At 47.8% G+C, this 70,500-nt stretch overlaps 2 protein-coding genes across 10 annotated transcripts; both read left to right on the top strand.

Annotated features, from left to right (window-relative positions):
* Positions 1-7,196: 7,196 nt before the first annotated feature.
* On the top strand, positions 7,197-14,513 carry TCF15 (transcription factor 15). The gene is made up of 2 exons (XM_073309057.2): positions 7,197-7,798; positions 14,015-14,513. Exons 1-2 carry the CDS (start codon positions 7,322-7,324, stop codon positions 14,087-14,089), a joined length of 552 nt encoding a protein of 183 aa, XP_073165158.1. The 5' UTR covers positions 7,197-7,321; the 3' UTR covers positions 14,090-14,513.
* A 20,657-nt stretch (positions 14,514-35,170) lies between these two features.
* CSNK2A1 (casein kinase 2 alpha 1) lies at positions 35,171-70,120 on the top strand. 9 transcript variants are annotated; one of them, XM_078848313.1, is made up of 16 exons: positions 35,171-35,320; positions 35,964-36,148; positions 43,459-43,597; positions 49,532-49,579; positions 54,969-55,180; positions 56,655-56,766; positions 57,928-58,029; positions 58,514-58,564; positions 59,757-59,816; positions 60,805-60,888; positions 61,609-61,719; positions 62,662-62,763; positions 63,752-63,852; positions 64,793-64,941; positions 66,663-66,749; positions 67,302-70,120. In XM_078848313.1, the coding sequence occupies exons 5-16, from the start codon at positions 55,080-55,082 to the stop codon at positions 67,415-67,417; spliced, it is 1,176 nt and encodes a 391-aa protein (XP_078704439.1). In that variant the 5' UTR covers positions 35,171-35,320; positions 35,964-36,148; positions 43,459-43,597; positions 49,532-49,579; positions 54,969-55,079; the 3' UTR covers positions 67,418-70,120. The 9 variants fall into 9 exon arrangements, 7 of the variants coding, with proteins under 7 accessions (XP_078704439.1, XP_073164854.1, XP_073164853.1 ...); XR_012154607.2 differs by lacking the exons at positions 43,459-43,597; positions 49,532-49,579 and having other exon boundaries at positions 67,302-68,163; positions 68,284-70,120; XR_012154608.2 differs by lacking the exons at positions 43,459-43,597; positions 49,532-49,579 and having other exon boundaries at positions 67,302-68,381; positions 69,355-70,120.
* Positions 70,121-70,500: the final 380 nt, after the last annotated feature.

The following is a 70,500-nucleotide window of genomic DNA, read 5'->3' as shown; positions in this document are numbered from 1 at the left end:
TGCATCCCCCCTACCCTGGAAAGATCCCACCTCAGCTCTGCAGAGAGACTGAGGGGTGCCCCAGCTCAGCCTGTAACAACAGCCACCCCTTTCCACCGGACACACACCAAAGCCAGGAATAAGGTAATCCCCCCAGCAGCAGCACCCAGCAGCTCGGTGAGCACCTCCTTCCTGGAGAAGTCCAGTCACAAAGAAGCCTAAAGATCATTGTGGTTGGTTAATCCAGAGCAAGAAAACATACATGCTGGCCCACCCTTCTGGGGCAAGGCTTCTCTGCCTTCTACCCACCATGCCCCCAGGTCGAGTCCCCTGGCACAACCATGCCCGCTGCTCTGCTCCAGTGATTTGCCAGGTCTTTCTTCTGCAGTTCACAGAATCATAGAAATGTAGGACTGGAAGGGACCTCAAGAGGTCATCAAGTTCAGCCCCCTGTGCTGAGGCAGGACCAAGTAAATCTAGACCATCCCTGACAGGCGTTTGTCCAACCTGTTCTTAAAAACCTGCAGTGATGACAGGGCTTCCACAACCTCCCTTGGAAGCCTGTTCCAGAACTTAACCACCCTAAGAGTTAGAAAGCTTTCCTAATATCTAACCAAAATCTCCCTGGCTGCAGATTAAGCCCATTACTTCTTGTCCTGCCTTCAGTGGAAGTGGAGAACAACTGATCCCTGTCCTCTTTACACCAGCCCTTAATAGGTTTGAAAACTGTTATCAGGCACCCCCTTGGTCTTCTTTTCTCAGGATTAAACATCCCCAGTTTTTGTAACTTTTCCTTTCTACATCAGGTTTTCTAAACCTTTTGTCATTTTTGTCGCTCTCTAGACTCTCTCCAATCTGTCCACATCTTTTTCTAAAGCGTGGCACCCAGAATTGGACACAGTTCTCCAGCTTAGGCCTCACCAGGGCCGAGTAGAACAGGACAGTTACCTCCCATGTCTTACATATGACACTCCTATTAATACATCTCAGAATGATATTAGTTTTTTTTCACAACTGCATCACTGTGCTGATTCATTCAATTTGTGAGTGACTGTAACCCCCAGATCTTTCTCACAGTACGACCATCTAGTCAATTATTCCCCATTTTGTAGTTGTGCATTTGATTTTTCCTTCCTAAGTGTAGTCCTTTGCACTTGTCTTTATTGATTTTTCTCCTTGTTGATTTCAGACTAATTCTCCAATTTGTCACGGTCATTTTGTATTCTAATCCTGCCCTCCAAAATGCTAGCAAACCCTCCCATCTTGGTGTCGTCTTCAAATTTTATAAGCATGCTCTCCGCTCCATTAGCCACGTCATTCATGAAAATATTGAATAGTACTAGACCCGGGATTGACCCCTGAAGGACACCATTAGATATGCCCTCCCAGTCTGACAATGAACCATTGATAACTACTTTTTGAGTACAATCTTTCAGCCAGTTTTGCACCCACCTTATAGTCATTTAATCTAGACCACATTTCCCTAGTTTGTTTGTGAGAATGGCATGTGAGGCTGTATTGAAAGCCTTACAAAAATCAAGATATATCTCGTCTACTGCTTCCTGTTCCCCTCATCCACTAGTAACCTTATCAAAGAAGGAAATTAGGTTGATTTGACATGATTTGTTCTTGACAAGCGCAAATACACCCCATGCTGGTTATTCCTTATAACCTTATTATCCTCTGGGTGCTTACAAAGTGATTGTTTAATAATTTGGTCCAGTATCTTTCCTGGTGTTGAACTTAGGCTGACTGGTCTATAATTCCCCTATCATAGAATATCAGGGTTGGAAGGGACCCCAGAAGGTCATCTAGTCCAACCCCCTGCTCAAAGCAGGACCAATTCCCAGTTAAATCATCCCAGCCAGGGCTTTGTCAAGCCTGACCTTAAAAACCTCTAAGGAAGGAGATTCTACCACCTCCCTAGGTAACGCATTCCAGTGTTTCACCACCCTCTTAGTGAAAAAGTTTTTCCTAATATCCAATCTAAACCTCCCCCACTGCAACTTGAGACCATTACTCCTCGTTCTGTCATCTGCTACCATTGAGAACAGTCTAGAGCCATCCTCTTTGGAACCCCCTTTCAGGTAGTTGAAAGCAGCTATCAAATCCCCCCTCATTCTTCTCTTCTGCAGGCTAAACAATCCCAGCTCCCTCAGCATCTCCTCATAACTCATGTGTTCCAGTCCCCTAATCATTTTTGTTGCCCTTCGCTGGACTCTCTCCAATTTATCCACATCCTTCTTGAAGTGTGGGGCCCAAAACTGGACACAGTACTCCAGATGAGGCTTCACCAATGTCAAATAGAGGGGAACGATCACGTCCCTCGATCTGCTCGCTATGCCCCTACTTATACATCCCAAAATGCCATTGGCCTTCCTGGCAACAAGGGCACACTGCTGACTCATATCCAGCTTCTCGTCCACTGTCACCCCTAGGTCCTTTTCCGCAGAACTGCTGCCTAGCCATTCGGTCCCTAGTCTGTAGCTGTGCATTGGGTTCTTCCGTCCTAAGTGCAGGACCCTGCACTTATCCTTATTGAACCTCATCAGATTTCTTTTGGCCCAATCCTCCAATTTGTCTAGGTCTTTCTGTATCCTATCCCTGCCCTCCAGCGTATCTACCCCTCCTCCCAGTTTAGTATCATCCGCAAATTTGCTGAGAGTGCAAACCACACCATCCTCAAGATCATTTATGAAGATATTGAACAATATCTGGTCCTCTTTGTTCCCCTTTTTAAAGATAGGAACTATGTTTGCCCTTCTCCAGTCCTGTGGGACTCACCCATCCTCCAGGAATTCTCGAAGATAATTGCTAACAGTTCCAAGATTGCTTCAGCTAGTTCATAAGTACCCTAGAATGAATTTCATCAGGCCCTGCGGACTTGAATACATCTAACTTATCTAAATGTTCTTTAGTCTGTTCTTTCCCTATTTTGGCTCATGTTCCTTCCCCCTTCTTGTTAATACTAATTGTGTTGAGTCTCTGGCCACCAACAAACCTCTTTAATGAAGACTGAAGCAAAATAGGCATTAAACATCTCAGCCTTCTTGACATCATCCATTATTAGCTCTCTTTCCTCACTAAGTAGACGGCCTACAGTTTCCTTTGTTTTTCTGTAACTCCTAATGTATGTAAAGAACCTCTTATTTCCTTTTATGTCCCTTGCTAGGTGCAACCCATTTTGTGCCTTAGCTTTTCTGACGTTGTCCCTAATTACTCCTCCTTAGCAATATGTCCATGTTTTCACTTTTTGTAGGATTCCTTTTTGGTTTTCAGGTCATTAAAGAGCTCCTGATGGAGCCATATTGGCCTCACTTTTCTTCCTATCTTTCCTTCGCATCAGAATACAGTACTTTGCAGTTGTGCCTTTAATATTGCCATCTTGAGAAACTGCCGGCTCTCCTGAGCTCCTTTTTCCCTTAGGTTTTTGTCCCATGGGACCTTACCTACCAATTCTCTGTTGAAGTCTGCTTTTTTTGAAGTCCATTGTCCTTATTCTGCTGCCCTCACTCCTTCCTTTCCTTAAAATCTTGAAATCTATCATTTAATGATGGTTTTCACCCAGGTTGTCTTCCTTCTTCAGGTTCTCAACCAGTTCCTCCCCGTTGGTCAGAATCAAGTCTCAGATGGCTGTCCCCCAGTTACTACCTCGCCCCACTGCATTCCAAGAACTATGGGACATTGTGTGTCTTGCCATATTACTCTTCTAGCAGATGTCGGGGTAGTTAAAGCCCCCCCGTTACTACTCGGGCTTGTGTTTTGGATATTTCTGTTACTTGTTTTAGAAAAGCCTCATCCACCTTCACTTCCTGATCTGATGGTCTGCATTAGACCTCTACCATGACGTCACCCCTGTTTTTCCCCTTTTAGTTTTACCCAGAGACTTTCAACTGGTCTGTCTCTCACTTCCTGGTGGAGCTCAGGACAAGTGTATGCATTCTTGATGTATAATGCAGTGTCTGCTCACTTTTTACCCTCCCTGTCCTTCCTGAACAAGTTCTACTCCTCTATGACAATATCCTAGTCCTGAGATTTATCCCACCAAGTCATAATTTAGCTTCAGGGCTCGTACTTCCTGTTTACTCTCCATTTGTGTGTAGACACAGAAGATGTTGAGCAAATTCCCCGACTGAGTTCCCTCTTCTTGTTCCTATGACCAGATTGTACTTTTCCGTGCCCTCCCAACATCTAGCTTTCTATTCAAGTTGTCTTTTCTATGTTTACCTAGGCCCGCCTTTGAACCTAGTTTAAATCCCTCCTCCCACTGACACCACCCGTGCAGCTGTGTATTCATCTCCAGAATGCCCATGTCCCTGCCTGTGCCCTTACCCTCCACTGGAAGGATGGATGAGAACAGAACCTGAGCCCCTGGCCCCTTCACCCTCAGTCCCAGAGCCCTGAAGTCACTGCTGAGCTGCTCAGGCTCAGACCTGACAGTATCATTACTGCCCACACGGATGAGCAGCATGGGGTAGTGCTCAGGGGCGCTTGGCAACCTCCATGTGACGTCTCAGACACAGGCCCCAGGCAGGCCACACCCAGCATCTCAGGGTGGCAGATGGGGGCCTCCACGCACCCTTTCATTCTAAAATCACAGCCTGGAGTTTCCAGCTGAGAAAACCAACCAACCAAAAAACAAAACTGGAGGCGGTTTCTGCATCATTTCATTTGTTTCTCTAACCTGCTCCAGCCACGCTGCCCCTCTCGCTAACCGGACGGCTGGAAATCTGCCTGCTGCACAGGGACACTCTGCCCCATTTAAGGGGGTCTGTACATCACACTTGCTTTGCTAAGGAGCCTTTGGTGAGGAAATTCTTGAGTAATCAGAGGATTCTCCTTTAATAAATGCAACAGGCCACTTGTTGGTATCAAGACCCGTCTGTGTAAATATACGATTCTCTCTGTTTGGGGAGCAGGTTCCCCCTCTGTTTGTTTAAGCTGCCTTCCCGCTTTGACCTGCAGAGCTCATGGCACCCCAGGCCCTGGTGATCTCCGCTCAGCCTCGGGCCTCTGAGGAAGGGAAGCACAGGAAGCCTTCTGCCTGCTTTATTTGGCTGGCTTCCCCTCCTGCCTTCGCTCTCTGGGGCTCTGTGCTTGCAGGCAGAGGATGAGAGGAGGGACACTGGGGTGGCGGTGGGAAAAGAGAAAGGGAGAGTGTGACAGGAGTGAATAGCTCCGCCAAAGAGGAGCAGACAGGAAAGGAAATCTCCCGGCAATAATTCATTGGCTCAGGAAGCCAGCGATGGGCAAACACTCCCTGTGTGTCTAAGGGGCTGTTCTGATCTTTCAGAGCTGCAGAAGGCTTTGGCTAACCCTAGCGGGAGGGTTTCTTCTCTGCTAGGCCGCTGGTTTGCAGAGGGTCTGAGAGGAGCGGAATTGCTGAACCCCAAGTGAATTCAGAGGCTTTTGCTGCTCAGATCTCTCCACTTCAGGAAAAAAAACTTCATTTTTTCCACTGCCGGCACACACCTTCCTCCTGGGGTGAGAGGAAATGCTCCTACTCAGCCATGCTCCAACCTAGCATTCAGAGAGCTTTATCTTAGCAAAAGCTGTTTTTTAACTAGGATGATTTATATGCTTAATGGAAAACCCAGATCTAGGGGAGCAACTCACCGCTCCTCCAATCCCTGCCTCAGCCAGCAGGTATCGCTGGAGGGGATGGTGTAGGAGGACTGGTGGTGTGAGCAGCTCCCAGCTACTCCGCTCTCAAGCTGTCCCTGCAGAGTGCACGCCAGGGAATGAGCCCCTATGGGGGACTGAAAGCGACTCCATCACAGCCTCTCCCAGCAGCTGGCTTTACGGGAATGGGAGACGAGCACTGTCCATAGAGGATCTTTAGCTTCTGCATTCACAGTGTGCAAGATTCCCCCAAGAGGAATCACTAGAGGTAGGCGCTGAAGGATTGCATTTTTATCGGGAAAGGGCGATAATCGTCAGTTTCACCAGGCACACACACACCAACAAACAGTATGTGCCTTGATGGTCATTGAAATGTGCAGCTCGGCCCCAGAAGAAACCTGCTGTTGAGAACTTATCGTAAGCTGATTTGAGGCTCTCGACTCGGTATGTTTTGACATGTGATGCCGACAGTGTGTGTGTTAACGGCTCTGAAGCTTGCACTTTTGGAACCTCAACATCTGCTGTCGTTAAATCATTTCTGTCTGACCCTCCCCCCCACCCCACCCTCCATAATTTCTCGCAACTGTGAAAATTTAAAGCAATCGAAATAGGGAAAAAACGCTTAAACATAAACATGGATATTATCCGTCAGAATCATTACAAAATAGAAAGTGAATACCAAGCCCAGCGATAGGCAGAAATACAGGGCTGCTGGCCCGGCGGAGGTCAAGGGTAAAGAAGGCCCAGCCCCTCCAGGAGGTGACCCAGGGCAGCGTTTGAAAGCTCAGCTCCTCTTCAGGAAAATGAAACCATCCCCACCATGTGCTACTAAAGCGCCTTGCCCATCTTAATGTCTACATCTTCTGTGCCCTCCACAAGCTAGTCCTTCAACCCTGCATGCCCCACACTTGGGGAACGTACAGCAGGGAGCAGTGCATGGGTGCTGGCTCTGTGGAAGCTCTTCTGGGGGGTGCTAGACAGGTGCTGGCTGTGGGGGGCCTTGCGGCCTGCAGAGGGGGCAGGGTGGGCTGTGAAGTCGGCTGGAGCTGCCTGGTCTGTCTGTGTCAGGAGAAGTTAGTACGGAAGCAGCATTTGCAGCAGCTCCCCAGCGGGCAGCAGATCTCTGATGTGCAGTTGCACTTCCCAGCACAGCCTGTGTCCAGCTGCAGCCTGTTTAGATTCATTGCGGTGTGCCGCCCCCGCAGGGCTCTGTTTGCAAGGTGTCTGCGCACAGTAAAAGGGCCCCCATCCTGATCCTTGTAAAGTACAGAACACAAGCAGCGTCTGCTGGCTTTAAATTCTGGGGGCTGGGAGAGCACCACAGTCCTGTTGGCTGGATGGAAAAGTCCAAGGCAGCCCCATTGGCTGGCCAGGAATCTGCTCCTAGTTCCTAGCCCCTCCCAGGACTTATATAGAGAGATTCTTGTGAATCCCACTAGAGCAAACTGTACCACCCTCTCCGACTGGAAAGGGGAGAAGCTGGAGCAACAGCTGGGAAGACGTCAGGACCTGCAGCGGGGGTGGGGAGGGCTTCCTGCTTGTGTCCGTGCATTGCGAGCCCTTGAACACCACCAGGGTGAGCCTCTGGAGTGAGCCCCTGGTGCTCCAGCGAGGAGCCAGGCTGCCTCTCAGAGCCCTTCCAGCCTGGAGCGCAGAGGTGTCTTGCTGCTGAAGGCTCCCAGAGAGCAGAGGGGCCCTGGGTCTGGGGGCAAACCCCACCATGGCGTTCACCATGCTGAGACCCGTGGCAGCTCATATGCTGTACCCAGACCTCAGCATGCTCTCTGAGGACGAGGAGAACCGGAGCGAGAGCGACGCCTCAGACCAGTCCTACGGCTGCTATGAGGACCTGGAGACCAGGAGGAAGGTGGCCAGGAAGCCAGGCCAGGTGGTGATGGTGAAGCAGAGGCAGGCAGCTAACGCCCGGGAGAGGGACCGGACGCAGAGCGTCAACACGGCCTTCACCGCCCTGCGGACCCTCATCCCCACCGAGCCCATGGATAGGAAGCTGTCCAAGATTGAGACCCTCCGCCTGGCCTCTAGCTACATCTCCCACCTGGCCAACGTGCTGCTGCTCGGAGAGGGCTGCGAGGACGGGCAGCCCTGCTTCAGCACCATCTATGGCTCCAAGGGGGAGCTGGACAACAAACAGCCCCGCAGCATCTGCACCTTCTGCCTCAGCAACCAGAGGAAAGGGGTAAGTCCATCCTCCCAGCTGAGCGGTGCTGCCCCTGCTTGGCCAGCCACCGGCAAACAGGATCCCTTTGAGAAGGGAGGCTGGAAAGGGAGCTCTGCATTTGGACTGGCAAAGGCCCTACGTAGGTACAGAGGGATGTCGCTGGGGTGCGTGTGGGAGGGGAGGGTGCTGGGTTTCAGGTGTTGGGATGAATGTAAGCAGAGGTGTCAGGGGGACTCTGTGGAGAGTGCATGGCCGAGTGGCAGGAGGATATGAAGGGCGAAGGGGAAGAGGTGACAGCTGGCACAGACTGTCTGCAATCAGGACTGGCTGTAGTTCAGACCGAGCAGGATGCTTGTGTGGGTTGGGGTGTGCGGGCCTTCACTGAGGGGTAGCTGCTTTCGGCCAAATTCTGCCTTCGCTACACGCACACAACTCCTGTGCAAGTCCCCAGGTCAAACTCTATGCTCGGGGTAAATCCAGAGGAACTCAGCTGGAGTTATCCGTGGCACTCCAGATTCACAGGGGTACCTGTGAGAGCAACATCTGGCCCAATGAAATAATGCCCTGGGTACCTGTGCTTGTGTCGTGCCTTTCAGCTGAAGGTCTCAAAAGTGAGCAAATCTCATTAGTGCCCTTTTTCAAATGGGGAAACTGAGGCATGGAGGGGTGCAGTGGTTCATCCTAGCTCACAGACAGCGAGTCACTGAGGATTGGAACCTACTCCTGAGCTGCAAGACCAGGCTGCCTCCGCAGGCAGATCCAACATACTAAATAGCTCCTGTATACTGAGCATATACGTAACATGCACTAGCTGGCCCATTAACGCTAGTTTAAATGCATAGTCAAAAGAATTTAGGGCTCTTAATTGGAAGTGTTCTCGCTCTGTCTTCCACCTGTCTTTTCTACAAGCTGCAACCTTGCACAGCACACCTGCTCCGGTGGTTGTATTAGGGGGCGTCTCAGGAGCTTTGCCTTGACTCCTTGGCTGTCTCACTCTTCATGGAAACACCGAACTCCTGCCCCTGGACAGAGAAGCCGAGCAGAGAGACTCTAAAGTAGCACAGGCCCCTGCTGGGTGAGGCCTCCTGCAGACACCTTCTGTGCCGCTATCACGTAACTTGTTCTAGTTTCCATGTGTTTGGTTTAGATTTAAGGTAGAGCCAGGCCTGAGACCAAACTGTGGATGCATTATATTGAACCCCCTTCAGAGCCTGAGGGTGTCTGGGCCCTGGGATCAGACCAGCCCTTTGCAGGAATAAAATAGAGATGCCAATATTGTGTCTGGATGCAGCTTGATTCCCAGCTGCCCCCTCACCCCAGGCTGTGGGGGTGATGCTTGCAGGGCTCTAATTTCACTGCATCTCACATTCTAAGTTCTCTTTCAGCACGAGTTACCCCATTGCCATTTAGCTCGAGGGAGCTAACACCTTCGGAAAGGCAGATCTGGATACTTCCCAAATGTTTGTTCCTGGCTACGCACATTCGGGCTTTACCCTAGGGCCCAGCCTTCCTCCACTAATATCATAATGAGGACCCTACCAAATTCACGGTCCGTTTTGGTCAATTTCATGGTCCTGGGATTTTAAAAATCATAAATCTCATGATTTCAGCTATTTAAATATGAAATTTCACGGTGTTGTAATTGTCGGGGTCCTGACCCAAAAAGGACTTGTGCGGGGGTCACAAGGTTATTGTAGGGGGGGCTGCAGTATTTCTGCGCTGCGGCTGGCGGTGGCTCTGCCTTCAGAGCTGGGCAGCCGGAGAGCGGTGGCTGCGGGCCGGGATCCCAGCTCTGAAGGCAGAGCCACCGCCAGCAGCAGCTCAGAAGGAAGGATGGCACAGTATGGCATTGCCACCCTGACTTCTGCGCTGCTGCCTGCAGAGCTGGGCCCGCAGTCAGCACCCGCCCCTCTCCGGCCGCCCAGCTCTGAAGGCAGCACAGAAGTAAAGGTGGCAATACTGCAACCCCCCTAAAATAACCTTGTGACCCCCACCATGATCCAACTCCCTTTTGGCTCAGGACCCCCAATTTGAGAAACGCTGGTGTCCCCCCTGTGAAATCTGTAGAGTATAGGGTAAAAGCACACAAAAGACTAGATTTCACGGGGGAAGACCAGATTTCACAGTCTGTGATGCATTTTTCATGGTAGGGCCCTAATCATAATCTTCTGCCTGTGACATCATAACCTTCGGCACGGCAACCAGCTGTGAGGTCACAAACAGGATGGTGGCATAATGTGGGGAATAAAGAGCAGGACGAGATAAACTGGAAAGAGACAGAAATCTTGGGCCTAACCCGTAGTTTCCACTCAGTCCCAGCTCCCAGAAATCAGAGGGAGGTCACTGCAGTCAGGCCCTCAAGATCTGGCCCCTGCTGCAGCTCTGTCCTGAATGGTGCAGAAGGAGAGGAGAGAAACACCGAGCTAGGAGAGTAGCCGCTTCATTGTCTCCACCCTCTGTAGACTGTCTCCTGGGAAGGCTGCCGTGTGGTTCGAGCCGGTGCTGGCTGGGACTGGGAGTCCAGAGTGCCTAAATGCAACGCTCATCTGGGCAAGCTCTCTGGATGCACTCGATAACCATCTGCACTCTGCCCGGCATGCACACGCTGATCCCAGCGCTCACACACTGCCCCGTCCCTACACGTAGTCTCCCGGTCAGACAGCCCTTCTGTACATCAAACTGGACACATGGGGCTGGAGCCTCCTCCTGCTTATCCCAGCTTTACCCCGGTGTGACTCCACGGGCTGCAGCAGGCTTCTCCTGACCTACACACTGACCAGGCACTCTCACACCCACAATCCTCCCTGAGATTTGTCTCCAGTTTCTCTCCCTTTATTTCCCACCTCCTGTCTCTTCCCCCATCTCCTTGTCCATCTCTCTGGCTATTGAAGTATTTGAGCTGATGGGTTTAAAAAACACAACAGATGCTGAGGAGAGGCCACTTCCCACCTGCCCGTGCACTGTGCACCCCCAACACTTGGGCCTGTACCTGAATGGCAGACCCAGGCCCGGCACCCTTGTCGGTGCTCTGCTCCTCAGCTGCTCTCAGTGGCCCAGGACTCAGGCATGAGAAAAAGGGAGACCAGGCCTCAATCCTTTTGGAAGCTTGCCCATAACCTCTGAGGCCCGAGACGATAACCAAAAAGCCCTCTCACCCCCTTGCGCAGCTGGCAGGGAGGGGGCAGGCCGGAGATAACTATTCAGCTATCGATGGAAGCCACCTTTAGGACCATCTCTCCCTCCCAAGGCAGGATTGTTCCCCACAGAACATTTACTAGCGCTGGGGCAAGCCTAGCTTTAAACGTCCCAAGCAATGGAGCTTCCACCACGTCTATAGCCAGATAGACCTCCCCCGTCAGGAAGCTTCCTCCCTATCTGCACTTCCTCCCGCTGCTTCGAGCCCTGAGGAAGGAGATTTTAGTGCTCTAAGAGCTGATCCATGAGCTCTGGCACGGAGAGTCGCAGCAAGGCCTAAGCACCAGCCTGTGGGAACAAGGGCACTGTCTCTAAATGGGAAACAAGCATCTGCAGCAGTTGGGGTTTCTTTCCCACAGCAAAGACGCAGAGGAAGGGACTTGTTCAGCAGGTCACTGGGAAAGCTGGGACTAGAGCCCAGGCTGTGGGATTCCCATATGCCCTAGCCACAGGACTTCACTGCTACCTCTCGCTAGCCATGCTGGTCAGGGCCAGGTCTTTGTTGGGGGTGCCGTCAGCGGACTCTGGAGTGTGGGGGGTTATTGAATGTACTGTAGATCCAAACAGAGACCAGCAGTGACCTGGGGTTGTATGGGCTCAGGAGTACAGAGGCTTCGTGTGCTGACCCTTTGCCCCAGAGACCTGGACTCAAATCCTGGCTCAGGTAACCAGTGAAAATGACTCTTCTGGCCTCCACCGAGCCCGCTCTCTTCATGGCAAAGTCCCCCTGACACGCGAGGGTGGCTGAGAGGCTGCGGGAGCACCGGGAGGCTGCATCACCAGAGCTTTGAGGGGCCCTGGCCCAAAAGGAGGGCGGCTACAGATCAGGATTGGGGCAGGGCTGGATGAGCCGGGAGAGCTGCAGGGCCCAGCTGAGGTGCACAGGTTAAGCCTGGGGCTGGGGAGTGACTGGGGTGGGAGGAGTTGGTACAACACCGTCAGCGCCAGCTTGAGCCTGGCAGAGGGGATCAGCCTCAGTGTAATGGGCACCAAATGCCCTGCACAGGGGAAGGCAGAACCTGTTGTCACATCTCCGTGGAGTGTTCCTAGCCGATTCCCACAGCACACGGGGACCCCAGGGTAAGTCATGTGTTACCATGGTAATTAGGATTCCTTTGAGGGCAAGGCCCCTGCCTAGAGCCAACCCAGGTCCCTCTCTGCATGGCGTTGTGGGTGGAAGTTCAGTCCCGGGGGTTACTTTCCTGGACATTGGCATCTACTTGTGGTACCTGCTGGGACTTCTGCCTGTCGCAGGCCCTGCCCCCCATTCTCACGCTCCTGAGACAGGCTAAGGAACACAAAGTATCTGCAAGCCCCAGATGAGAGGGTCTGGGCTGGGACTGTACCCGCTAGGGGTGGCAGAGTAGGACACCGCATTCTGGTTAGTGCAAAGAGCTCCTCTGGGAGGGCAGGAGCCGCTCCGGGGTCATTGTCCCCAGAGATTCCAGGCCTCTCTAAATGGGCCGTGGGGACGCCATGGGGGGTTGTAGTGGCTCCCTGGGGGCCAAGGGCCAGGGCACAGTCAGATGGGAAGATCCCATTGCACTTTCAAGAAGAGCAGAAATTTGTTCCTTAGCCAAAGTGTCCCCTCCTGCCGCCCTAGGCTGCACGGTGGCTTGTGACGTGCTCTGGGCACCCTTGTGAGGAGAGGCTCTCAAGGGGCTGTTTTCCTGGTGAGTGGCTCTCTCTCCTGCAGCCTGCTCTGGCACGTACTAATCAGGATAAACCTCCCCGATCCCCGTACCCGTGGGTCAGTCCCAGGTTGGTTTTCCCCAAGGGGCTTCACTTCAAAAGACGAGGGAATAAACGTAACTCCAAAAAGATTTAAGAGCTAAATTCCCAGCCAGTGAGTCCCCAGGAAGGAGACAGGGAATTTCCTCACTTTCCAATGTAGGGACTCATCAGGAGACAGTCAGTAGCCAGGGAGTTTTGAGAGACAACTGTGCTTCGTAAGGTTCCACCTCTAGAGTTTAGATGTCACGTTGACCTTGATAGCTAATCCCTGGGCATCTGCAGAACATCACACCGGATCCCGTCCTCCTGGCCATACCTAGAACAAGCGAGACGTCAGCATGCCCGCTCCAGCCCAGCTCGGTCTCCTAGCCTTTCCCTGTCTCTCAGACCCACCCCTTCATCTCAGTTACAGAACTTGCAAATCTATCTTCCCAGTCTTCCCTGCCCTGGCTATTTGGCCATTCTGCCACCTGCTCTTCTGTCATCCAATCACAAGGCAGAGTACTACGAAAGTCACAGCACCATATTGCAGTCAGACCTCCCTCTGGAGCTTGGAAACACGACAAGACGACATGGCCAAGTTCAGCCCATCACCCTCAGGGCTCTAGTGCTTGGGGCATGGACTTTCCACCACACCCTTCCTTTGCAAACACCCCCCTCCCGTTACAGGGAGGTGGGGACGCACACCTCTAGTCTGGGCTCTCCAGGACTGCCCCAGATGAACTATGGAGAGGCATAACCTATTCCAAGTGGCGGAATAGCCCCAAAGGAGGCCTATCCCTGAGTGACGCTAGCACAGGTCTTGTTAGCAGAGTCACGTGGGACGGTCGCACAGCCATCCCAGATGGAGTGTGGTGTATCTTGCCTCCTCCAAAACAATCTGTGAGGCCATGGCTGCACAGCTCTGTCTGTTGCAAGAGCCTAGATGAGTGGAAGGAGCTCCGAGAAAGGGGTGGATCCCACCATGACCGTGCCATCCCCTAAGCGCATTAGTAGGGTTTTCGTCAGGCGAAGTCCGCAGCAAAGTCATATAGAAATGAGTGAGGACTTCCTACTCTGGTCCATTGTGCTCCTATGAAGAGTTAACAAGGCAGCAACACCAGCTACCGCAGCCCACAACAAACTCTGTGGGAGGATTTTCCTGTTCCGCTGAGTGTTTCTAACCCCCACCCCAAGATGCAACCATCTCTGGGCTTTTCTCTGCCTCCTGCTAAAACAGTGGCTCAGGGCACAGTCCAGCTGTCTGGGGGCACAGGAATGCGGTGTGGGCATTGTGTCTCCAGCTTTCCCCTTCCTTTCTTGCAGGGCAACCGGAGGGAGCTTGCAGGCAACTGCCTGAAGGCACGAGGGGTGAACCCAATGCGGGTGCCGCGGAGATGAGCCCGAGCTGCGGGAGCATCTGCCTGAGGAGCCAGGCCAGGTGGCCGAACCCCAGAGCACATGAGCTTGATATTCAAGACCAGGGTGGGGGAAGGAGCACGGGACCCCTGGAGCTCAAGGAAAGGAAAGCCTATGTGAAATGAGCCCACACTCAAAGGACTACACGGAGACACAGGGGGCTGGGGCTGCACCGACTTGGACTGAAAGGCAGGACAATGCTCTAGATGCAAATAAGGGAAGAGAGAGTGTGACCGCTCCTCTGCCATCCACTGTGCCTGTCCCTCGCGGCCAGCAGGAGCCCGGGGCAGCAGGGCTCACTGACCCCTGGAAGGGGATGTTGGCCCAGTGGCTGCAGGACAGAGGAGCGGGCAAGGGCGAGAGTGTAAAATATTGTTCAATGGTTAGTTTCGATACAGAGCTTTATGAGAGTTAAGATTATTGCAGGTCTCCATGGTCACTATTTTTTTTTTTCATATTCAGCAGGTTTGAAAATAAAGTTATTTTTTTGATCATTTGGTGGCTCTTTTTTCATTGTTTCCCCCTAAGTTATGCTTAGGACACACAGCTCCAGTCGGAGGTAGAGGGCTGGGAGTCTCTCCGTTGACGGGGCTGACAGCAGACTGGCTGTGCTTTCCCCAGGGGCCTTTTGCTTCTGCTCTGGAGGTCTTGATCTGGTGCCTTACTGGCCCAAACTGGTCTGGTCAGCAGTGTGTGTCTGCTGAGAACCGCGGCTGGCTGTGGTAATGCAGAAACCCTGGTACTACAGAAGTCATTCCATGTGCTGCCATGAATCACCATGTCACATGGGCTTCAGTTAGTAGCTGATGGCCCCGGCTCAGCACTGCCGGAGTGCGGGAGGAAGGAGGATCATGGGAAAGGTACGAAGATACAGGGGTAGCTCACTGAGTCCAGTGAGCTCATGACTCATTTGCAGTCGGACACAGCTGTGGAGTAGGGCAGCCTGGGAGTCACTTCCCAAGCACACAGGATTCCCTTTTATAGAACAGACACTTCAAGGGTTCCCACACCAGGGACAGCTCTGACCTCTGGGATCCTCCAGCCCAGCTCAGTCCCCAGCAAGAGAGATGCAAGGTCTCTCCAGTTGGACAGATGCAGGAGCTGGTCAGCTGGCTCAGAGTCACTGGGGATGATCGATGAGAGCTGGAGCTAAGGGGATGCCAGGAGACAGTGGTTCCTCAAGGGTCCACAGGCAAAGCAGTGTGAGGAAGGCCCCAGGCACTGAGCCCCATTCACCTTAGAATGGACAGATCCCTTTCTTTCACCACTGGGATGAGGAAGGCATTTCCTCCCTGTACACACCCCAAGGGGCGGAGGGTTGCGGAGACCCCCCAGTTCATACACATAGTCCTGCCATGTTGATGTTTCACTCACTCTGGCTCATGCATTTTCCCTCCCCGATAACCTCTGTAAATGCAGCTGCACCTTTGCCACCTCGAAGCCCACCTAAGGTGCAATGCCAGGGAGAGCAGGCGAAATAGCAGCATTCCCCTCCTCCCTGCCTCCATCTCCTAGAGCCAGAGAAAGGGGGGAGCTTGGACTGGTCCAGATGCAGCACCCTCCTGGCTGCCTGCTCTCTAGAGACGTCTCCCTCCCAGCTCCCTTCCCCCAGGATTTGATTTATGTAGTGACAGCCCAGCACAGCTGTGAGAGCAAGTCCCCGCCAGGGACAGGGTGGGTGGGGAGATGCTTGTTCTCAGCGTATCTAATCTGTACCAGACCCCAATAAACAGCCGTGAGATTCTCTAAACATTTCTGGGACACAGAATCCCCGGCCTTGGGTTTATTGGGGGGCCAGGGAGGCGGGGGGCTTGTGTTCTCTAACCAGCCATAGCTAGACAGTTAAAGGAAGATCTTGTTTTCCTTGGAAGGACTGAGGTCTGCAGCTCAGGGCCAAGCCCAGAGCTGGTATCGCAGCTTCCTAGAGGAGTCACAGCTACTGGCTGCAGCCTGGGAGTTCGCATCCCAGCTGTGCTGCTGGATTCGCTGCTACACGCCCTGGGCTAGGGGTGTTGCTGCTTTGCTGCTCGCTGGCTCCAGCGCTGGGAGTGTGGGTCTAGTGCATGGCTGCTAGTGCATGGCTCCTGGTGCGCGCCACGGCTGGGAGCCCGAACTGGGCACACGCCCCTCCCAGTGCTGCTAACATGGCAAGCGCAAGACCGCAACATGCCGCTGGTGCAGGGGCATCCAGCAGGGAAGGGGTTAAACCAGGCCCACGCAAACCTTGCCGTGGAAAGGGGATCTGGCCGAGCATGCTTTCTGTGCAGGCCCATAATAGTCTCTTCCTCCCAAACCCCGGGCGTGTCCTTCTCATCCCAGCTCGGTGCTGCCGGGAGATGCCACTCTCTCTGCCTGCCTATCTCGCCCTCACTCTCCCTTGCCCTCTCCCCGATCTTGGACACCCTTGGAATGGCTCATGGCTGCTTTCTCTGAGACAGGAAGGTGTCCCCGAGTCTCAGGAAGGAAAAACACTCAGTGCTGAACCCACAAAGACCGTCTCTGAGGGGCTGAGGCTGGATGGGCTCCAAGCCTGACATCACCTGGGAACTGGAACCCGAACTGCAGCTGCACTTTGCTCCTCTGTTTTTTTTTTTTCCCCTGTAACTTGTGTTTTTAAGCATTCTTTTTATAGTGCTTCTCTTTTCCCTCCCAACTCCCCTCCCAAATACTTCAGAGTTTCTGAGATTTTAACCCTGAAGGGCCAAAGACTCTGGAATGCAGAGGGGCTGGGGCGTTGTCTTTTCCCACAGGGGCCATGGCTCTGTCAAATCCCCTGTTACACTGTGGGCACCAGAGGAAGCCGGGATGATATGCAGAGGGGTTTGTTCCAGCAGGGAGAATGGTGGGTAAGCGCTGCATGAACGTAAGGGGGACAGTAGCCAAGCAGGTCACACCAGGGTCCAGCAGCACAACAGAGATTTGCTCAACCTACTGGGCTTGGCAGGAGGTTCCCAGCTGGGCTGCCCCTCAGGAGGGCAGCACAGTGTGGCAAAGATACAGCGTTTGATGCTGGACTCAGCATTGACCCAACATACAGGGGGAAACAAACATGGCATGGGCTGGGTTCTCCACTGCCACGTGCCCCTTGCTGCAGTCCCTTTGGGCCCGACTCGTCCTAGTGCCACGTCATGGTCGTGGGGCCAGAACTCCAGGGACGAGTTCAGCCTGGTGCCATGTGGGGAGTCAGTGCAGAAACCGAGCCCCAGACTGTGACGGGATCGCTCACAGGGGGAGAGTGCCTGGAACAGGGGGACCGGAGTCAAAGCGAAACTCGGTGTTATGGGGGCGGGGCAGGGGGGAAGAGACAGGGCTCCAGAGCAGGAGGAAGTGACTAAATCTGATCTGGATGAGCAACTCTGCAAAACCCAGGACTGTGGGTGTTGAACTAGACCCTTGAGTTTGTGCCGCCTCTGTCTGTGAACTGAAGACCAGGGGCCTGATTCTGTGCTCACTTACAATGGTGCAAATCAGGAGTCAACAGTTACCCTTGGATATAATCAGGGTAAGTGAAAGGAGGTTCAGGCCTATGACACTAGACTGATTTACAAGGTGCCCTTTGTTTTAACACTTGGCTGCTGTTTCCTAGTACCTATTGTCCCTTGGCTCCTTGTCAGAGCATGGCTCTGTGATAATGAACACACAGAACATACCATGAGGTCACTTATCAGAGCAGCAGTTCTGCAATCGATAGGTATATGGAAAATGTATCCAGAAATGCCCCTTTTCTTGTGTAAAAACCCCAGAGTCACAGCCCATCCCAGAGTCACAACTCGCCCCAGATCACCCCAGAGTCACAGCCTGTCCTGGAGTCACAACCCGCCACAGATCACCCCAGAGTCACAGCCCGTCCTGGAGTCACAACCAGTCACAGATCACCCCAGAGTCACAGCCCGTCCTGGAGTCACAACCCGCCACAGATCACCCCAGAGTCAATGCCTGTCCCGGAGTCACAACCCGCCACAGATCACCCCAGAATCACAGCCCGTCCCGGAGTCACAACCCGCCACAGATCACCCCAGAGTCAATGCCCGTCCCGGAGTCACAACCCGCCACAGATCACCCCAGAGTCACAGCCCATCCCGGAGTCACAACCCGCCACAGATCACCCCAGAGTCAATGCCCGTCCCGGAGTCACAACCCGCCACAGATCACCCCAGAGTCAATGCCCGTCCCGGAGTCACAACCCGCCACAGATCACCCCAGAGTCACAGCCCGTCCCGGAGTCACAACCCGCCACAGATCACCCCAGAGTCAATGCCTGTCCCGGAGTCACAACCCGCCACAGATCACCCAAGAGTCAATGCCTGTCCTGGAGTCACAACCCGCCACAGATCACCCCAGAGTCACAGCCCGTCCTGGAGTCACAACCCGCCACAGATCACCCCAGAGTCACAGCCCGTCCTGGAGTCACAACCCATCCCAAAGTGCAGAGGGACAAAAGCCCAGTTTACAAGCTGAAGGCAGAATGACACTGCAAGGACACCCCCCATCCCCCGCCCTGCCCCACACCAAGGCAGCTGATAAGTGCAGAGTACTGTCTGGGAGTCATCCAGAAACAAAAGCCAGAAGGGTTGCAATTTCACGTTTTCCTAGGCAGCAAGCCAAGACTCCATCTAGCAGCAGATCAGCCACAGCCAGTCTCTTCTTCAGGTAGGTTTAACTCATCAAGGGACTGCATTCATCACACCAGCTGAACCTGCCTCATGGGGTTCGACTTTAACCTTAACTCCTGATCTGCCCCTGGGAAAGTAAGCCTCTGCAAAAAGCCCACAGGCAGCCAGTGCAAATCACGGGGCCCCAGCCTCATGGGCCCACAGCGGGAGACTCCACTCGGAGTGAGAGGGACCCGCTGCCATTTGCACTAGCTGCCCTCTCCGCAGATCTCAGCTGCAGCCCCAAGCAGAGGGCATTACAGCTCTCTGCTCTCCAGGTTAGAAGGGCCCTGCCTTCCCTCCTCATGCCCTGAGTGTGGCTTTGCTGGGCCCTGATCTCCATTCCTTGCCAGTCTCCTATCAGCACAGACAGTGCCATCTCTTTACCCTCCATGAAGTCCCCTTCGCCGGTGCTCCCCTCTTGCCCCTGGCCTCCGGGCTGGGTCTGTGTGGGCTGGGAACAGTCTGGCTGTGGTGCCTTTGGTCATTAAGGTGATTGGTGGCTCCAATCTATGTCGTAAGTGCCTGGAGCCTTGGACGGGTGTTTTTAAATGGCGGTTGAGACCTCTAAGTAGATCAATGACCTCACACTCTCCCTTGTCCGTTACTGTCACGTGCCCCATCTTCACCGCCCCACGCCAGGCTCCATTCCGGCCCACAGCCCCCTCGCATCGCCTTTTTCCCTGATCCCCACTTCGTGTGTCCCGCTCCTGGCTCCCCGCAAAGGAAAACAAGCCTGTGCTGTCCCTTCCCCCGCAGGCTTAGGGCGGACGATGGAGTGCTGCAGGGACAGGGAAAGACCGGGGTTCATATTTCTGGTGCATTCACCCTGGCAACTCGTGCAACTCTCACCAATGTGCTCTGTCCATCTGGCGCTCTCTCTGGCATCGCCCCATCTTCCCTTCCATCCTTTATGCCCCCCTTGCCCCCCTAGCACTGTAACTCCTCTATCCCCCAAGGGTGATTTTAGCCCCAAAGGCTGTAGTTCTGTCGCATTACTCTGTAGTTTGCCGCAGAAAAATTAATCCTGAAACTGAACCTATAGAGCCTATGGAATAAATTCCCCTAGCGGGACAGACTCGCTGAAGTGGGTTTCCTGGACGGGTTTCCTTCATTGTGAGTATTTATCTCATATCATGTCCCACGTTTAGGCCTGGCCCATGGGAGGCTTGATCTCCCCCATCCGCACGCACAGTTCCTGGCCAGGCTGGTCCTATATTTCTTTGTATCTCTACATTTTTTTGCACTGAGAAAGGGCTTTTCATCTAAGGGTCCTAAAATGCTTTGCATCGGGGGGGTAGGTGTAAATTACTATTATTGTTTTCAAGATGGGGAAATTAAAGTTTGGTTTTTTCCTGTCTCCTTGTGAGTGCGTGTACAGTGCACCGACTACGTGTCTATACTGTCTCTATGACTGACTCTGTATATTTCGAGTAGATCTGTATTCTGCATCCCACAGTCACAGCCACTCTGCTTCCCAGGCCCCTTTATCTCTTACTCCTTCTCGCTGGCCCCTCTTTCCCTCCTGATATTTGCCTCCCCCTTATTTCCTTCATCTCTCTCCCTTAATCCCCAGTAGGGACAGGGTGTGAAACTTACTGCGCGGGGTGAAAAGCAGGTTAATTTCCAAATGGAGCTTCCCTCTGAAAACAATAAGACAATGCCCGGCCGGGGGCTGCCTGCGTAAACCAGCCCCAAGGAGGGGAAGTTGTAATATTTGTATTTAGCAGTCAGTAAATTGAAGAAAAAAACCCCCTCAAGGCAATTAGAGCCATTCCTGGCCCTGTTCCTTCCAGGGCTGTCCAGGAGGGACCCCTGGGGCCACTCAAGCCCTGCCTGAAGGTCACCTGAGCTGCACTTATTCCAAACAAGCAACAAACCTCAGTGCAGAACAAAGAAAACAAGGAGAGGAGGCTGCAATCCTTCCCTGAGCTCTCCACAACCCAGGCTCTCTCCCTGGAGCGTCAGCCTAGAAAGGGGATTCCAGAGTCAGCTCCAGAACTGGCCAGAGTCCGGGCCCCAGGATCTACGGTTATGAACAAGTCCTGCTAGAAACAGAATAGCCCTGGCTTGGGGAAAGCTCATGTGAAAGTGGAGGTGGGAGGGAAATGGGGGAAGGGGTCCTGCACCTTAACCCTTTCCCTGCCTGTGTGATCATTCTCTGGCAGCCCAGGGATACGCCACAAGCTGTGATATGCAGGTGGTAAATTTCCCATGCTCCTTCAGGTGCCAGCCCCAGCTGGCATACATCAATGTCACTCCACTGAGTTCAGCGAAGGAGACTGACCCCAGGAGAGTAAACTGGAGATAGTCATACTGGATCCGACAGGTGCCTCATCAACTCCAGCGTCCTGCCTCCAGCACGGACTGATACATGCTGCTGCTGCTGCAGGGGATGGTGTAAGAAAACAGACTCCCCCAGGGACATAGCCAGCGAGCAATGCTGCACATGCGGCTGTGAAGGAAAGGTTCCTTCCTGACCACCATGCTGACCAGCTGATGCCCTGAAGCAATTCCTGGTTGTTGTTATTGCTTATCCATAGCCAACCCCAGTTTTACAGTCTGGCTGCCATGCCGGCCGGCAACAGCTCTGCACACAAGACCACAGGGGGTAGAAAGTGGGTCTGCCTTGACTGGAGCGGCCTGTTGCCCTCAAATGTCCTTCTGCAGAAAAGGGCTTAGGGTGGCACTCCCCTGAACTTAAAGATACACATGGAAAAGTGCAGGGAACTGGCTTCCCTTATTTACTGGAGCTGACATCAACCCATCTGTTGGGATTGCCACGTCAGCCTGGCCCGGACCCCAGGGACAGCTCCCTCTGCTCTGCAGCTTTTCATTCATTTGCCCCATCCGATTCCCTTCTCGATTGCACTTGGGGGCCTGTTGCCACACTTGTGCTCTAGGCCAGAGAACTGCAGGGAACTCCAGCCATTACCGTGGGGTGCATCTGGATGTGCAAAGTGGGGGGGGGCTCCCTTTCTCGCCCACACCACCATGGGCTTCTGGTTCCCTCTGTACTTTGCTGGTGGGATTCACAAGGCCTGGATTCAGACTTCCCTATGGCCTTCCCTCTGCAATCTCTGGCCTGCCTCTTTGGAGCTCAGCGTCCCGGTCTGAACGCTTCAGGAATTCCAGTCTGTTTTTTTTCTGCTGGGGTGCAGCCCAGAGTGTCCACTGAGAAAGACTCAGCATTTCCAAAGAACCTGTCCAGAATGCCTGGACAGGAATGTTTCTGGGTGAACCAGAGCCAATGGTTGTAGCCTGTGGATTGCATACACAGCTGGGAGGGAGACAGACATTAGTGGATGATTCACCTCAGCCCTAAGCTAGAGCAATGCAACCTCCCTGAGCATGCAAAGGGCAGGGCATGTCCGTTGCATTCCCACACCAGGGCTGCAGTGTCCCCAAGTGTGCAAGGGCAGGGCACGTCCGGTGCATTCCCACACCAGCTGTTAGGAATCAGGGCCTGCAGCAGAGCCTGTCTCCAAGCACCCTAATGAGCACTGCTGGCCTGTGGCAGGCTGCCTGACTGGCTGCACTGCCTGACTGATGGGAAGAGTCCAGAGAACAGCTTTTAAGCCCAGCAGCAGCAGTTTGGTGGCTGCTCAAAGCATTTGCCCAGGACTCTGACAGCTCCTGCACCTGCTGTTCCCAGCCTTGCTGCTGCCGTGTTCTAATTCTGCTCCTCCCTTACTCCTGCCCTTGGCCTAGCCCTGCTCCTGCCTTGCCAAACTTCAGATAACCTGGCCCTGACCTGTGGCTCCAATTCCTGACTTTGACTCTGAGCCCTGGCTACTGACTCCTGCTGTAACCACTAGGCATGACCACCACCACGCAGTCTCTGACACCAGGGCTGCTATGCCCCTGAGCTGATGAGGGCAGAGCATGTCTGGTGCATTCCCAGACCAGAGCTGTCAGTAGAGCTCACAGCTAATGCAGTGTGGGTGTGGCAGGGTTTGGGACATTGCACTGGAACGAAGACTTGGGATGCAAGAACTTGCAGGGTCTCTCACAATACTCAGCAAGCGAGCAGACCAGCCATGGTGCCCAGACCCAGAGTACCAGCCCAAGCAAAGGGATTCCCTTCCCACCCATTGCAGGCTGGGAACAGGTGTGTCTCTTGTATAGGTCCTGGGGCCAGAAGACTTTCCAGGGATGGAATTCTGGGGAAAAGGCAAGTCTGGCCATCTTCATTTACATTAATTATAATTAGGGCCCTACCAAATTCACAGTCCATTTTGGTCAATTTCACAGTCAAAGGATTTTAAAAATCGTAAATTTCATTATTTTAGATATTTAAATCTGAAATGTCACGGTGTTGTAATTATTGGGGTCCTGACCCAAAGGCGGCAGTTGGGGGGATCGCAAGGTTATTGGAGGGGGGTTGTGGTCTTGCCACCCTTACTTCTGTGCTGTTGCTGGTGAGCTGGCGGCCAGAGAGCGGCAGCTGCTGGCCGGGATCCCAGCTCTGAAGGCAGAGCCACCGCCAGCAGCCGCACAGGAGTAAGGATGGCCTGGTACAGTATTGCCACCTTTATTTCTGCACTGCTGCCTTCAGAGCTGGTCACCCGGCTAGCAGCTGCCACTCTCTGGCCACCCAGCTCTGAAGGCAGCCGCACAGAAGTAAGGGTGGCAATACTGCGAGCCCCCTCCAAAACCTTGCGACCCCCCTGCAGCCTCCTTTTGAGTCAGGACCCCCAGTTTGGGAGACACTGGTCTCCCCCGTGAAATCTATTCAGTCCAGGGTAAAAGCGCACAAAAGACAAGATTTCATGGGGGAGACCAGATTTCATGGTCCATGATGCATTTTTCATGGTCGTGAATTTGGTAGGGCCCTAATTATAATGTTGTTTACCCATAATTTCATCTACTGAGTTTTGTTGCTTTAGTTGGAATCTGTTTATGTTCTGATTGTAAAAGTAATGCTAGATGATGATGATGATTGATGATGGCTGGACTCTTGAAAGGGAACAGGAATTGTGCAAAAATATCCTGAGTGGCTCAGTGGGTCACCCTAAGTTATGGGAGTGAACTTTGGTTTGGTATCAAAACCCAAGCTAGGAGGGAGAAGGGCTTTCCCTTCGAGATCAGGAATGCTATCCCAAGGGGCAGGGATTGTGGGCAATGTCTGGGTTTCCCATTTGGATGTTTTGCACCCAATGTAGAGCAAATAGCATTGACTGGACTGGACTGGATCTGGCAGCAGTTTGGAGCTGGTTACACCACGCTCCCACCTTCCAGGCTACTGGCAGCAGAGCTGATATCAGAACTGGACCGGGAAGCTGTATATGGGAGCACGACCTGGCAGAGTGTTCTCTCTGGACTGGTGCAGACAGGTGGAAAAGACCTGCCCCTTGACGACCAATGACTCCTGCTGGACCCCTGAGTGGGGGTTTTAAGATTGGGGGTTTTGTGGCAAGATTAAGCATTCTGGGCCTCACTAAATCAGACAGTTACTCTTCAGAATGGTGGAGTTGACCAAACTCTGGATGCCCGGGGTTTGCAAGGCTCATTTTCTTCTATGTCATTCGGCAGAGAGAGTTTTCATGTCTCTTTATATTTTCCCTCTTCCCCAAATAACAAGGTCCTTGTGTTCCCAAGGATTCGGGGTGCTGGCAGGAGGGGAAGCACCTGCTGCAAAGGGGACCAGGGCAGGTTTATTTATTTATTCTAATTTCCTGGAGTCAGAAGTGGGAGCCCGGCTTGGGGTTTCAGAGTAGCAGCTGTGTTAGTCTGTATTCGCAAAAAGAAAATGAGTACTTGTGGCACCTTCGAGACTAACAAATTTATTTGAGCATAAGGGTTTGTTTATTTTAGAAGATGGCCCCCAAGATAGCCTGAATCCAGCCCTTGTTGCTGCACTGGGCACTTGGCAGACTAGACATAGAAATCTGCTCCTGCACAATCTGAGCTGGATTCTCCTGAGCCTCCCTGCAGAGCCCATTTGGTCCCACAGATCGAGTTTAAAAGAGTGGATTAGACATTGGAACCCCCTCCCCCGGGACCGTGCCAGTGAAGGCTCAAGCCCTCCCAGCAGGAGCAACAGGCTGGCTGATGAAAGATCTACCGCTCCCCCATTTATTTCTGCATGTGTGTGGGAGTGGGAGTGGAAGGCAGCTTGACTGAGTGTGTCGTGGAGATCAGTAACACCTCTCCGGGGTGTAGGGATTAAATCTGTCCAAAACTCAGCCTGGAGGAATCAGTTCCGGACTTCCTTAAGAAAGCCTAACCCCCTCCAGCCCCAGGGAGCCATCGGCAGTCAATAGTCAAGAAGGATCAAGCGGAGAAGCAGGGCATGGCAAGAAGCCCCAAGTTCTGCTCTCCATCACAGAGGGGCCTGACCTGCTAAGCTTGGACCCAGGGCTACGTTCCGGGGTTGGGTTCAGACCAGTGGTGAAATCTGGATCTGGATCCAGCTTTGGATTCCAATCCTCTCCATCTCCCAGATGAAGTTCAGTGGGGTTCAGATCCAGGGGCTTGGTTCCAACCCAGCTCACAGAACAGCGTGCCAGCCGCACGGAGAGGAAACAAAGGGGCCAGAGCTTTGCAGCTACTTTAACAGGCGAAGCAGAGCGACAGAGACTCATTCCCCTTCTCCCCCATGTCGGCCACGCGGCACAGGCTCCATGCTGCAACCAACCAGAGAAATGGTGTCGGGACTACGTGCAAGGGGGGAGACTTGGGGCAGAGGCAGACAGGAGTGGGGGTGGAGGACAATGGAAGGGAGAGCTGAAAGCGGGGAGTGGGACAGCACTGGGGGGGGAGGAGAGACAGAATGGAGGGGGCTCTGACATGCCCTTCTCACTATTTAACCATCTCAGGGTCCGATACTGACAAGCCACTGAGCTGCTATCAGTGCTGAATGTTTTGTAGCAATTCCCAGAGGGCTCCTCAGCCCCTTCCATCTCCACCTACCCTGTCTCTGTCTCTGTCCCACCCTAGCCCCCACGTCAATGCTGCAGCTTAGGTGTTGGAACAATTGCCTGACAAAGAGTTATTTTTAGCTGCCGGAGTCAGGAGCGAGGCTTCGGCCAGCACTCTGACAATGGGGGGAAGGGGGCTGGGCTTCCCCAGTGACCATTGGGCAGCAGAAGGACCTGTAAGGTTTCCTCGATGACCCAGGTCCATACAATACAAGGAAAGCAAAACAGGGACATACCCAAGCCAAGACGATCTGCTCCTTTACCTAATGGGAATGACCCCGGGTGAGGGGCTGGGAGAGCCCAGGCAAGCAGGGAAAGCAGGAGCTCTCCCAGCTCCTCCCGTGGGTGAGGCTCCCACACAAGTGGGAAAACAGGGTGAAGTGCAGCAGGGTTTCCATGAGGTAGTTCCAGGGCTGGGCAAAGGTTTGGTGGAGCCTCACATGCGGCAGTTTGCAGGGGCCCCTGGCCTGGCTCCTGCCTGTCTGCTAGACCGTGCAAGAATTCTGCAGAGACTTAGCAACATAGAATCATAGAATCATAGAATATCAGGGTTGGAAGGGACCCCAGAAGGTCATCTAGTCCAACCCCCTGCTCAAAGCAGGACCAATTCCCAGTTAAATCATCCCAGCCAGGGCTTTGTCAAGCCTGACCTTAAAAACCTCTAAGGAAGGAGATTCTACCACCTCCCTAGGTAACACATTCCAGTGTTTCACCACCCTCTTAGTGAAAAAGTTTTGCCTAATATCCAATCTAAACCTCCCCCACTGCAACTTGAGACCATTACTCCTCGTTCTGTCATCTGCTACCATTGAGAACAGTCTAGAGCCATAACCTCAGTTCTGTGGGGAACGGGGGCTCCATGCACAAAGGCAGTGGAGAAGGCTAGGAAGCTGAAGGAGTGGGTCACCCACTTCTGGACATGTGCAGGAGTGGAGGAGTAGTGGGGCTGTTGGTCACCCTGCCCCTTCAGAGTGACTCAACCTTGGGAAGGGGAGAGGGGAGTTCAGTTGTGGCCTGTTTGGTCTTTGGCCTCTCTGCTGAGGATGCCAACAAGGAGGCAGCCAAAGCCAGCTGACGTGGATGTGAACCACTTGCAGTGTGTTACACATCTGCTCTTGGCTGGTCCACAGAGGATAAGAGTCTACTCCAGCTCCTAACCAAAGGTGTTGTCTCTTCAGCACAAGGGGCAGAGGCTCATGTTCTCCCCACTGAGGACCCAGAATGGTGGGTATTATGGGGACTTGTGCCTGCTTGGAACTGGCCAGGCAGACACCCACTCATTGCACACAGGCTGCTGAACAGCTTCCAGATGGCCACAGGTTTTGGTTACCAGCCTCTTGAGCCAAATGGAAACCAGTGGCCTAGCAGTGGAAGGCTTCTATCTCCCTGCCAGTGCCCTGTGGCACTTGGTCCCCATGAACCAATCTGCCTTGCAGAGAGGAACCAAGCGTGCCTTCACCCAGCGTCAGGGCCAGGAGGATTCCATCTGCTGTGCAGCTCCAGGGGCCTCTTCTGGCTGGTATCGCAGGGGCAGCTTCAGAAGAAGGCTGAGCAAACAGCGCTGCCTTTTCCTACAGAGCCTCCATCCATTGGACACTCGCACGCATACTGGTGGTCAATGGGAGTAGAGTTAGGCAAGCAGTAAGTGCATTTGAAAACTCACCCCATGCTCCTTGTGGCTGCTGAGCCCAGGGGTGTGCATGGATCAGCTTGTTATGGACAGACGGTGCCCTATTTCAGAAGGGCAAGCTCGCGCTGACCACTAAACATGCTGTGTCCCTGCCCTTGCCTAAGAAGCCCACCATACAGCATGAGCCACCTTGCACACACCCAGAGGGGGTTGGGGGGGGGTATTGAGGAGGAAGGAAGTTGCAGCCCAAGTCCAGTTCCATTTGAATTCCTCCAGAAACCCTCACAGCTGGACCTGACAGCCAGTTGGTTGATAACTTTCTTTCCCAAGCTGAATCAATGTTGGGGGCCGGGGGGGAATGATGGGGTTTAAATTGATACATTTATGGAGGGGATGGTGTGCTGAGACTGCCTACAATGGCATACAGCCACTCTGCGACAGCTAGCAGCAAATATCACCAAAAGCCAGTGATGGGACACTAGGTGGGGAGGGCTCTGAGTTACTACAGAGAATTCTTTCCCAGGTGTCTGCCGGGGAGGTCTTGCCCACATGCTCAGGGTCCAACTGATGGCCATATTTTGGGTTGGGAAGGAATTTTCCCCAGGTCAGATTGACAGAGACCCTGGGAGGTTTTCGTCTTCTTCTGCAGCATGGGGCACAGGCCACTTGCAGGTTTAAACTAGTGTAAATGGTGGGTTCTCTGTAACTTGAAGTCTTTAAATCATGATTTGAGGCCTTCAGTGACTCAGCCAGAGGTCAGGGGTCTATTACAGAAGTTATAAGTGAGGGTCTGTGGCCTGCACTGCACCGGACGTCAGACTAGATTATCAAAATGGTCCCTTCTGGGCTTAAAGTCTAGGAGTCTACAGGAAATAAAGGTTCACAAACTCGAAAAATAGTTTGTAAAGGTCACCAAAGGGCTTGCTGCGTGAGGTTTGCTAAGGAGAAGATGAGAGGGCAGTCGTGGTAATAGGTATTATTGTGGGACCAAAGGCCTGCTGCTGGAGGCAGAGAGAATGCAGACACTGGGCAATGCCAAGGATAATCCAATCCCAGGAGGCCCTGGGGGAATCAGATCAGCCTGAACAGTATTGGGTCTAACACTTGGGATCTCCTACACCCTGTGCTGAGACTGCACCTCAGTCTGACCCTACAGAAAGAGGCACTGCTCATGTGTTTCCATCACAATGATTTTAACATGCCAAAGCTCAGAGAGTAATTTAACTCCCAAATCGGGTCTCAATAGGGATTCTAAGGAGATAGCACAGGGCAAAGTCCCAGGGCCACATGCAAGGAGGATTGGATTTGCAAGAGCCTCTGGAAAAGGGCATGGGATTCAGTCTTCTTCACAGCTGCTGTGTGACGAAGTGGGACTGTTCTTAATGTTTCCTCTGAATAGTGTGGGGGTGCCTCAGTTTCCCCTAGGCAGTTCTTAAGTATCTAGGGGGTGGAGTAAGGGTGTATGATCATTGCAGAGCCCTAGAGGGCATGTGTGTGCAGGAGTCTGGACACAGAGAATGGCCAACACCCTGTTTCCTGGCAACTGATGGCCTGGGCGCCCCCCCCCCCCCCCCAAGGTGAGAGCTGAAGAGTTGGAGAACAAAGGAATCAGGTGACCACCTGGCCCGGGAAAGGAACAAAGCCCAAAGGAGGAGGGGCTGGAGGGGGTTTTCAGTTTGGGGCTGGCTGGGACATGGAGTGAAGTGCAGACGTGGTTGTCTGGCTCACTGCCCCCCAAAATGGACCCAGCTGAGGGGTCCCGTTCTCTGCACCTGCAAGCTCTGTTTTAGACCATGTTCCTGTCGTCTAATAAACCTTCTGTTTTACTGGCTGGCTGAGAGTCATGTCTGACTGCGAAGTTGGGGTGCAGGACCCTCTGACTTCCCCAGGAGCCCCGCCTGAGCGGACTCGCTGGGGGGAAGCGCACGGAGGGGCAGAGGATGCTGAATGCTCCGAGGTCAGACCCAGGAAGGTGGAAGCTGTGTGTCCTGAAGACAGGCTGCTCACAGAAAGGCGACTGCCCCAGAGTCCTGACTGGCTTCATGGGGAGCAGTTCCAGAGCATCGCCCAGGGACTCCGTGACATGCTGAGGTCCAGGGATAAAGCTGTCTCTGCAGGGCATGGTACTGCAGCTGATTCAAGTTAACCCGTAGGAGTAGGGAGAGAAGGGTAAAAAGGATGAAGGTTGAGTTTACTGGTAACAGGTGGCCTGGGTCTGAAATCTGGTCAGGTGAGTGATGGGGCCCTGGATTCCCCCTGGGAATATTCTGGGAAATCAGATGCTGTCTGGAAGCATTGCCAGAAAATCATTCCCGCACAGACACCGTCCTCCCATCAACAGGGATGTGGTCTCTTTCCCTTCCTCCTTTGGTCCCCTCCCCCCATAGTTCAAATTCCAGTAGACACCACAAGAATCCTGCAGTTAATCTCCTTGGTTTCTACTGGTTTCTGTTGGTTCCAACTGAGGAACCAGTATCCAGCCGACCAACAGACCCATTGTTCTGTTCCTAGCTGGCCAACTGGAACCAGTAGAAACCCGATGAAACTATTCCACTGGAATTCAGGTGGCTCTCTCTGTCCCATCTCCTCTGCCCTTTGCCAAGTATCTCAATGATCCAAGGCCTGGAGTTTGGTGAGGGAGAGGAAACTGTTTACTCCCCCTTTGAGAAAGATTTACACCTTTATGGATGTATCTATTTACTTATTTAGGAAGTTCTAGCAGGTTTACAAACCATCAGCATGTGAGGATCAAAGACAAAGCCATAAGCCTTGCAGCTGGGAACTTTGGCTAGTGAACATTATCCAGAAATATCATCAGGTCTCCGCGTAAGAGGGTCTCGCCATACTGCGAAGTGACCCTCTTTGCACTACCCAGGAAGTGTTGTTTCTGGATTCTTACCCCATTATTGACCCGTGTCTTACCTGCCTCCTTAACCCATGTGTTTCATTCAAGTTCCATCCAGGGCAATCTGGAGCTGGTAACTGATGCAGAAAGCACAGCTCCTCTTCCCTGCTGAGACAGCCCTTCTCCCCTGGCCTTTTCTAACCCCTTCCATGGCCAGCCAGGCTGGCTTATCTGGCTTTCATAGAATCATAGAATATCAGGGTTGGAAAGGACCTCAGGAAGTCATCTAGTCCAACCCCCTGCTCAAAGCAGGACCAACCCCAACTAACTCATCCCAGCCAGGGCTTTGTCAAGCCAGGACTTAAAAACCTCAAAGGAAGGAGATTCCACCACCTCCCGAGGTGGAGCTTTGTTTAGCTCCATGGTGGGAAGCAGGCTCAGGATTCTGCAGGACATTTCCAGTGTACGGACATAAACCCAGTGCTTAATATGTACCTGGGCTTGTCAGGGCTGAGCCCCGGCACCTCTGGGCTTGGCAGTTCACAGCCCCAGCACCTCTGGGCTTGCTGCATCAGTTCTGAATGTAAAAAAAATTGCTTGAGCCCCGGGCCTTCTTTCATTACAAATTAAGCCCTGCATAAACCCCCAAGATTTCTGACCCGTCCAGGACTGAGCCCATGGTCCTTGTCCACATAATTCCCTGGCTTCCCGATTGCATTTCCCCCATCCCCACAGTGCCCCAATACTGCTTCTTCCATAGGGCAGGTCCCCTGCTGGAGCCAGTTGCCTGAATTCATGGCCAGAATATGTCCCTTACGGACACGAAGCACTCCAGGAAACCTGCACTTTTGCAGCATTCCCATGGTGCTTTAGAGGCAGAGCAGTGAAGGTTGGCCCAGGCTCCAGGAGTGGGGCTGGGTGGGAATGGGAACAGAGTGAAACAAGGTCTCAAGGGGCTTTTCTTGAGAGGAAGCAGCACTGCACCCACAGGAGAAGGCCAGAGCTCGCATCCTTGCCACCTAGTCATTTCATACAAGGCACGTCTGGAAATTACGGTTTGTGAGAAAAGAGAACAACAGGAGCAGCTGCAGAGTCTGTCACAGCTTTTCCCTCTTCTCCTTCAGTGCTGCCGCTACTGAACTTGGTCCTGCAAACCGGAGGCTGACTGCAAGGGGTGGAGGCAGCAGGTGGGCTCTGTGACAGCCCACACAGCTCTGCCTCTGCAGCTCAGCCCCACAAGCCCTATTCTGGGCTCCTTCTGAGCAGCACTGGTCATGGTGGATGCAGCCAGACCCAGAGAGCATGTCTACACCGCACACTAAGCCCAGGCTCTGACTCGGGTTTGTATCCAAGGGCCGCTTCTGTTTGCACACAAATCAGTCCGACTCAGGTCAGCAAACATTCAGGATCCTGGTCCTAGGACCCTTCTAGGGAGTGGGTTAGAGCTGAGACTCGGGTCGAAGCCCTGTCATTTTGCAGTGTGGACACAGGTCAAGCAGCAGACCCAAGTCAGAAGGGCAGCGTAATGCAGTATGGATGAGTTAGCCTGGCTGTGAGACCTTGGTCCAGCAGCTATAAACCCAGATTTACAATGCAGTGTGGATGCTCAACACAAGCTTGGATGCTCAACCGGTTCGCACAGACTCAGGCTTAGTGTGCAGTCTAGATATACCCAGTGTGGCCAGGCACTTTACAAGCACACCATACACAGCTCAGCCAATCCAGCAGTGTTACTCCAGCCCTGGGCCTCTGTGACACACTGGCACCTGGGCAAAAGGTCCCCAGCTCTTTGCAAGCAACTCTGGTCTCAGACCTGACAAACTCACTCAACCAAACACACTTCTTGCAGGGCCTTTATCCATAAAGAGTAACATGTAAGGTAGCTGCTGAAAGTTCATAAGTTGGCAAGACTCAGAATCACTGCGAGGTGTGTGTACAGGTGATATTTAAGGACAATGTAAGTATGTGGAAAGTCTGCGTTATAGTTAGTTAGAGTCCAAGTTAGTCACTGGGGCGCTCATATCTCAGTGATGGCCCATTCAAGCAGGAGGGAGTTGTCACCCTTCCTGTTTAGCCGGTGATGTAATGCAAGGCTCAGTTGTCCAGCCTTGCTCCATCCCAAGACTATCAGTGGAAAACCATCAGAGACAGCTGCAAACAGCCAAAACCACTTGGAGATAAAAAGGGAACATTACAACAGATTAGAGAGCTCGCCCTGTCTATGAACATTCACAAGACTGTTTCAACATAACCCTGCGTGGAGACAGGCACCCTGGATACATTCACTGAGGAAACATCTTACAGAATGGGGGTGTTTTAATCAAAGTTTAGTTCCTGGTTCCTATGACACCAACCGGCTCTGCAACCTACTTTATTAGATAGGAAAGCACTATTCATAAGTGTAGGCCCTAGTTCGCATTCTATGGGGTTTTTTTTGTATTGTAACCATTTGTTTCCACCAATCTCTCTTGTTTCTAGTTGAAGCTCTAGTCCTTCTTAAATAAACCTACTTTTGTTTTATTATGAGTGCTCACAAGTGGTGTGCATTACATAGGAGCAGTGATTTAAGGTAAAACTAGTAACTGGGGTACACTGCTCCTTGAAGGGCAGAGGCTCTGGGATGCCTGTTTGTAATCAGTGTCAGGGGCTGGATATCACAGGAGAAAGGGACTTGGGGACTGGGGTGCACCTCTTGCAAACCTGCATTTCCCAGGGGAGAGTGCTTGAGTGGCTAACAGGTGTAGGGGTGGCTGGGGGTGTAGGGAGCAGACACCCAGTCACCACAGGCAAGCCTACGCTTGCCTCGCTAGAATCATGGGGTAACAAGCTGATTTACAGTACAGGATACCCCGAGAACCATCACAGCCCCCAACCAGCACCAGTATCTCTCAATCCTGGCCTACAAGAGTTCCACTAGTCCAGTTCTGCTTTCCTCACTCTTCTGCCAATCTACATCAAACAGGCCCACAGCACCTCTACTCTTCAAGTCTGCCCCCATCCCCAGTCTGAGTCAATGTACCTTTATCTTGACTTTCAGCCCTTCCGCTATGCCCATAGTGGATTCCTGCTAAGCAGAGAATGCCAGCTGTATGATAGCTTTTGCAACGAGGAAAGGAGATTCAGGCCCTGATCCTGCAAACAAAAAACCATGTTTGACTTCAATAGTTCTGCTCACATCAGTAAATTATGCACAGGCTTGGGTGTTTATAGGAATCTTCACTTTAAATTTCAGTTCCCCTTTTGAGGTGAAAGGCAAGTGTGTGCTGACTCTGCTGGCCCATGTATTTTCCCCAAATGCTTGGGAGTGTCCCCCTGCTGCAATAAAAGCATCTGCAGAGACCTGACAGCTCTCTGAACATCCATCCAGAGAAAAAATATTTGGGAAGAATGTACAGCTTGGATTAGTGAAAGCTTCTGAACCGTAGCTCAAACGTGCCACCTGGTGGCAGACTCTGTGAACAGAATATTTTGCTCTCTCATGGCCATTGCCCCATGAGATGAGGGCAGTTTTAAAAAGAAACTTTTAAAGAACCCTCTGTGCTTCCCATATCCTACGGAATGTCTCACCCCGTTTCTGCACAGAGCCCTGTTCTCCCAACAAGGGCAAGACTGAGGGAATGACTGGGCTGATCTCATGAGACTTAAAGGCTGTCTCCTATTTTACAGCAGCAGCCGCGTATTTGGGCAAGAGATGGACAATCACTGAAACAGATCTCTAATTCCTTTCAAGGGTTTCATCAACCAGTGTGGAATATACAAGTCTACCTCTGAGTTTTGGCTGCTGAGACTGTTAATTACGCATCAAATAGCCCTGGAAATCCAGGAAGAGTGACAAATTAGACAAAGCTTGTTTGCAATTTACAAATAAATACATAAAAATCTGAAACAATTGGAAAAAGCCTTAAAAATAATGATCAATATCATGATGGAACTCGTGTGGGAGTTAGCTTCTGGCACTGGGACAAAGGACTATCTTAAGACGACACTCTCCTCCTAGAGATCTAGGACCAGGCCATATTGGAAAGTTTCAATCCAAGCTGCTTTTTGAGGTTATCCAAATGTGGGGAGGGGGAGGAAATAAAATCAAAACATGGTGACTGACATCAATACACTTGCATTTTTTTACAGTTGGAACAGAGACAAAAAAACACCTCTCCCCTCCACACACTTTGCAAAAGATAATGATACAAAAACGTACCAGGAAAGGTCCTGATCCTGCAAGGAGTTATGCCTGGGCCTGCAGTTTTAGGAGCCTGGTCACTGTGCATAAAATTAAGCACATGCATAAGTCTTTGCAGGACCGGAGCCAAAAGTAGTTCTGAAGAACAGAAATTTGTAAACAGACTGTCATGTTTTATAGGGCAAGTTCTGTGGTACCAGCTTGCTCTCCACTGACACATCCTGACAGAACGCTGGGGCCGCGGAAACGATCGGTGTGACATGATGCTTTTCATGACAACGCACCATTCCAGTCGACATCCCGTTTCAGCACTGCCCCACCTTGCTTCAGGGCAGCACCTCTCACTTACAACGTGGTTTCAAAGCGACATCGCATGGGACTCCGGACCTTGCGCACATGCCATCGGAACATTCTGAAGTGGCACACACCACTTTGTGGTGTGCTTGACATGACATCACCATGCTTTGTGGTGCTGACATCATATGGTGATATGACATCATCAGACCGTTGTGTCGACGCCGTCTTCTGATCTGACGCAGTGAGTTCATGTGTCAGAATCACATCCCCGACGGTGAATGCCTTCCCGCCGTTGCGCTGTCAGGATGCCCATGTTGGCACTTCAGTGTCATGAAGTCGTGACACCCGAGTCGGGCTCAACAGAGGAGCTGAGCCCGCTCTAGGCCCCAGCTCCTGAGGGGCGCCCGTGAAAGACAGAGAACTACAATTCCCAGAAGGCAGTGCCGTAGCGTCTCATACGGCGCATGCGTGCCTTCCTCGCGTGCGCTCGGCCTGCCCCGTTGCCCCGCCCCGCGTGCCCAGCTTCCGCTGCCGCCGCAGCACGTCGCGAGCTTGGGGAGAGGCCGGGTTTCCGATTCCGGCCAGCCTCGCTCTGGTCCCTGCGGCTGGCTGCCGAGCCTTGTGCCTCCGCCATATTGTCTGTGTGAGGCCGGTGGGGAGGGAGGCGAGAGCGGCGGCCGCTTCAGGTACCGGCGGGCGGGGCGGACCCGACCCCTCCTCCCGGGGCCCGGCGGGGCGGGGGCCACCCCGAGGCATGGCGGGGGCAAGGATGGGGCCACGGCGGAGGGGTCCATGAGAGGGGAGGGGGGGGCCCTGCAGGGGAGGGGGCCCCTCCCCGCTGTGTGTGGGGCCCGGCCGGGGGGGGGGTGCCCTGCGGGGGGGGGCTCATCCTCCTTCCCGGCCTCAGGGCTGTAACTCTACAGAGGAGGGGGCCCCGCTAGGGGATAGGGAGGGGGGGTGCCGGGGAGAGGGGGCCAGCTCTGCGGGGGTGGGCCCCTTCTTAGTTCTCTCCGGGGGGAAGGAGGAGGGAGGGTCCCAGGGTCCCACCCCCTCTCGCTTCTCTGGGGGGTGGAAGTGGGTGGGGGGGGGGTCTATAGCCTTCTGGAGAAGAGGAGCCCCTCCCCATCCCAGCCCTGTTGGCAAGGTGTGTGCCCCTGAGAGAGGCAGTATCCTGCCCCACTCCCTTTGGGGTGGGGCAGGACTGTTCCCCTGGCTGAGAGGATCTGTCTTGCCCCACCAGGGTGAGGGGTGGGAAGAAGAAGGGTCCATCTCTTTCTACCAGGGGAGTATGTCCTTTCCCCATGTGAAATAGGATGTTTCTTCTTTTAGCTTCATTGGGAGGGCGCTCTTGCCCCTGAAGCTGTGGTTTGTCAGGCTCTTCTCAGCTCTGTGGATGGCAGGGGGTTTATGTCCCGAGGAAAGCTCCACTTATCACTGCTCTTCTCACCCCAGCTGAAAATTGGTTCAAAATACTTTTATTGGAATAGCAAGTTCTATCACTATTGCTCAAGCATGTGAGTTTTATTTTTATTTTTTAAAGAGGACCAATTGGGTAAGAATGTTTAGGCCACCTACATTTTTCTAGCCAGTCTTTCACTGGGAACAGTGGGAGATTTATACAAAAACTGAGGATGGAGTATGCTCCTTATATGTTAGCGAAACTTTTCGGCCGTGATCTTGTGCCAGGGTCCAGTAGTGCAATCCTCTGTGTCCATGTGGAGTCCCATTGACTGCAGTGGAACTCTGCAATGATGCAGAGGTTTGCACTATTAGGACCTGATGTAGGTTTGAGAGGCTCAAGAAAGTTACTGTTGTAATCCGCATCTTTTAGTGGGAAGTAAGTGGTGGAGGGCACTGCTAGGACCACACTACTCCTATTCTCTTTTGTTATGCTCTTTTCATATGTAGTTACCAGATTTGTGCACATAAATATGGTAATTGTACAAATTTGGTTCACAACACTACCTAAATTATTTGGAAAAAGTGGCCCATAAAGTGTCATAATCAGGCTTAAGAGTCAACAACTCATTGAGATGGCTGGGGGGCAGTTCACACCTCTCCTAGAGTTGCTGTTTCAGGCTTCTTACAGACACCTGGACGCAACACATCAGCTTTGCATGTGTTTATACTCAGGCCTGATCTAGACTAAAAAATTGTATCGACTCAGCTACATTGCTCAAGGGTGGGAAAAATCCACACCCCTGAGTGGCATAGTTAAGGTGACCAAACCCTGGTGTACATAGTTCTAGGTGGATGGAAGAACTCTTCTGTCAGCCTAGTTCTTGCTGCCCAGGGAGGTGGATTACTTGCACCAACAGGGGAACCCCTCCCTTCACCGTAGGTAGTGTCTACACTGGAGCACCACAGTGGCCCAGCTGCAGCTGTGTTGCTGTAGCATTTCAAGTGTAGACAAGCCCTCAGTTCATGTTTAGAAGACTGTCTTTGTAGACATAGGTGCTAGAAATATACTCTTTAAAAAAACCCAAAAAACCACTTGAAGTATGCAGAGTCAGATATTCATGGGGCCATGTAATACCTGAGACAGGCAAGATTAGCCCGTGGGTTGGGTGTTTGGCTCTAGTGGCGCAAATCATGGACATCTGTAATAGGTAGATATCAAACATCTGTTCCCCCTCTTCTGTTGAGACACACACATCTGACAGAGGTAAACTTCATTTCATAGTTCTCTTGGGGGTAGATGCATCTGTGAGGAGGGTGGGTTTACATCCCCCTGTGGTGATGGAGGGCCTACCCGTTTCTTGGACAGTTAGGTGTCAACCTCTTTTCACATCTGTAGCAGAGAGGGGGATGTACAGTATTGCCTAAGGTGTGAGGATGGAGTTCTTCCCAGCTCTGAGGTGGGGGTGTAGGCCTTTGAGGGGTGGGGGTCAGGGGTCTGTTGCCTTGCAACTCAGAGGTGAGGAGTTAAGTAGGGTATGTTTGGGGTGGATATAGGTTTTAATATTTTCTACATATTAGTAGAAACTACATCCTCCAAAATCTTGTCATGGGGAGGTACAAAGCTGTTGGGGTGCTGATAGTATAAACTTCTCGTGGCTGTGTTTTTCTAAGTAGGTTGTGTTCTCTGAAGAGGAATCACTTTCTTGCAAGTATAATCCCATAATGGAGTGGGTGGAATGTACTGGGAAGGTATTAATCCTAAAAATGATTTGAGGGAAGTTATAAAGAGAATTTCAAAACAAGGGGGTAAATCTGCGGGGGTGGAATGTGTCCTGGCAATGGCTGTAGTAAAAAGAGGGGGGAATTGACATCAATGGAGAACCAGGTGATCTAGTACGGCCAGGATTAGATGTTGTAAACTGAAGGAAACTAGGTCCTGGACCGAGAAAGGGTGGTGTAATTGCTCATGTGGAGGGGAAGTATCTTCTGGAGAAAACTGGGAAATACATTTTGGCTGGGGTGAAACATAAGGTGGAGGTTATATAATAAAAATGAGGGGAGGAGTAGATCCTGGGGGAACATGGATTGTGGAAAAGGGATTAGAACGTCAGCAGTAGGTGTTGTGGTCAAAGTGGGGGAATTAGATTGTAGGATGGAGCTGGGGCAATGGAGATGAATGCTATAGTAGTGAAGGGGAAGGGTTGCCGCTTCATAGTCAGGAGGTCTGTGAGTTGAGAATGAAGATGAGCTCCTGGGGCTGGGGTGCAGGAAAAAATTGTAGTAAAGGTACTTTCTCAGGGTAGAAGAAGAAATTACTTTGAGTGTGAAGGGTGTGATAGAAGGGGTGCACTGAGATTAGTTTCTGAGAGAACAAGTGTGTTAACCAAATGATGTGAAAGGAGTAAGAGTAGGTGACAGAGTGGAGGTGTGATTAGTTTCCATGTCTCGTGTTATCTGTAGGGAGGCCTGGGGATCTATTTCTGGGTTATCAAATGTGTCATTCTTTTTATCCAGTGATAGTGGATTGCTTATATTAACGTGTGTCCCTTGTGGGGCTCTTGGGGTGGGGTTGAGCTCTTTCTAGTGAGAAGTAACTCCTAGATTTTTAAGTCCAGAAAGGACCGTTATGATCATCTAGTCTCATCACAATGATCAGCTAGTTTTGATTACAAGGAAACTGCCTCCTATGAACTCCCTTGGTGCCAGATGCACCATACATAGTTGCCAAAACCTTGGTCTTCTTCCTTGATGACTTCTACAGTGTAGTTATGAGTTGTTGGTACAAAATTCTTTAGTTTATATTGACAACTAAAAGTGGGGACACTGTAGAACAAATTGAGTTTAATATAAAAAATGGGAGCCACTGTACTGATTATTTTAACTTTCTTTCAACAAAAACCTTATTTAAAAAAAGAGGAAATTTTGGCAATCACAAGAGTGCCACAGATTTTAGAGTGATAGTAGCCATCTTGGTCCCAGGATGTGAGAGAAACAAAGCAGGTGAGGTAATATCTTCTATTGGACCAACTTCTGTTGCTGAAAGAAACAAGCTTTCGAGCTTACACAGAGTTCTTCTTTAGTCCTGAAAAAGATCACTTTTTAAGCTCTTTCAACAACAGAAGTTGGTCCAATAAAACATACTACCTCACCCACCATGTTTCTCTCAGATTTTAGGTTGTTTGCTGCAGAATATGGGAATCTTGACAAAGGGGATTTCAACGTCCACTTTAGTGAGACACCTAGGTGTCAGAACAAGTTGACTTATGAGGTTGGTCATTGCTAACAGCAGTGTGATCTCCACTATAGTCTACATTTTTAGGGTATTTGGGTATGTCCGTCTTGACAGAGGCATATACATTTGTACTGTTTTCAGAATGAATGAACATGAGGCATTTGGATTCACTTACAGTTAGTAGGTATGAAGAATGTTGCCAAGATGGAGGACAGATTCTCCTTAGAACAGCAATTGACAGTTGTGTGACTTTTATTTTCGTTTTAATATTTTGTATGCTAAGGATGGACTTCAGCGTTCATATCCCTACTGAGTTGTAATGACTGTTGAATACTGCTAGTCTTGTGGATTTAGTTGTCTTCAAAAGTGCTGGTATGAAATGCAGAATTATCATGTGACGCATTCCTTCGTGGATACATTTCAATTGCCCGCTCTGTCTGAGAGCTGCCCTGTCTAACAATAATTTTTATACAGGGCAACCTTTCCCTATACTGTATTAGTGACACAATAGCTGGCATTTAACAATCTCTGATTTATGCAGACCATGACTGTTTTTCTCCCCTTGTAGTATTTATATATAAACTTCTCTGAAGTTCAAGTATCAGGTTTGTATGGGTGCAGATTTTTTAGGGGAAAATATTTTTATGTATTGCATCTCCTGCTTTAGCATCTGGGAGTGGCACAGACTTTTCCTGCCTTAGTTTCTTTCCTGATGCTGCCTGAATGTTATTGAAAATAACTTGCAGTCACTTGTCTTGCAGTCCAGTTCTGTCAATTTCTGATGATAAATTTTCTGTTGCACAAAGTTTACAAATGTTACCTGCTTGACAGGACCAGACAGCCATGAGGATTTCCTGAGGAGAAACATCCAAATAGTGAGATCTTTTTTCCTTTTGGTGGTGGTGGTACTTTCCAACTCTGCCAATACATGGGCTGCTTAAAAACTTTAAAAACAAACCAAAAAAAAAAAAAAAGAGTTAAAATAGCTGTGGCTTTGCTGTCTGAACTCCAGAGAAAGCACTCTCCTTAAATAATCCATGAAGGAAACCATGTAGGAGATTGCATATCAGTGCTCTCTCTTAGAGCCTGCTTACTAATTAATGACAAGAAAAGACCACCCTTCAAAGCAGCAGTTTCTAGGTAGGGTATGATTTTCCAGAACTCAAGTGGATGGGAGGCCTATGTTAATCCAGTCTGAGATCAGTTGCAAAGTGAATATAGAACATAAGAACGGCCATACTGAGTCAGACCAAAGGTCCATCTAGCCCAGTATCCTGTCTTCCAACAGTGGCCAATGCCAGGTGCCCCAGAGGCAATGAACGGAACAGGTAATCATCAAGTGATCCCTTCCCTATCACCCGTTCCCAGCCTCTGGCAAACAGAGGCTAGGGACACCATCCCTGCCCATCCTGGCTAATAGCCGTTGATGGACCTATTGTCCATGAATTTACCTAGTTCTTTTTTCAACCCTGTTATAGTCTTGGCCTTCACAACATCCTCTGGCAAAGAGTTCCATAGGTTGACTGCATTGTGCGAAGAAATACTTCCTTTTGTTTGTTTTAAATCTGCTGCCTGTTAATTTCATTGGGTGACCCCTAGTTCTTGTTATGAGAAGGAGTAAATAACACTTCTTTATTTACTTTCTCCACGCCAGTCATGATTTTATAGACCTCTATCATATCTCTCCCAAGTAGTCTCTTTTCCAAACTGAAAAGTCCCAGTGTTATTAATCTTCCCTGTTGCGGAAGCAGTTCCATACCCCTGATCATTTTTGTTGCCCTTTTCTGAACCTTTTCCAATTCCAATATCTGTTTCGAGATGGGGCAGCCACATCTGCACATATATAGTGGTGCTAAAATCTCCCTTTCTGACTTGAAGGAACAGTTATTTACTGTTGCCAAGTGGAGAAGTCCAGCAGCTGCAAGCTTGATAAAGGGTTATAGTTTGGCGATGGTTGGCCAAAGCCCCAGCAGAACAAGATTTATATTTGGCAGAGTGGTGTGAGAGAGAGAGAGATTGGCTTTGCACTGGGATTCTTGCAAGCGCTGTTGCTTTGGGTGGTGTCTATTACAAATTTGCAGAGGTAAATGCTTTTTTTAAATGCATTCCATAACTTTCAGCCTTTGGTGCATGACTTGCACCCTTCAATTATCCTGTATACTATGGTATTCTAGTGGCACAGCACCAACTGGTACAATGTGGCATGTGTGGGGAAAAGGACGCTAACGTGTACCACTGTCTTATACTAGATGTATTCGTTTGGCAACACTTGTTTACTCTGGTACGTTAATAAAGCTTTTAAAATTGGATTGAGTTTCTCTTCTGCCAGTCTCTTAGGTAACATGTAGCACTAACACCTGCCATGCTTTGAGGATATCTTGGAATGATAGGATGAAAGCTCCTTCGGCCCAGTTCAGAAGTGGGGATGAAAGAGCCTGTGCTTTAATGAGAATACTTGGGGTTGGACTTTTAGTTGATATAGATGCCTCAATAGAATTTGGTGACCTGAGATAATTCAGTAGACTTAATCTAGAACAAGTCTTAGAGTTTTTGGGTCTAGGAAACAAATCCAGACAGTTTTCCTTCCTCTAATGCAGTGATACTCAGACGGAGGCTCAGGAGCCACAAGTGGCTCTTTAATGTGTGTCTCCTATGGCTCTTTGCAGCACATGATATTAAAACACTGCAATTTAATTATTAACCAATCAAGATGCTTTTATGATGTTAACCAGTTGTAGAATACTTGGTCAGTCATTTTGCTGAGAGAATTAGATAAAATGGTAAATGAAACAATGCATTCACGCTACTGTGATTCCTCTGGGTAATGTTGATCGCTAATTTGGTTCCTGAACCACTGAGGTTTGAGTATCACTGCTCTAATGTAACTGACTTCTGTGATCACACTACAATGCACAGAACTAGCCTTAATATTTAAGGGAGGATCAGAGAGACTTTCCTGGGGGGGAGCTTCCCAAAGTCAACAGACTACATAAAGCATTTGTTGGGAGAGAGTGGAAGGAAACCTCCTGGTTACTAGCAGCCTCCTGTTGCAGGACTAGTTCACTGCTGTTGGGGCCAGGTTACAACACTTACACAAGTTTTGCATGCGATAGTTGCTCAGATAAATTGGGGACCATTGGAGGGATTTTTGTGTATTCCTTTGAAATTTAGCCCTTATAAAGTTGTCTGCAAACATCAGCAGATTCATTGCTTCAGTGAGCACCCCTATCAGACAGGTGTGGTACTTTTGCCATTTTACAGATGGCTGAACAAAAGCAGAAAACTTGTTTTGCCTGAGACTACTGAGGAAGCTAGCATCAAGTGTGGGATTACAGTGCAGGTGTTCCTTGTTCTCAGTTGTGTGCCTTGTCCACTAAACTGTGCTGCTCCATTCTAATGGGATGCCTCTCTTATGGCCAAATACAGCTTTGGCCCCTCAGCAGAAGAGCCAACTAAGCTGTTAGGGAGTTTATGGCATCTTTAGTGCCTTCAGTGTCAGTTTAGAGTGTGTGCTAATGCAGGAATTACTCTGGGAGACTTACTGCCAATTTCTGAACTAAACTTTCCTGCCATTTCCAGTTATAAAGGGTTGATCAAATTTTCTTTTAAGTTTAAGTTGCAAACTCTTCCTTTGTTGCCTGAGTTGACAGAGAGGGTCTCAGGCTTTATAAAATCTGACTCCTTATTTCTCCACAGCTGAGCATCACCACCCATTTAAAAGGAAACGGGAAGGATAGCTGGCTCAAAATGTAGCTCAGGAGGCAACAATGATGGGAGAACAAGACCGGGGTAGCCAAACTTACTAACTCTCTGAGCTGCATATGACAACCTTCAGAAGTTCGAGAGCCGGGGCATGCCTGCCAGGGCTCGGGGCTTCAGCCCTGCTCCTGCTGAAGCCCCGATCTCCAGCAGGCACGTCCTATGGGGCTGAAGCTCCTACCCCACCACCCCGCTACCAGGCACAGGTACAGAGCTCCCCCCACAAGTCTGGTAGGTGGAGAATGGGAGGGAGGCATGGTGGGGCTCCATGAGCCACACTTGAACTGTAAAAGAGCTGCATGCAGCTCATGAGCCACGGTTTGGCCACCGCTGGATTAAATTTAAAAATTGTCTGTTGGAGTTGGACTTTTTAATCTCTGAATTTCAATAGAATGCTTTGTTTGGATTTTAAAATTTTATTTTATTTTTAAGTTGACGTTGTCCCTTTAACGGGCAAATGGATTCCTGGAAAAAAAGATACAAAACACCAGTCCTCGTAAATCCAAACCAATTTCTATTTCTAGTTGGATTATGAAAAATTCAGATTGCTGGAGTTCCTGTATCCCTGAAGGTATGCAAACCAAGTCCCTGTTGCCAAATTGAATTTGTTTTTACTGTATACCACAGCAGTCACTAATTCTTCTGTGTTAGGGTTAAGAATGGGATTTTTGAGTTCTGAGTGAAGAAAGACTACCTTCTGTTTGACCAGATAGGCTTCACTGTAGTCATCTACAGTGTGTCTAGATATTTTATTTAGAGTAACATGCACTTTGTGCTAAGTCATTTCTAGACACAAGGACAGTCCCTACTCCAGGGAGCCCACAGTTAGTCAGACAAGGAGGTAGAGGTTAGAGGAAAGGGAATGATGACAGGCAGTATGTATGTAAGTCAACTGGATCTGCTTTTAGAATGTTTCCAGTAACTACATTGGACGTCTTTAAACATTGGTTATGTCAGAGATGGACCCAAGCCTTAATTCTGAAAGGTGGTATTTTCCCCCCAGTGGTGCAGTAGACCAATAGATGCAGGTTTGGAAAGAATTCTTTTTTTATTCTTGTTCTTTAGGCCACTTTGGGGGAGAAGGGTGATTCATTATAATTTTGCACCTCTCAGATACCTGGTAAAAAGTGATATTTCAGAATGAGCCGGCTGTTTTCTTTCCTAGCCACATGAACACTGCTACAATTGCAGCTGTTAACAAGCTTATGTGAGGAAAGTAGGAGTGAGTGGAAAGCCTTTGGACCCATCTGAGCAATCAGCCTTTGCTCTAGTTCTTGGAGAAACCTGTTTGGTATATGCTCTTTCTAGGGCTGATGAAGAGAGGGGAAGATGTCCCTGGATCTCTGGGGGCAACAGGCAGCCACAAGAAACAATTTTGAAAAAATTGGGTAATCTTGTCATTTCTCATCTTGTTCCTCTGGAGACATTTTCTTCCAGCTTAGTCTGACTCTTATAACTGGGTCATCTTCTGTAATGGTCACATTACATACTATTGAAAAGAGTTCAGCGGTGCTCTGTCTAGATAAACTCATAGCTTTCTGGTAATATTCTGCTGCTGGTGGAAGTAGTGAAGCAGTGCTTCTCCTACCCACTCTATGGATTGTTACTATTTAGTAATGTTTGTATCCAGGGATGTCTTATTTATACACTTACTCAGAAAGGTCAGGAGTTAGATAGCTGTTGCAACATTCCTCAGGACACCAGTCTTCTGGGAAGTTCTTGGCTTCCAGTTCCATTAGTATCAACGTAAGCACTTAGACTCAGTGTGACACTTGTTTTGGGTGTAGTGCCCTGAAGAATCCCACACTCAGAATTTTCTGCAAGGAGAGCTTGGTGCCAGAAGAACTTCCATGGAAAGGGCAAATGCATTCCCATAACTTAGCTACGCTCTCAATAAACTACACAAAGTGCCTTTTCAAAACAGATTTCAGAAATACCTGTGTCCAGAACTGTGAAGGGTGCTGGTATCTATCTCATAGGCAGCTACATTTTGCTGACCTTTTGCATGGGATACTTCCACTGAGCAGTAAATTGACACACATTTTATTAATTAATATTACTTTTTTGTGCTGTAAATGTATACCACCCCTTAGAAAACACAAGTTCTGTGATATGAGGGGCTTACTATTTAAATTAATGAGAGCAGTTTTTAAAAGCTGTCGGGATCTTTCTCTTTTTTTAAAAAAAATATGGCTAATTTAACTGTGGCTTAAACTAATCAAAATGTTTTTTTTTAAATAGAATTTTAAGCTTCTCAGTCTCAGCTTTCTCATCATTCTAGTGGTTACAGCTGTTCCAGAATTTTTCTGAATTATCCTGCTATAGCTATGCTGGTCAGTTTCCCCATGTAGACAAATCCTTAGTGTTGAACAATCTTTAATCTTTCTAAAGCCAGACTTTTTTCCTCCTTCACCCCTCTTTTAGCCCCATTTTGTCTGATCTCCAGTATAGCATTGACTAGAAACCCAAAACTGTGATTCTCACTTAAACCATGTTTGTGGTAGAAGTGAGCCCTCTCCAAGTCTTTAGAAATTATTGGTTACATCCACCACTTAAGAGGAGATGCTGAGATTTCTTCAGAGCTGTACTGCATCACTATGGTACTTGGCTTCCTTGCTTTGTAGTGCTTAGTGCCCCAGGATGCTTTTTGTTTCTGTGGGCAGGATAACAGTTTTGTTTTAGTATCTGGTGAGGATAGTAATGTGAACTGTAGGTTAGAGTAATCCAGCTGCTGGCACTTGTCTCCATGTGTCTGCCTTTCTGATAAGAAGTGCACTGTTTTCAGTATTACATGTGCTTCTGCTGAAGATTAGGGCAATCAAATACCTGTTGCAACCAGGAGCAGTGACCATTGTTGCTTTTAGGCCCTGTTCATGCTACAGCTTGTATTGAATCAGTTAACTGGCATGGTTGGCTCTGGCACATGATTGCCTTCCTGTAACCAGCTCAGCACAAAACTATTTTGCAATGTGGACACAGCCCAGTCTCTCCCCACCCCTTCCACCCAACACATCTATGTGACTAGTTTGGTGATTCCTTCTTTCTCCTAGCTCTGTGTGCAATAAGACATGCTGGACATGGAACAATGCACTCTTCTTGATGCCACAGTGCATTTCCTCCATGTACTCTAGCCTCTGGAGATACACTAGGATAGCTCTCGAAATTTTCCCTCAATGAACAGGTATTGTCAGGCTGTTTGGTATGTGCAGATGCACAAACAATATTATGAAGGCTAGAAAGTTGCTGTGTGGAAACAAACTTTACTTTATTGCTTGTAAACACTTTGACAATGCCTTTTAATCTGTTACAAAATCACAGGTCAGAAATAGTGTGGACAGGGGCCTCTGTTCTGTCTTGTGCTTTTTCCCATCCTTTTTGTTGTTTGACATACTGAACGTTTTGTTGGCTTCATTGCTGTTTGGTTTGAAGGGAAGTATCCACCCAGATTTGAAAGCATAAATGATGGAAGCGGGGAGTGGAGATGATAGTGTTCATGCAGAAATAAACAAGTCACATGCTACATATAGACTCTGTCCACCCTACAAGTGTAACTGTGGTTTTGTAATCAGTTCATTACACTCATTTGACCTAGGTACAGCTCAGCTGTTTGAGTTGTCCATAGTGCAGCTTTTCTTCCTCTCAGCTATGGGCTGAACTGTATTTTGCATGTTACTGCCTAGCTGTGTTGGTATCAGTACGTTTTGGCCAGGAATTTAAATCATCTTATTTTGCCCTCTTGCATTAAACACCCCCTCCTCCCTCCAACACATTTCTTATTGGAAGGGATGAGAGAATTGACAGTGCTGATCACTTTTGGTTTTAAAGGAAATGGAGGAAGATATGCAAGTAATGTTACATTTACTTTAAAACCAAAAATTACCACTACTGTCATTTCTCTCGTTCTTCCTCATATAGAACTGTGGAGGTAAATACCTATTTATCCTTCTAGTCCCTGAAGTTTTTGTGGAATTGTTGGGGAAGCTCCAGTGGATGGTGGTTTTCTGAGGTGCCTTTTTGGAGGAGTTTTCATACTGTACATCCTGTGTCAGCCTATAACTACATGACTTAGGAAGCCATCTACTGTGAAATTTGCCCTGTTGTTGACTACTATGACTCACTTTTTTTCAACAAAATGATGAAATTGGTCTTCTAGAAGAAGCTAGACCAGATGGAGCACGCTAGAATTCTTATTGATATTTAAATCCTTGTAAGTGTTCAAACTAAAACAGCCAAGTCAGTTTAGACTAGTCTAGAATCAGCTAGTTCTACAGAGTATTACTAGAAAACTCTCCTTTGCTGTTATGTCTACAAAACTTGACAATGGCTAGATAGCTGGTGTGTTGAGACCACTGCATATCATGCTGACCAATATTTTCTCATTGTTTCCTTGTCTCTTCCCCCACCCCACCCCAAATCTGTCTGTCTCCATCTGTCTTGTCTTATACTTGGATTGTAAATTCTTTGGGAGAGACTGTCTTTTTGTTCTGTTTGTACAATGCCGAGCACAGTGGGGTTCACAGTAGGCACTTGGATAATATAAATAATCTCAAATTAGAAAATTAACCAGCTGAAACATTGCAAATTAGTCTTGCATGGTCTCTGTGCATCCAACCAGCTAGGTTTCTAACTTTAGCTCTTTAGTTGCTTAAATTGAAAGTCACTGTCACTCTGCTGGGAGGGAGCAGAGTCAGGAAATGAATAAAAATGAAAGTTTTCACTTGAAATGTACGATCCTAATGGATTGCAGTATACTAAGTGCATTTTAGTAAACTTGTGGATTCTTGCAGTGTATAATTACACTTCAGGGGCTTTTCCATCTATCTGCACTCCTAATTTCTAGTTGTGTAAGTCATGCAGAACGACACTCATGGCCTTAGGCCTTAGATGATTGCTACATGGTTTTCTACAGTAATATTAGTGTGTTGCAAAGGCATAATACTCTCTCCTGCTAGAGATTTTCAGTTGGTGCTCCCGGCCCACTCCTCTGAGCTGCTCTGAAATGCACCAGTAAATGAGTCTTTAGTCTACATTTTATTGGAGGCTTCAATCATATCTCTGATTCAGACTGTCATGAGGATGCACACCTTTGTAACCTTGAGGCTGCATTATCACAATGACTTCTACTTGAAGTTACACTTAAAAAGCACCTGCATGTGTCAGTTACTGCAAAATGCTGCAGCCCATGATATGAGTAGGGCCTTACCAAATTCAGGGTCCATTTTGGTCAATTTCACAGTCATAGGATTGTAAAAATCATAAATTTCATGATTTCAGCTATTTAAATATGAAATTTCACAGTGTTGTAATTGTCGGGGTCCTGACCCAAAAAGGACTTGTGTGGGGGTCGCAAGGATATTGTAGGGGGGGGTTGCAATATTGCTACCCTTACGTCTGCACTGCTGCTGGCAGCGGCACTGCCTTCAGAGCTGGGCAGCTGGAGCGTGGCAGCTGCTGGCCGGGATCCCAGCTCTGAAGTGAGGATGGCCTGGTGTAGTATTGCCACCCTTCCCTTTGCCTTGCTTCCTGCAGAGCTGGGCCTTTAGTCAGCACCCGCCACTCTCCGGCCACCCAGCTCTGAAGGCAGCAACGCGGAAGTGAGGGTGGCATGGCATGGTGTTGCCACCCTTACTTCTGTGCTGCTGCTGCTGGCGGGGCGCTGCCTTCCGAGCTGGGTGCCCGGCCAACAGCCGCCGCACTCCAGCCGTCCAGCTCTGAAGGCAGCACAGAAGTAAGGGTGGCAATACCGCAACCCCCCTAAAGTGACCTTGCAACCCCCGCTGCAACTCCCTTTTGGGTCAGGACCCCTGGCCTGAGAAATGCTGGTCTTCCCCATTAAATATGTATAGTATGGGGTCAAAGCACACAAAAGACCAGATTTCATGAGGCGGGAGACCAGATTTCACAGTCCGTGACCTGTTTTTCATGTCCATGAATTTGGTAGGGCCATAGATATGAGCCACTACGAGGACCTAACCAGTGCAGAGAACAGATTCTACTTGCTTGTTATACCTCAAGATGTTGGTTACATTCTACAAAGTCCAAAAGAGTCTCAGATTATGGTCACCTGAGAAATTACCTCTCCCTTTGTCCTTACATAGGGATTATGAGCCAGTAAATTGCTTCCTGCCGTTGGCTTGTCATCTATTAAGGGCAGGGGATGAAACGTGCTTGGTGGAGGGTTTATACCTCCGGGACTTGTCCCTCTGGTTGTGTGGCACATCCTAAATTTAGCCTGCTTCAGGGTGCTGTGCAAGGCTTGTTGGTAAAGCCATAGAAATGTAGAGCTGGAATGGCTCTCAAGAGGTTATGTAGTTCAACTTCCTGAGCTTAGGCAAAACCAAGTATACATAGGCCATCCCTGACAGGAGTTTGTCTAACCTGTTCTTAAAAACCTTCAATGATGATAGGGCTTCCACAACTTCCTTTGTAACCTGTTCTAGTGCATAACTATCCTTACAGTTTAAAAGTTTTTCCTAATATCTAACCTAAATCTCCCTTATTGCAGATTGAGCTGATTACTGCCTGTCCTACCCTCAGTGGTCACGGAGTACAGGTGATCACCATCTTCTTTATAACAGCCCTTCACATGTTTGAAGACTCTCATCAGAGCTCCCCTCAGTCGTCTTTTCTCAAGACTAAACATGTCCAGTTTTTTACCCTTTCTTTATAGGTCAGGTTTTCTAAACCTTTCATCATTTTTGTTGCACTTCTCTGGACTCTTTCCAATTTATCAACTTTTTTCCTAAAGTTTGGCACCCAGAACTGGACATTTCTCCAGCTGAGGCCTTTCCATTGCTGAGTAGAGTGGGACGGTTACCTTCGGTATCTAACATATGACATTCCTATTAATACAATCCAGAATATTAGCCTTTTTCACAGCTGCATCCTACTATTGACTCATATTCAATTTGTGATCCACTACCATCCCCCCCGATCCTCTTCAGCAGTGCTGCCACCTAGCCAATTATTCCATTTATGTATTTGAGTCTTCCTTTCGAAGTGTAGTACTTTGCACTTCTCTGTTGAATTTCACCTTGTTGATTTCAGACAAGTTCTCCAATTTGTCGCGGTTGTCTTGAATTCTAATCTTTTCCTGCAAAATGATAGCAGCTCTTCCCCTTTTGGTGTCATCCACCTATTTTATAAGCATATGTCCATTCCATTATCTGAGTCATTCATAAAAATATTGACTAGTACTGACCCTTGTGGGCCTCCATTAGATACACCCTCCCAGTTTGACAGCAAACCATTAACTACTTTTTGAATATGGTCTTTCAACCAGTTTTGCACCCAACTTATAGTTACTTCATGTAGATCACATTTTCTAGGTGGTTTGAGACTGTCATGTGGGACTGTGTCAAAAGCCTTACTAAAATCAAGATATCATATCATCTGCTCCTTCCCATCCACTAGGCCAGAGGTCCCCAATCTATGGGCTGTGCCCCCTAGGGGGGCGCTGAGGAACATTCAGGGGATGTGCGGCTGGGACCCGCAGTGGGCAGGAAGGGAGCACCGCTCAGCTCCTGGCCCTGGTCCCGGTCCCATCCCCAGCTCCTGGCCCTGTGCTTAGGGCTCTGTTCCCAGCCCGGTCAAAGAAGGAAATTAGGTTGGTTTGGCATGATTTGTTCTTGACAAATCCATTATGGCTATTCCTTACCACCCTGTTATCCTCTAGGTGTTTACAAATTGATTGTTTAATAATTTGTTCCAGTGTCTTTCCAAGTATCAAACTTAGGCTGACAGACCTGTAATTTCTCAGGTATTCTTCCCTTTTTTTTATAGGTCGCTAATTGACCAGTGGAGCTATTACTTAGACTACAAAATATTAATAGAGGCCTGTGTTTTTTTGTAAGGCGTCAAGGTGTAAAGTGCAGCACATACATGATTGAATTATTTAGATTGTGCCCACTGTGATCTAGGTGCCCTCCACACAAAGGAAGACACAACCCCTACACTTGACTGTACAATCTAAATAGAACACTTGTAAGGGTTTGTTTGTTTGTTTGGGGGGGATTTTTGTGGACCATTCTGAAATACAGCTGTCGTCTTTTCCAAAACTCTTTTCTAAAGCTAGCAAAGATCGTTATTTGGAGCCATTTAAACTGGTGGTTCTCAAACTTTTGTATTGGTGACTACTTGCACTCAGAGGCCTGCTGTGTGAGAGTGTTTCGGGGTGGAGGCTGACAGCTCATGACTCCTATGTAATAACCGCCCAGCCCCCTGAGGGGTCACAACCCCCAGTTTGAGAACCTTTCATTTAAACAAGTGTGCTGCCCCTTAAGTTGAGGGGGTGAGGCTATGCAAGGATACAGGAAATATCTCCCTCTTTAGGAGGGAAGAAATGTAAGATTGCAAACCCCAGGATTCACTTATGGCTCTCAAGGGTGAGTGTCCTATTATGCACACCCGTGGTGCAATATAAATACTAGTCACTTCTATAGAGCCTTCCATCTGAGGAGCTGTAGGTGCTTTATGGTCTCTAAATGAGCTTCACAACAACCTTGTGAGATAGCTATTCTCAATTTATGGATACTAATAATGAGATCATGAGCACTGGTATCTGTTCTAGAAGTCGTTATGACTCTAGTCTCTTTAGGTTTGTATACTATGCTCAATACCATAGGAGCTATGCGCTTTCCAAAAGTGCATTCAGCAGTGTGACTAGTATCTCTCCTGCATGACTTTCTCCCTTCCTCCTACCAAGGAGATATTGTATAGGATTTTTTAATGGATTATATGTACACTTTGCTGTGTTTGTATTACCAAAGGCAAGTTTAAAGTATGCCTTGCATTTGGAGCAAAAGGTGGTGAGGTCTGTGGTGGGTTAGGCTGTGCTGAAGTTCATTCCACTATATTGGACCAGCTCCTGAGAGAGCTGTCTTCTGCACAAATGAGCTTTACCCTTACAATGGACAATTCCATTTTGCCTGAGGATCAGAGTAGTCAACCGTGATCCCCAGCCCAGTTTTAGGTGATATTTTAAGTGCTCCGGGCTGAGACCATTGCATGAGCATTTAACAATAATAGGCTGCCCTTGTGGAGGAGTAGACTAGTTATGTTATGTGTTCAGGTCTAGATTTCAGACTGCTGCAGTTTCCACGGCATGCATCCGATGAAGTGAGCTGTAGCTCACGAAAGCTCATGCTCAAATAAATGGGTTAGTCTCTAAGGTGCCACAAGTCCTCCTTTTCTTTTTGCGAATACAGACTAACACGGCTGTTACTCTGAAACCCATAATATTTAAATATTAAAATTTTTCCTTGGAATTGAAGTTAGTCTGTTCTGACTGATTATGACAGTGGCATTTAATTTACGTTAAAGCAAAGGCAAAGCTTAACTGAACACTGAGTGAGAGTCACACTAAAAACAAGAAAATGATAAACTGTTTACAATACTCCTAATAAGCAAGACGCAGAGCAGTGTCGTTGGCCATGGCACTTCATTTTCATTTGAATGTGAGACCACAGCTTTGAGAACCACAGCTTCGTGTAGGACAATCAGATTTGAAGTCTTAACTTTTTATGGTCAAATGATCAAAATTATTTTCCTCTGACTGTAGAATTTCCCCTGGTTAATGCAGCAGGCCCTGGTGAGGAGTCACAAGCTATTGAGAATAGTTTCAAACCAATGCTTGAAACTCTGGATGTCTCACAATGATCAGTCTTACTTAGGCCATGTCTACACAGTTCTTGTACTGGAATACTACTATGAAACCTGTCAACTAGGTGCGGCTTTTTTACCGATGCAACACTTAGTATGGACACAGTTACGTCAGTATAAAAGTGTTCTATACAGGTATAGCTTATTCCTGTTCCCATATGGGAATAGCTCTACAGGTATAAGCACCTTTATACTGGTATAACAACATGCACACTGGGGATGTCCTGCTTTAACTATACCAGTAAAGTTAAAGCAGTACAACTTTTGTGTGTAGGCAAGCCCTAAGGTACATGCCGAGCCCTTAAAAGTATGAGGACCAAGAGACTGGCTGTTGTTACTGTCTTGTTTGATCTTAAGTTAATGTGTCAAAGCTGGCTTCTGTGTGTAGAGGTTGTCAGTGTTGGGAGAAGAATATGAACATAGACCCTTCTCTGCTATTTCTCAGAACAAGAGGAAGTTGGAAAAGTTTTACACCACAAAAATGTTCAAAGGAGTGTTCGGTTGACTTCAGTAACTTTGTTGCTGTTAGGTTGCATTTGAGATCCTAGACCTGTTTTGAATCTACTAAACTTAGACTTTTATTTCTTGAGAGAGTAAGTAAGCTATATTAAAAAGTCTGGTTATTTCTGTTTGACACAAGCCTTTTCAAAGAGATTTGTGGTCAGTATGAACTTTCCTGCTTAGTTATGGAAGAAGGATCCTTGCTCTGAAGCAAGTTTCAAGGGTTTTTTACGCAAGTTATGGGAGGTCTTATGGAGGTGACTAACCTTTATCTAAATACATAATGGGAGAGAAGTTGTTTATCTAGGTACTAGCTAATTTCTTAAGTGGCATGGAGAAGCCACAGCAGTGACTCAGGGCCAGTGATTCCTTTCATTCCACCAAATGAATATATGTGGTCATAAAAGCACAGCTTCTGCATGTTAGCCTAGATAAAATGCTTGGATTTATGTCTGTTCTCTGTGGATGAGATGGGATAAATTACAGATGACAAGCACTGGGGAGCAGTAGAGAAGGATTTGTTTTACTGCAGGATTGTTGGCTGGGACACTAAGCATCAATATTTTTGTTCATTAACATAGCATCCACAGTGTTCTAGATGCTTTAGAGGTAAAAAAAAAGCGACAATCTCTGCCCTGAGTTCTCACTCTAGATAGTATAAAAGTTTGTTGAATGATCAGTGAAATGTGCACACGTCTTGATGTTCTGTGCCTTTTTTCTTTGCTTTTTGCAGACTTAGGATTTGTTGGATGTGGAAAAATCAGTAGCAAACTATTTTAAATTAGGGTAGGGATCCCTTTGGGCAAGGTTTGTCTGCTCTTGGTTGAGTGGTTGTACTCTCAATAGCTGCGATAAGACAAGACGCTATTTACTAAATATATGCTGGGAAAGTCTCTCACCACTTTGAAATGCCCCATCCACAGAAGACCTCTTTGTGGATCTCTGTTCTGAATATCAATGTCTTGGGCCATTGGCAGAGGCCAAAGCAAGAAAGCGTTTCTAGACACCGCAAAGGCCTTTCATTTCTAAACTTTACTTTTTTACAGTTTTCCCTGGTATGTTGGCTGTAGATGGAAAACTACTTTTCTGGAATTGGTTTGAAACTCTTGGGCTTGAGTTTAATAAAAAGCAAGCAATAGGGACAAGGGAGAATAAAAATAAATGTTTAAGCCTCTTCTTTCAGGCATATTTGATGCACTACAAAGTAGTGAAATCATAGGCTACTTTTGCCCTGATGCATTTATAGTTCTTAGACACACGATTATAAGTAAAGATTGAAATATTTAAATACAAAATATTGATATTTTTATAAAAAGTCTACTCCAGAAAACGTGTCAATCTACCCATCATCCCCCTGTATTATGCAGCATCATATGTCATCTTGTAATGTGGATATAGTAGATTGGGCCCTTCAACATACGGTGACTTGGGCATTGTTTCTGTACTGGAGGGTTAGGAAGTTGGATGTTGTGTTGCTTTCAGAATACGGTTGAACTAGGAGTCTGTCTGCAGATTCAGACCACACTGCATTGATTCCAATTTGCAACTATGAAAGTTAGAGAACTTTTTTTTAAAGTGAAATTTTGAATCTGCCAAAATTCATGGGGTAGTGCTCCTTCCCACTTACTCAGGATGAGCAAGCAAATACCATTTTTCAAGCCCTGAGGAATGGTCTCAGGCACATGGCCAGTTTCCAGTTCTGCTGGACAGCTTTTAATGATTAACTTAAACATTTTAATATTACCTTGAGATTTTAACCTTTGTTCATTTTGTTTCTGTAGTTGGAAAAACCAAAGGCCCATCCAAGGCTTTCACCCTGTGTCCGGCTTCAAGATCGGAGGCTATCAGAACTCTAAACGCCTAATTTAACTCCACCCAGCAAGCTGTCCGACATGTCAGGACCCGTGCCAAGCAGGGCCAGAGTTTACACTGATGTAAATACACACAGACCCCGAGAGTACTGGGACTATGAGTCACATGTTGTTGAATGGGGGTAAGTGTCTGCACTTCATATTGACTGTGCTGAGTGGGGGTTGATCCTTGTTGTATCTGGCTGAGTGATGTGTGGGAAGCTATCAGTTCAAGCTTCTATAATGCTTAAGGTTTTTCTTGCGTTTTGCCAGTATTCTAGTGTGAATGGTGTACATTAGGGTTGTAAACTTTGTTACCATCAATTGTAGAAATAGCACAGTGCCCCTTCACGGTGTCTAAAAGATTTTCTTGTGTCATTATTTTAAAACTACTGCAGTATAAGAAAACTTTGAGCAGCCCCCTCCTTCCTTTAGTCTAGTTGCTTTTCAGTGGTGATGGAGAAACTAAGATCTTAGGCTTGGGTGAATAATTTGAAAAGGCGTCAAGGTACCTCTGTAAACTGGGTGACAATTGAAGGGACTTACGTAATAGACTTTTTTTTAAGTGTCTCTGTATCTATCACTTTGTAACAGTCTCATTGCTGAGCTCTCTTCAAGGCTCTGGAGAAGTTTTGTACCTTTCATTCAAAGGAATGGAGTGTTTAAATTGAGCTTAGAACTGAAACCTCCCAAGATTAAGACCGCATTGGTGCTAGCTGATATTGCAGCATTTCTGCTCTGATATAGCAGTGTCTCGGCTGTGTAGGCCCTTCCTGTGCCTGACTCTGAAATATACGTTGTCTTCTGAGCATAAGCAGTGTCCCAGACTCAGTCCATTTTAAACAGGTTTTATAGCACTGTCTCCCTTAGTAATTTTAATTGATGTTAACAGTCTACATTTGATTTTGTGATGTGCATGGAAGTCATACACATCAAGTCTATGCTGGAAGGACTGAACAAATGTATTGGGGTGGTCTCAATTGAAACACACCATTTTTCCCAGCCCTTCACTCAAGGAAAAGATTGGGTACGAGGCTTATTTTGTCGCTTGTTGGAGGAGAAACTGATCAGTTCAAGTGAACATGGTTCTTGTGACAGCCCAGGAAATAAATCCCCTATCCAAGAAAAGGTGTAAAACAGGCAATGACAATGAAAGGTTTCCTACACTCCTCTCCCAATGTTCTTCAGCCCTGAACAGGAGGGGTCACCTCTGTGTGTGTGTGAGGGTAACTGTCTACATGGCCCCTTCAGTCCTTGACCTCTCTTACTGAGAATGCTTCAAGGTCTCCAGGTCTGAAGGTGGTTTTTTTTGTGATGAACTCGTGTTGAGGAGGAACTACATGGAGACCAGGTCATTACAAATAGGCAGTTATCGAATGGCAGCTACTCTTCGTCGTTACTCACCTGGGTTGGATTTGTATTGAGGTGGAAAGGTGAGGTTCCACATTTCTCTACCAGTCTTTGATCTTTTATTTTAGAAAGAGGAGTCCAGTCAGCCATTCTACCTAGCTTGTATAGAAGACAAGGCAGAGAGCTGATGTTTGTAGAGGGACAATTTTGTGAATGAAAAAGGACTGACTGAGCTCTTTGGGACTCTGTACCTTTCTCTCTCCACAGAAATCAAGATGACTACCAACTAGTTCGGAAATTAGGCCGGGGCAAATACAGCGAAGTGTTTGAAGCCATCAACATCACAAATAATGAAAAAGTAGTAGTTAAAATCCTCAAGGTGAGCAAGGGACCATGTGGAAGATGGAAATCTGTCCCTGGGCTGTTTAGGTGGATATAAAGTGCAGCGCTTTGGTATAGAACATCTGAGCCTCCTGAAATAATTCTGTTGTGGGAAATGTCACTCAGTGGCACTTGGAACCCCTTGGAGTTTCCTGTAACTCAGCACTATTCGCAGTCCATCCGGGCAAGCCCCATGCTTGCTTACCATGTCAAATCTGTCTATCGGATATTGCTGCTTCTAGCAGCATCCGCTTCTGTGCCTATCCATCCTTCCAAGGTGCTGCTCTGTATCACGGTGTGCTGCCATGGCTTTCTCCCCACTACATTAGGAAACTAGGTTTTCTGTGAGATCAATGCCAGTACACCAGACATTAGCTTTTAGAGCTGAGCTCTTAATTTGTTGACACCAAAGGGATGATTAGAAAATTCTCTTGCCTGTGGAAGCCATGAGCTCCCTCCCCCATGAGCACTCTGGCTATTTTTCCCTTACGAACAGAGAGGCAAAACACTCAAGAGTCAAGCTGGAATTGTTCCTCTTTAAGACCACGGATTAGCTAAACTTTAGTGACTACTAACCTTAGAGCATTGCTTTTCTGCTCTACAGAATGTCCCCATAGTTAAGATTTACATCTAAAATGCGGATTCAAGAGGTAGGCTCAAGACTCTGGCATGTTGTCTCTGGCTAATAAAAGGTCACTAGCACTGGAACACGCATTTTACAGTCTTAATTGGTGAACTATTGTAATCCAGTGTTTCTCAAACTGGTTGTATTGCTCGTGTTCCACTCAGAGCTTGCTGTTCACATGGTGCTACTTCTCATTTCCAGCTGTCTGATCATATGGATAGTATCGGAATCATTTTGTATTTTTGGCTATCTTTCCAGGTAATGAGTGGCTTTAGCTGTTGCCCTCATCAGATGCTTGTACAACTGAGAGTGGAAGGAGAGATGGTTTGGTATCACAAATGTTTGAGACTCCCCTCCTTCTAATGCATGCAAAATCAGATAATGAAACTGGAAAGTTTGGCTTTTTAACCTAATTCCATAAGAGCTCCTACAGCCACTTTTAAGAGAGGGACAGCTGCTGAGCTGAAGCTTTTCCATTAGTCTTACTCACCGGAATATTTTATTTTACCAATGCTTTGGGTTTTTTTCTTTCAGCCGGTAAAAAAGAAGAAAATCAAGCGTGAAATCAAGATCTTGGAGAACTTGCGAGGTGGTCCCAATATAATCACCCTTGCAGATATAGTAAAAGACCCTGTGGTGAGTATAAATGGCTTAGAGATGGTGCTCAAATTGCTGGGTTTCACTTCAGTGTTGACTTGTCCTCACTCCGCTTTCCCCTCTGCTCTTAAATCCTGTCTTTAAATTGCTTAATCAGATCAGCTTTCTAATTAGTTTAGCTTCTTTCAGAGCCAGCCCCCCTGACCCTAGCCCGGCACAGCTGTGCCCTGTGCCGATGTAAGTTTTCAGTGTAAACCAGCCCTTACCCTTCTTGACTAAGGGGCAGTAACACTGGACTGAAATGTGTGAATTCATTCTGCAAACACAGGGCCAATGCAAAGTAGTGATGGCTTCGGCTCTGCCATCTCTTTATCAATACCGGAAAACAACTGAAGCATGTAAATTGTCCAGGGGAAAGGGATTTTAGTCATAATCATAGAAAATCACCAGATTCATTCATAAGTGTTTACAAAGATTGCTTATCAAAGATTTAACATAGCTAAATACTTTTCTCTCTTCCTAGTCCCGGACCCCTGCTTTGGTTTTTGAACATGTAAACAACACAGACTTTAAGGTACAGTTTGAGTTTTCTGCTTGTAATTGTGTTCTTTTCCATTTGAAAGCCACCTCCCTTAACTTTTATTTATGGAGAGGGACTAGTACCGGGGTCTTGGGCAGGTTATTCAATAGCTGTTTCCTTCTGACATGTTATCCTGACATTAAAGATGGCTAATTCTGGGGCAGAGGTTTGTAACTTGCTCATTCATAATGACTCAGTAGTAGAGCACTGAATAGAACCCAGGAATCCTGATCCCAAGTCCCATTCTGTTAAACACTTCTTGTACATCAGGTGAATCTCCTGAACATTCATTGGTCTTTTTCCAATTTTGAAATGTGAAAATGCGTGTTTCTGTGGCTTCAGTTCTGTGGCGAGAGAGTTAAGTGCTGCTTGCTGTGAACTCTTTTGGCCTACTTCTGGAGTTATTTACCCCTTCACATAACACAAGAACCAGGGGTCACCCAAAGAAATTAATAAGCAGCATGTTTAAAACAAACATAAAGGAAGTACTTCTTCACACAATGCACAGTCATCCCATGGAACTTGTTGCCAGGGGACTTTGTGAAGGCCAAAAGTTAACTGGATTGCAAAAAGATTTAGATAGGTTCATGGAGGATAGATCCATCAATGGGTATTGAAGATGGTCAATAATGAAACCTATGCTCTGGGTGTCCCTAAACCTCTGACTTCCAGAAGCTGGGACTGTACGACAGGGGATGGATCAGACAATACTTGCCATGGTCTATTTATTCCCTCTGAAGCATTTAGCACTCACCACTGTCGGAAGACAGGATACTGGCCTAGATGGACAATTGATCTGACCCGTTATGGCTATTCTTTTGTTAACACCATCTGGAATAGTTGTCTTAATTCTGCAGAAATCTTCAGCCTCTGAGAGCCAGCCTGCAAGCCACTGCTTTTTATGACACTGCATTGGAGGGTTGAGGGTGTCTGTGGGAAATGGAATCAGAACTGTACTCCTTGGAAGTTAGCTTTACATTGGCCAGAATTGGAGGTGAACAATACAGCTGAATTATGTGAGGAAGGGGGCAGTGCTGAATGGCTGGTGGATTGAGGAAATGTTGCTACCACCATCAGTGCAGTTGGAAAAACGGAGTTGCAGGGAATCTGGTTGTTTTGTTCTGTATTGGCATGGATGTGATTTCCTGCTGTGTTAACACTGAAGTGATGTCTTTGTCTCCCACAGCAATTGTACCAGACATTAACAGACTATGATATTAGATTCTACATGTATGAGATTTTGAAGGTAAGTGGACGATCTCCAGTTCATTAATTTTTTTATCAGTTTTGTGTGGATCTGGGATTTGCCCCGATACAGTCCTACAGTGGTTGGCGTGACTAGTCAGTGATAGAAAACAAATGCAGGTGGGAGAAGGATCAGGTCTCTGAATGACAGAAATGAGGGCTGATATCAAGTTTACAGGAACTGGCCTATCTTGTTCCCACATATTCTAGCCCTGCTGGGTATAGACTGGTGCTGCCTTTGAGTTTTTGGGTACACTGAGACAAGTAGAAATACTAATCAGATTTGTGTACAGCCTGCAAAAGGGGAAAACTTGGACCGGAAGCTGCTGGCTTCCTGCCTTAATATAGTCTGTGAACTGAGTGCATTTGCAGCACAAAATCCCCTTTCTTATGCACATTGGGGGTGTCCTTTTTTTCCTCCTTTCATCAGAGTTTGAAGGAAGCTAGACCTGTTTGGTCCATGGTGCCTTATAGCTCTGCTTTTATGGATGTTATTGAAATTCCACTTACATTAGGAGGCATCTGAGGTGAAGCTAGAAGCATTGCTCTCCCCAAAACATGTTGGTGGACCTACTACTGGGGAGAAGGTATTGAAAGGCATGTTCTATAGGTTTTCTTTTTAGTATGAGTCTGAGTAGAACATAGTCAGGTCTGCTGTGTGGTGAGATTGGGGTATGCATGAAAATGCTTCCCCATCTGCTGCATTTGAAAAAAACTGTATCTCAGACATTAGTCCTGTAACCAGTATTAACTTTACAAATGGTTCGGTTCATAAATCTGTCGGAAGTAGGGCAGTTATCTATTTTTGGAATCCCTTCTCATACAGCTTCCTTCTTTCCTATGCATGGGAGCCTTGTCAAGGGAGTAGATCTCAAGGAACACAAAATGATGGAGTTCCTTTGTGACCCCTGCTTTGGTCAGAGTGGGTGTAAAAGAAAGCTGCTAACTTGTGTTGAATGACTTCTTCCTTTCCTCTGTTCTATATACAGGCTTTGGATTACTGTCATAGCATGGGAATCATGCACAGAGATGTCAAACCCCACAACGTCATGATTGACCATGAGCACAGAAAGGTAAGGAGCAGAATGCTGGGTGGGTTTCACTTTTTTCTTCAGATCTACAGCACCTCCATCATGCCATCGCTGTGCTGTTGTGCTGCCAGAAATCAAGGCTCAAAGTGGCAGCTTTTCCATCATGTGAATAAATCTAAAATGAAAATCTGTAAAAAGCCTTTAACTAAATAGCTACAGTTAAACTTTATACAGAATTACAACTGTTTAAGTGATGGCTCTTCCTCACGTGTTGTAGTTCATACTGTAACATGTACAGCTCGGGGTGATTACATGTACATGTGATTCCTCTGTGTGGTTGGAATGTGGCCACTGCTTTTACTTGCAAGTCTAGCTATGCTAGTGATTATAATGGTTCCTTTGTCCCTCAGAAACTGATCTTTAATGAGACATCCCTACCCTGTTAACCCAGACAGAAGCAGCTTGTGCTAAGAAATGTTTCCTTGCCGCTACCTTAGATCTTGGAACTGAAATACAATGCTCTGGCTTGCTCAAATAGTCTCAAGTGTGTGGTGGGGTTTAAGTATTTCCAGCACAAAGACAGATGGGTAGTGGTGTCGAGTTTAGACAAATGTTCATTATCTCACTTCTAGCTGATTAAAAAGACCCAGTATTACTCTAAAATTTCACCAAATTAAAATTTTCTGAGACATGGTGTCTAGAGTCATTTGGAGAGCCAAGGCCCAGACCAGGCCTTCTTACCTCTTCCTCTTCCATTTCTAGCTGAGGCTAATAGACTGGGGTCTGGCTGAATTCTATCATCCTGGCCAGGAGTACAATGTCAGAGTGGCTTCCCGATACTTCAAAGGACCTGAACTCCTTGTAGATTATCAGGTAAGAATCACAAGGGAGGTTCAGACCAAAGTTGCTTAACTTTGGCTTATACAGAAGCCCAATACCATACCAAAATAGGAGACTAAGGAATTAGAACATCTGAAGACTTGACAGAATTCAAGAACCTTGGAGGACCTGTCCTCCAATGCAGAAAAAAAGCAGCAGAGGGCATTCAGCATCAGTGTACTGGAGAGACAAATGTTTCTAAGAGGCTCTAGAGAAGAGCCAAACAACTTAAAGGCCTGCTTCCTTGATTTCAGAAGCAAGGGAAGATAAGGGGACCAGCCTTGTACTAAGGAAGAGCATACAAAGAATTGAACTGGACCCATGTTTACACTCAGGGTAACTAAATGTATGGTATAAATTACTGAATGGAGCCATTAAAATCCTAAAAAGAGAGGTTATTGCTGTAGTTCATTTTAACTACATGCTGTTTCCATTGTGAAGGGTTACAAACTGAGTGCTGGGGATGGAAAGATGTTACTGACTGACCAAGGGTCACAGCACTCCCAGATTCTGTTCTGGTTCAGGGCCAAGCCAACTTCTCACCTGCCAGTTTTTCCTAGGGGAGAAACAACCTGTTTCTGTTCTTTCTTGCTTACCCCACATTACTTCTCTGGCAACACAACGTGCCAATTGATCAGTTCCATAATATCTACCTCCAGTAAATGTAACAAGGCGTGTGAGGGCTGCAGTTCCATCCAGATAGAAAGATGGAGCTGAGGACATCTGCCACTGTTCTTTTACGTTCCCAGAGCCCAGTTTGAGCAACTGGAATTTTAGAACCAAACAAGGTTTTCTAGGATCGTATTGTGTTAGCATGTTTCATTCTTTATTCCCAATGTCATCTGGCCTATATATCATTTGGACAACACTCTTTAGCATTGGAGTCACGTAAGTTAGCTTTCCAGAAGGAGTGAATCATGTCTTTTCTTTTTTCAGATGTATGACTATAGTCTGGATATGTGGAGCTTGGGTTGCATGTTGGCCAGTATGATCTTCCGAAAGGAGCCATTTTTCCATGGCCATGACAATTATGATCAGGTGAGTTTGGCAGGTACAATCCCCATGGTCCAGGTTTCTAGTTTGCATTTCCAGCCATTACAAGGGGCTGAAGAATAAGCATTTATCATCACTATTTTTCTCAATCTGAAGCCATGTTTTAGTCTCTATTCAATGTGTAACATTTTCTGCTGATTCAGTGGAAATGTATGGATAGCAGGAACAGTACTTCAGTTGAGCCCTGTCTCAGCAGGTGTATCTGAAGATATTTGTGCTCACCAAGAGCAATGGTTCTATTTAGCCTAGTAGACAGTGTGTTTCAGGTGTTTCAGAACAACAGCATGGACAAGTAACATTATATGAAAAGCCCTTCCTGATACCATCATCAGTCTTGCTCTCAGACTTACCCAGTATCTTCATGGTTTCTCTTATTCAATAAAGTGACTGACTTCACACCAAGTTCCTTATTTATCCTCTTTGGGTACTTATGCACCAGAATTATATAGGTTCTAGGACCATGCGTCAAAACTTTCAAATGGAACATGTCTAAAATTAAGCCCTTAAATCCATTGGAGCTGTGGGTGGATCAGGTGCCTAAACTGATATGAGAAGTTAAAGAATGTTGGCCTTCTTGTTCAGACCTTCATTCCAGAGCCCTCTAAGATAGTGCATTGCCCTTCAGTGGCTCATTCTGGGGCTTCTGCTTTTTCCCCGGTTTTATTCTTGCCTTCACACACAGTTGCTATTTTGGGGCTTTTCCTCTACAAATTGAATTAGAATATTGCATGCCCTCCTCTAATAGACTGCCATGACTGACAAGAAGAGCTGAATATCGGTACGGGTATGTTTGCAGTATTTGCAATCCTGTGCAGTCTGGGAGTAGGAGCCACAAGATCACCCCTGAACATGGATTCTGTGTTCTGAAATAGCACTTCAGTGCTCATAAGGGGATATACTGTGTTACTTTCATGATGGTTGTATCACATCCTTCCCCCTTCACAGTGGTTTATTTTTTGTTGTTTGATACCAGTTGGTCAGGATAGCCAAGGTGCTGGGGACAGAAGATCTATATGACTACATCGACAAATACAACATTGAACTGGATCCACGCTTCAATGACATCTTGGGCAGGTGAGCCAGGAACCTTTCAGATCTACCCAAAATCGTTGAGCAGGTAGACTAATGCCCTGGCAGCAGCGCTTTGTCTAGACACAGACCACTGTCTAGGGAAGAAAGCAGCTGCAGGGCTCCTAAAACTAACCTGGTTCTTATGTGATATCAATCCAGTAGAGCAGTGCTGCCTTGAAAAGAATCTTCTCTCTGCAGATGTGGCTGAGGACAGGTGCTGACAGATTCTGGGAGATCTTGTAGGCAATAAATGTACAGTTGGAGTTAGTGACTAGGGGAATTTGAGGCAGCCATTGACTTTGTTATAGCAAATCAATCACTGCTTAGGAGGAGGTAGATTTTTCTAGTACAGTGATCATTTTCAGCGGTGACATCCACCAAAACTACCTTGTGGGAGGTGGAGAGAGAGGGCTTGTCTACACTACTGGATGGATCAACGGGCAGCAATCAATCCAGCAGGGGTTGATTTATCGTGTCTAGTATAGACGCGATAAATTGACCACCGATTGCTCTATCCAGTACTCCACCTCAAGAAGAAATGCAAGGGGAATCGATGGGAGAGCATCTCCCGTCGACACACCGCACTAAGTAGATCTAAGTACGTTGACTTCAGCTACATTATTCACATAGCTGAAGTTGCGTAACTTAGATCGATCTCTCTGTAGTGTAGACCAGCCCGAAGTGTGGGCTGGGAGTTAATTTCACAGCCTGAATCAGAGTGCTGTAAGAAGTAACATTGACTACTGTGCCACCGAGCGATGGCATGGTGTACTTCAACTTTATAATCTACAGTACAGTTTTGATCATATTTGCTGCCACACTGAATAGTGATGGTATCTCTTGTGGCATACCCCTGGCCAGAAGGCCTTGTTTAAAAAGAGGAAAAGCCATATTCAGCAGGGGTGTTGCAGATTCCGCTCATTTGACTTTCCTAACTCTACAGGCACTCCCGTAAGCGATGGGAGCGCTTTGTTCACAGTGAGAACCAACACTTGGTGAGCCCAGAAGCTCTGGATTTCTTAGACAAATTGCTGCGGTATGATCACCAGTCACGACTCACAGCAAGAGAAGCCATGGAACACCCCTATTTCTGTACGTATAAACAGTCTCATGTTTTGCTACTGTTTGAGCTGCTGGTTCTGTTGGTTAATGATGATGGAGATGGGGCAAGCGGCTGTAAACTGAGCCTTGTCTCTCCAGATACTTGCATAGCATCTGAGAGAGTGTTTGCCTCTGACTGTGGTAGATGGGGTAGTCCATTACCACCTAAGCCAGCCTGGATTTGCCCTGCTGGGAAGGGAAGGCACTCCCAGGAGGGAGAATGAGTTGTGGTATATGGTACTGTCAAGCCAGTCAATCAGCTGCCTTGTTAATGAAGACACCTAGTGGTGTTGCGTTGGTGATAATTAGACATCTGTGCTGCAATTGTTTATCTATTGCCTGTCTTTTAATAAAACCAGATGAATAGTATCTCATCCCATTTTGTTGATTAATGTGCAACTGAATGAATATCTTGTTTTAGTTTTTGCCTATATTTTGTTTGATAGTATGGCAAAATTCTCACACATTTGTTCAAACCTATTTGCGATTTCTTCCACAAATAATTCTTGTTCCGAGGATTTTTCGTGAATAGTTGCAACAATGTTAAATCTGATTATTTATTGAGTAACGCTAGTCACATTGTTTTCTTGGTCCCTGATTGACTCATACAATTAACCAACACGGTCTACAATGAAAATTTTGCACCTTAATACACAACTGTTTTTGGCAAATGTTAGAGCTAAAAAATTGATTTTCTTGGTTCTTAGCAATTGTGAAGCTTGAGTGCAGAACTTTCATGAAGAGCGAATGCAAAAGACTTCTAGAAAGAGCTGAAGAGAATTTGATTCCAAATATGAACAAGTATCTGCAGAAAAATGGTTTCAAGATTTGCTCAGCTGTAGTCAGCAGCAACCAGGGAAACATTTATGGTTCCTCGTGCTGCTGCTGCAGAAGCAGGGCTCTGGGTCTTTTATTATCAGCCATGGGTGTGGTACTGTCTGTCTGCAGCTGGGAAGAAAAGGGGCAGTTAATGAAAGAGGCTTTTTCTGGAAGATAAAGACCTAAAAAGCAATTGTCACCCTGAAGTTATAGTATCGTGTTAAACCCTCAATACACTGAACAATTTAGGGTTGTATTTAGAAATTATCTGTTAATTTGGGATAAATCTCTGATCCACTAAACTCACTTTCAAAGATCAACTTTATTAGAAGTCGTCTTTCCTTCCCAGACTAACTTTGAATCATAGAATCATAGAATACCAGGTTGGAAGGGACCTCAGGAGGTCATCTAGTCCAACCCCCTGCTCAAAGCAGGACCAATCCCCAATTTTTGCCCGAGATCCCAAATGGCCCCCTCAAGGATTGAACTCACAACCCTGGGTTTAGCAGGCCAGTGCTCATACCACTGAGCTATCCCTCCCCCACCCCCCAAACGGAAGTCTCCTTCGAGCCGGAATGAGATGAATTGGATGCATTTCCCTCAGCTGCCTTTTATCATGTTAAGCACACTCACTGAGACTAGAGTGCTGCATTACTGCAGCTTATCAGTGATCAAATGCAACCCTCTTACACCTGTGCGCATCTCCTACCAAAGTCCGTGGGACTTGCTTCTGTGTACCAGAGGGCGGAATTTGACACTTCGTATAAGAATGCTTAGTAGTGCATACTTATACAGCAGGTAGTCGTGCAAATACATTTTCCATCATGCAGGTCTTGTGCTTCTGAGATGCTGTCTGGCAGAACAAAACCTAACCCTTCGTATGTTGTTCTTAGATCCCATTGTGAAGGACCAGGCTCGGATGGGTTCATCCAGCATGCCAGGTGGCAGCACTCCTGTCAGCAGCGCCAGTATGATGTCAGGTCAGTTCCTTCTTGGTAAATGCTGTAAAACTTCCTGTACAACAGCTAGATGGGAGGTGAGGAAAGCAATCAGGACTAGTGAATTCTGCAGGCAGTGCTGCTAGCTGTCAGGTACAGGGTATGGCCTACGTAAGGGGGCTACAAAGGAGTTGGGGATGAAATAGGAGGAAAGACTGGGATGGCTTCACTAACTTAACCTGCCGTAGTCCCTGCTTGTTTCACAGGGAAGTGTTCTGCTGCTCTGAATGCCTTTGGGGCCGGTTTGAAAGATGTCAAGATGGGAGGATAGTAGTTATCCAGAGTCACGTGTCCGCTCCCAAAAGCAGACGTGTACAAACGTGATTCTCCCCACACCATTTGAGACCAGTGGTGATTGTTCAGAGGCCAGTGAAAGCTCTTTAGTCGCATCTTATTCTTTAGAATGTAGTTGCATTTTGTTACGCTCCCACTAAAGTGGCCTCCCAAAGTAGCTGGCCTTTAGAAGCATGTTGGGTTGCCTCAGGTATGATGTGCCATCCTCGCTCTAATTCATGCTGAATTGTCTTGTTTCAGGGATCTCTTCAGTGCCAACACCTTCACCCCTTGGACCTCTAGCGGGCTCACCTGTGATTTCTGCCACCAATACTCTGGGGATGCCGGTTCCAGCTGCTGCAGGAGCTCAGCAGTAGTGATGGGTTTTGTCTCCAAATGCCTGAGCTGAGTCAGGTGGGGAAGAGGTTCCCCCTCTACCTCTCCCCAGGATGCAGCTTGCACCCGGCAGGGGAAGGGAGGGGATGGAACACTTCGGAGGCTCCGTGTCTGAACAGTTGCTTGTGGATTTATAGTAGTTCAGTCATTATATAAAAAAAATTATTATAGGCTGATTTTTTTTTTTTTTTACTTGAACTTTTCGTAACTCAGGGGAATCCCTGAAAATACTGCAGATGGAATATTTCTCGGACAATTTTTTTCCCAAACTCCTCATCACTTGAGAACAAAGATGAACCAACTACATTTCCAGGCCGTTGTATCCTGCTGGAAATCTCTTCTCTTCACAGTCCCGCCATTAGTCCACCACCAGCTCACACTTTGGGGGGATTGCCTTGTGCTTTTCTCTGGAGTCTACCAGACCAAGTCTTCACAAGGCAGTGGGAGGGGAATTCTTAAAGTACCAGTCACTTTAACACCATATTCTGCATATGACTCAACTGGGGTACAGTAAGGAGACAACTTCAGTTTGTAGAGATGGTAAAAACTTCTAAGAAATAAGTGCAGATAAGGCCTAAAACCCTATTCTGTCCTGTATGAATCATGTCTCCCTAGGAGCTAACCAGAGCGCTGATTCTCTCCCTTGCATGTAATTTTAGTCTTAAAGCATAAAGTTACCGATCCAGTTGACGTTCTTGCCATCTCCTGTTGAAGGTGCTCCAGTAGGGTAAGCTATACTCTAATCAGTACCTTTTCCACATAAGGTTCTTCCGGCCAATCCCTTGGCTTGGAATTCTGGAATTAATTTGTTACTGCGTATATTGTTTTTTTTTTTAATTGTTTATAGAGATTTCAAAATGGTGGCTACTTAGAGCTGGAAAATCAGACTGCACCAAGTCACATATTGAGTCATCCCCCACCAGCCCCGCCCTCATGTGCCATGTGGTGAGAATACTGGTTACCTCACAGTCTTGTAAATATGCACGGAGAGGAGGGAGCGAGTAGACTAACTTAAACTGAAATGGTAGACCTGTAATTGTGGACAGATATTACTATTGATGACAAAGCACCCTTGTTACAGCCTTGCTACCCTTTGCTGTGTATATATACTTTGTCCTTCATATGTGAAAGATCCACTGTTGGAATTCTTTGGTGTAAATAAACATTTTGGTTTTATTTATCAAGGTTAGATTTAAGTTCCCTGTGTAGAGGTCTCACTGGGTTGGTGTTGCACACTTTTACACAGGAGTGGCCTGCAGGCCTGCACGTATTGAGGGAGCTGCTTTCCTATTCATATGCACCTTTGTATGATCTGTTTTAGTGAGCAGTGCAGAGAAGCCTTATAGAAGCATCACAAGCCAAAGTATCTCCTGGGATAAGGATCTTTTGCCATAGAATTCCTTTTGTTTCTCAGCCATGCTGGGATTTGTGGTAGGGAAACAATTCCCAGCTTTTTGTGCATTGCTGTTCACTGAAATCAAACCACTTAAGCTTGTCAGGTGCTCCACTGGAGAGATAAACTTTAAGCACAATGGCACCCATCACTTCTGGATCCTCGTTTTAATGCCATTGCATCAGCTGCTTGTTCTGGGCATTGAGTACTCTTCTAGTTCTTGCAACGAGTCCTGAAGCCTTGGCATTTCACCCCTGCTTGTTCTATAAGCATCTACCACTTTAATTTTTTGTGGGGGGTTTCAACCATTATTTCCTTAGTGCTTCAATTAATTCTGCAAAGTAAGGCAGTTGAGTGCATGGGCTGGATTAAATTGAGAGAAACTGGCCAGCATGGAACCCATAGCCCCCTTTACATTAGGATCACCTAAATGGGAGATGAATTTTTAATGCACACCAGGGTAGCTTTCTTCTCCATGATGTCATCCAGTGGAAATTTATTGTACTTAATCTTTTTATATCCTAGAATGATGTGAAAATCGGACCATGTTGACTGTTTCCTTGATGGGCAGTAGCTAAAAGCACCAAGTATGGAAAAGATGTAACTTGTGGTTTGTTTGCACTAGGTTGGGAGCTATGCAGGACACTTAACCAATTTATTTTTTTTGTAAATGAGGAAGGACTGTAAATCAAAATATTTGGCTCCTTCCTAGCTAAGTGAGCATCATTGTAGATAAGGCTGTATAATAAGGACACCACAAAAAGCTGATGGTTCTCGTGCCCATTAAGCCTTGCAAAAGAAAGCAAGAAAACAAGATGAGAATGGAAGGACTCCGTTCTGGAAGTGACACAAGCTCTTTATATAAAATGCTACATCAGACTCACTGCACAAGCATGCAACTAAACAGACTGAGATAGTGTGTCCAAGTGGTGATGGGAGGGCAAGGGTTTACAGATTGTAACAACTTCTGTGTTGTAAATTACCTCATCTGTATACCTTGTATTGGAACACTTGTTTCTCAGCACTACTCGTGTCTCTGCATTGTGTTAGAGGGCAGGAAATCAAATGCCAATATATTAGTCCTGTTGGCAACTAACCTTCAAGGTCTTTTTTTAAAGGTTTTTTTATCTTGTTTGAAGTGGCCCTTTTTTTGTTGAAGTTAGACTTTCTTTTCTCTTGATCAATTGGTTGTAATTGTATTGTAATTGTTATAACTAAACCTAACCATGCTGGGAAGAAGTTGTGCCATGGAGGTCTTTAATTTTTTTTAATAAAAACATTGAAACAAAAACATCCCCTCAGAGTGAGCAGTACAGTAACCTGCAGCTAGTTACACATGCATACTAAATTGCTTTGATTTTACACATTATATTGGTGTCTTCCATAAAAGGAAATAAAGATGAAATGTAATTGTATCCATTCTAATGCTGCAGAAACTTGTGCCCTGCTCAGACAGTACTTTTTTATCTTCTGTACCCATACCACTTTGCTCCTTGGTTTTTCCAGGCTCACACAAGCAAGCAGGTCCTGGCTTGTCAGAACTTGGATGGAGGCCTCCAAAAAGCATCTAGGTGCTGCTGGAAGTGGTGTTGATTTGGCGGGTGCGTTCTTTCCTCTGAGTCAGTCTCTGGCGATTAGGGACACGCTATTGGTGGCAACACTGTCACTTGG

This window comes from Lepidochelys kempii, chromosome 13 (genome assembly GCF_965140285.1).
Source record: "Lepidochelys kempii isolate rLepKem1 chromosome 13, rLepKem1.hap1, whole genome shotgun sequence".
Classification (NCBI taxonomy): domain Eukaryota; kingdom Metazoa; phylum Chordata; order Testudines; family Cheloniidae; genus Lepidochelys; species Lepidochelys kempii.
The sequence above is the reverse complement of the archived record's forward strand: the minus strand, read 5'-3'. Positions and strand labels throughout refer to the sequence as shown.

Coding starts and splice junctions, on each gene's coding strand:
- TCF15 (XM_073309057.2), top strand. CDS start 7,322: ATGGCGTTCACCATGCTGAGACCCGTGGCAGCTCATATGCTGTACCCA. Junction 7,799..14,014: donor TCAGCAACCAGAGGAAAGGG/GTAAGTCCATCC, acceptor CCTTTCTTGCAG/GGCAACCGGAGGGAGCTTGC.
- CSNK2A1 (XM_073308750.2), top strand. CDS start 55,080: ATGTCAGGACCCGTGCCAAGCAGGGCCAGAGTTTACACTGATGTAAAT. Junction 60,889..61,608: donor TTGACCATGAGCACAGAAAG/GTAAGGAGCAGA, acceptor TTCCATTTCTAG/CTGAGGCTAATAGACTGGGG. Junction 64,942..66,662: donor CATGGAACACCCCTATTTCT/GTACGTATAAAC, acceptor TGTTGTTCTTAG/ATCCCATTGTGAAGGACCAG.